The sequence below is a fragment of the Spea bombifrons genome, chromosome 7 (assembly GCF_027358695.1).
Source record: "Spea bombifrons isolate aSpeBom1 chromosome 7, aSpeBom1.2.pri, whole genome shotgun sequence".
Classification (NCBI taxonomy): Eukaryota; Metazoa; Chordata; class Amphibia; order Anura; family Pelobatidae; genus Spea; species Spea bombifrons.
The window spans coordinates 42,844,361-42,895,889 of NC_071093.1; the positions used below are offsets into that span (position 1 = coordinate 42,844,361).

The window sequence follows — 51,529 nt, forward strand, 5'->3', positions numbered from 1 at the left end:
CAACGGCAACTATAGCGGGGGGGGCAGTGATCCCGATGCCTGTCTGGCCCAGAACTTAATGGTGCGAACCCGAGCCGGAACCCCCCGCTTCCAGCGGTTTTTGCGCTTGTGCTAGGGAAGGAACCGACAGAGAGGCGTGGTTTGTGTATGAGCCGGGTTCCGTGTGTGAACGGGGAGGAGCAGCCGTAGAGGCGTGGTCCGTGTGTGCACGGTGGGAGCGGTGTCTCTGGTGGGCGGGGTCTGTGTGTGCTGGGAGGTGCGCTCGGGCTGTGTGCTGCGTGTGTGGCTGGGAGGTGCCGGTTCTCTCCCACTCCGGAGCCCCGGGCTCAGTGCGCAGAGTGTCGGGGGCCTCTCCGGGTCACACCGCTACCCAATGGAGTAGTCGCAGATATAGGGCAGGAGCAGCAGCACCGGAGGAGGCGGCGGCCAACGGCACAACTTTTTCCTCAGAGTTTGGACCTAACGAGGAGTCATCATGAAGAAGCAGTTTAATCGCATGAGGCAGTTGGCCAACCAGACTGTGGGCAGGTGAGTGGCCCCCGGGAGGGCAGATTACCCCGAACTCCAGCCCTTTACCCCTCACTCTGTCCCTTTTCCCCTCACTCTGTCCCTTTTCCCCTCACTCTGTCCCTTTTCCCCTCACTTTGTCCCTTTTCCCCTCACTTTGTCCCTTTATGTAACTTATTTATATACCTGCCCCTGCCATACAACGATCCCTGTCACGACTACCCTTAAATCTCCTAGTACCTGGTCCTTCTGGCCTTTAGGTGCCCCCCCCCCGCCATCTGTCAGTGTGATCCCCGCATCCCCAGCTTTTCCTGATGTTTAAATCCCGCTTCTGGTTTCGTTTTCCGGCTTCCTCTCCCTGACACCCCCCCCTCCTCCCCCGGTACAAACATTTCCTGGACCCATTTACCCCTTCCCCCCGTCTCTTCACTTTCCCCCTTTTATTTCTACCCCCTTACCCCTTCTGTTACCCCATTCTCCCTTATTACCCCTCTATCCATGGTTCCCTCCCTGGACTAATCCCCCCCCCTGTACCCCTCATCAGATCACCCCGTCCCATCATTAACCCCCTACATCCCCTCCCGTCCTACCTTGAGGAATTTATGGTTTTCCAATACCAACCTATACCATAGCGCTGTACTGGGGGCAATGTATAAGAAATGCGCAGAGAGACCCACTATAAAGCCTCCCGCTGTAACATATATATATATATATATTTTTTTCTGTTTTTTATACATGTGTTTGTGTGTATGTACCATGTATGTATGTGTATGTGTGTATATTTTTAATATCTATGTATGTCCCATGTGTGTATAATCTCTCTCATATCTATATATATTATGTATATATATATATGTATGTGAATGTATATATTTATATAGGAGAGACGCATCTTTTTCCGTCGCCTGTTGACATGTCGGCGTGGAATGTCGCGTTGCCGTGTGGAATGTTGTGTTGCCGCGTGATGTATAGCGCATGTTGACGTTATTCTTTTATACGGATCGTGATAATGCATTGTGGGAATTTATTATTAATTATTAGATTTGTAGTCATGGCCCCGGCACATCCGCCTTTGGCTTTCTTTATTAAACATATACATTTAATGAATAGCCCGGCGCAATCTGCTCTTTATCAATGAAAATATTAATAATAGATTTTTGCTGAGACTCCTGTAGAATAAATAAGTATTATTATCATCTTTTATTTATATAGCGCCAAGCACTCCCACAGCACTTCTTACAGTCCCTACATTCAAAGGGTCTGACGCACCGGATAAGACGGGCCGGTGCGTTAGGTAAATAGGGCCCCGGGGCCGTGCAGTCAGACGCGTACCTGCGCGCTAACTTTTTATATGTCCATTACTATACTCTCTACTAGAAGCCGTCCAGCTGTTTGCAGAACTACAACTCCCAGAATCCCCCAGTCAGGGAACGCGCTGATTGGCTGATCCCCTATCCAGGCTATTTTAGTAGGAGAACCATTTTTAGATACCAAAAATAATTGCAGGCGGTGATTAACCCTTTTATCACTGGACCTTCTAGGACTTCGCCAAGCGTAGCATCTGTGTATTTGGGCCGGTCGCTATGACGACTGTTCTCACTCCCAGGTTTGCGATAAGGTAGTGAAATGTTTATTTAAGAACAGTCTTAAGGAGTTGTTAGTCCTCCCCATGTTGTTGCTAAAGGTCATTAGCGTCTAAATATGCATTCAGATGCCATTCCAGGCTTTGAGGGATTTTTTTTTATTCTTTGCTGAAAGAGTGGTAGATAAGTGGAACAGCATCCCAGCGGAAGGGGCAGAGCTTAATACAGCGGGGGAATTTAAACATGCGCGGGATCCTGAATGTAAGACAAGACCAAGGAGTCCTTCACTAAAGCCCCTGTGTTTAACTCCGTACACCCCTAGGTCCTGGGAACTCCTTGTGATTAATGTGACACTCTGAGCCTATGAACAGGGTGTAAACATACTGATTAACCCCATGAGGGTATGGCTGGGAGTGTGAGGTGTTGTAGTGACCGGAACCTCCGCCGAATCTTCAGTATATTATAATGCATTCCATCAGCGTCTGTGTGTTAAAGTTCGACTTGCCTTTGGTTTTGGGGAGGAACAAAAACCCATTCATTTCTTTCCCAGTCCCGAGGCAGGAAAGTCTCTGTTAGACGTCTCTTTCCAGCAGAATTAATGAATTATTGATAACCAAAAACAGACTTGATGGCAGAATCCGGTCTGAGTGGGTTCTGACAGATATTACCTGTGTCTGTGTGATGACCGTCGCTGTCTTGCAGGATCTGGCTGAGGGTGATGGTTGTGGCAGCCCCGCAACATCTGGACATGGCCTGAACACTCTAAAAGGGAGGGCAAAAACGCTTGGCTGGCTCTAAACGGCCCTAAACTGGGCATTTATGAATTATTATACAGGGTAAAGGATGACAGCGAGAGTGGCGCTTCATTTAACCTTTTGTGAACCAAGGCAATGTGCAGAGCCTTTGGTGGGCACTCATGGGGTTAAAGGCTGCCCCCTGATGCCGCTATTTTATTCATGGACCAAATTTCCTTGATGTTTGTAACAATGTTGCCAATAATTAGCAATTTTCTTCTTACTGTAATTTTTGTTTATTGGTTTTGTGTTTTTCGCTCCTTGCCATGCGCCGTGTACCTTTCTCAAGCCCGCTCAATATCTGCAACTACAAAGCGACCTTGGTCAGATGGGACAGTCCCTCTTTGGGTCCCAAATTTTGCCTTCCCACTAATGTGACTAGAAACCGCTTTATAAATTAAACTGCGTAAATAAGCCTTGGTAAAACACCATACCGAACCACGCCCCCAGCCACGCCCCTGCCACACCCTTAAAACAACTATATTTGTGTTAAAAACAAAAAAAACCATCAGAAATATAGGTGGCCTGACAAATGAACATTCTTTCCTTCTTTATAGTCTGTTGGTCCACAAGTTCGAGCATTGATTTTGTATCATGCGTGTATCATGCATGATGGCGTTGTCCCCGTTTAATCGTCTTGAAGGGGAAAAAACCTATGGCTGTGGCTGGCTTGTTGAGTGATTGCTGTCAATCAGCCCCCAATCAGCAGACTCTCTGGGGTTTTTTTTGTTTTTTTTTAAGGGGAAAAAAAGCCCATATTGTCTCTTTTTTCCATCACAGCCCCCCCATGAATTAGTTAAAAAAAAAAAACATTTTTTATAAATGTAATTATTTGTAACAGAGTTGTTCTTTCGGGCCCTCTCTGCCGCCGGCGGATCTCCTGACGGGCCGCGCGCCGCCACAATACAGTTCTTTAACGCGCAAACAACTTGGCTGTTTGTCGCCTGTGGAAGAAAGCGCTGACTCGGGTTATTTTCTGCTTAAACAGTAACCAGTCCCATTATACTGCCGCGCTCCGCTTGCCGGTACATAAAGGCTTCCAGTTTAACAGCTTAGTTGCCATTTACAAAGATTGTGCGCATTCTTTCGTTAATCGCTCCTTTTGGGGTGGGGGTGGGGCGTACTAACCTCGGTGTTTGTTTAATATGTATATATTTTAGCCAATTTTTCCTGATTCATAAGTTTCCTCATTAGCGATGGTTATAAACAGGCATTCTAAAAAAAAACAACAAAAAAAACTATGAAAAAATGTGCCCTAGCATGTAGAGGGTTAACCCCCCCCACACACAAACATACAAACCCCCCACTCCCTAGGCAATATATTTAGAATGCATTTTTTAAATTCTGATACCAGTAACGATACAAATAGTGGGAGTTTTCCTTTAATTTAGGTAGTTTGTCTAGCTGGCCAATACCTGCCATGATTCTGTTTCTGGGGGAAGCAGATAGAAGCTGCACACATTACTTCCTGCTGTAACGTACAGGCATCTAACTAAACATAACTCCCAAGTGGCCTCCTTTAGGAGGAGCAGTCCCTCTTTTGCAACTCAAGTCCCTGATGCCCCTCTTTTCTAGGAGCTCGGAATGTTTGCTGGGTATGAGGGGATCGCAGGGTTCTACAGCCCTAAAAGCCCCGATAATGTGTATAGAAACAGCAGAAAATGCCCACTGGTGACGCTAAGTGACCCCCAACACCCCCAGATCCCCATTTGAACCGCGCTCCCCCATAAAGATGCCGTGGACCAGAACAGGTCCTGCTCGTCCCATCCTACGGGTGGTCTCTGAGACCCTCTTATAAATAGCCGCCATTGTTTCTGGTAAAATAGCCATTGTACGGTCTCTCGGACCGCGTTCTTTTCTGTCACTTCCATTCTTTTCGAGTGGGCGAACGCTTACAAGACTGCCGGAGAAAGCAGAAAAGGAAAGGGCCCCGGCCCCTGAGATGGTTACGGGACTTTTACCGACTGCTGAAGGTCTGATTTATTAATTAATCGGCCCCCGTCTAGTCGCCCGTTTCTCCTGGTGTAAAGACTCAAACCCTAATCAGTCGTTGGTCTCATCTTGGATTCATGAGCCGTATGTTTATCCCATGCATGTTTAAATCCCCTCACTGTATTAGCCCCTACCACTTCTGCTGGGAGGCTGCTCCACTTATCTACCACCACTTGTGATTTCTTTTAGTAGATCTGGGTAAAGTCGGAGCAGAGATACGGGAAGCGTTGAGCACCGAGTATTATTTATCTTGTCTCAATGGCTATGGATTAAGGTCTAAGGCCAAGACAATGCTTGGAGGTGGAACAATAATCGCGATTACCTGGGGTACGGCGGCTCGGAATCCTTTTTAAGTTTGTAGCTGAAGGGAGGAATCTGGTTTCTCGCGTCCGAGATTTAAAGGGAAACACACAGGGTGTCATCATATAATCCTGTGTTTATTGCGTTGGACAGTCCTGATTTTTCGGGACAGTGGGGAGAATGCATTACTCATAACGTCCATTGGAAAATCCACCAGCTTTTTTTTTTTTTTTTAGTATATATTTATATTTTTTTTTAATATATATATATATATTTTTTTGAATTTGTTGTCGTTATTTCCAGGGGTTCTGGGTGAACTTTGTTAAAGAAACATGTTTTTCTGGTTTAGTAACTTACCGGGATTCTGCATACCTGTCAAGTGTCACTGTTTGGGAAGGCCAGTCCCTCTTCTTGGTCTCGGAATGTTTGCTGAGCGTATCGCAGGGTTCTACAGCCCGATAATGTGTATAGAAAGCGCAAGAATTTGTTTTTTATAAATAAAAATTTATAAAAATAAAAAAAAATTCTTCTAAATATCAGTCACTGGGTCAAAAATTCACATCAAAAGTAAGGAAATGATTTATTACCTATTTTAATGAAGAATTAGATTATACTTTAGTTTTTTAGTATTTATTATGTATTGTTTTATATATTGTTAATGTATAATATATTTTTTTTAGCCACAAATTCTCCTTTTTTTTTTTTTTACATAAATGTATTGAGACCTTGAGAAATAATCTTCCCTCCCCCCCACCTTCTTTTCCATACTGCGCTTTTTCTTCCCAAGGGCCGTAAAATCCTCCATCCGTGTCCGTAATCTGAAACATGTGCTGCTTTCCTCCGTGCGTGACCCAGGGAATCCCGCCATGGAAACGCGGGGTTAATCAGTAATACCCTGTTAAGCATTGCGGCTTTCTTCAGCGAACATCGTCCCAGACTGGTCAGGCGCGCCGTTTAGTTTCTCGCCCCGCTTTGACATTAAAGGTCTTTTATATGCGATGCGCTGCTTCTTATGTCCTGTTTACCTGTTGTACAGCGCTGCGGAATATGATAGCGCTATATGAATAAGTAATAAGAGGTCGGGCCTGTGAACAGATGTTGTTGACGGCGAGATCCTCAAACTGCAAGGGGTTAGAAGAACTGAAACTTATTTTTTTTAAGTTTCCTTAAAGGGACGGCGTCCTTGACAGCCTCGCTAAAGAAGAATTCATATTAAAGTACTTTACGAGCATTCTTTTTTTTTTTTTATAAAGCACCCCCCCTCCTCCATGGTCCGATGATTCTTGCATCTGATTGGCTCCTTTTTAAAGGAACCTCTCTGCTATTGAATGAATTAAAGTGCATATGATGGCTGGAGGGTCCCTTTAATTATTAAAGGACAGTTTGCTGACCATGACAGCCTCGTGAAAAAAGAATGCATGGAACGTGCTTAATCATCAAGTAAGTTTGGTACCTTAGGAAGAAGCTGCAGCTCCTCGACTGCTTTGCAGTCTGATTCTAGCCTCTGATTGGCTGCTTCATGCACACAGGTGCATGAAAAATAGCTGGGGTGGGGAAGGAGGCAAATGCATGTGGGGGGATTCTGCAGGGGGGCATCACGGAATTTAAAGGGGCCGCTCCGCTATCATATGCATTAAAGTGCATGTTGTGTCTGGAGCGTCCCTTTAAACCCTTTGAGTGCCTTTACACATAGAGATTAAATGAAGCTGGAGAGGCCTTGATTAGTTTGACTGTCTTCCTGATCCGCCGTACAGCGCAGTACATTCGGCCCCCAATCCTCAAATGTTCTGCAATGCATCGTTAAAGGGATCGTTTACGTATTCTTTAAAAAAAATTGCTTGCTTTAGGTGGAAGCTGCAGCTCCCAGACTTCTCTGTGGTCTGAGGATTCCCGCCGCTGATTGGCTGCTTAATTATGCCCCAGCAACGTTTCTGGGGCCCATCTGATTATTCCGAACATTGTCGGACCCCGTTGGCCAATCACATAGCTGGCTGACCTACCTGGGAACTCCCCGGAGACTCTGGGTATATCGCCGCTTCTCCGGGTCTCCAGGTTATCCCCCGGCAGCATTGTCAGCGGGAATAGGGGATCATATATAAGCCTCACAATTGGTGCTTTTGCTCCCAGTATGTTATGGTTCAGATCCCTGCTTGAATGCAGGTGACTCGATTACGTGCATCTTTAAATAATGACAAGTCAAGGATTCCGCGAGGGCCGGTATATAGAGTCTTCACAACGGGCTGTTAAAGGGTTAATACTTTGAGAATCTTCGAGACTCTCCGGTTATTGGCCGTTTTATTTTGGGTGGTTATAAGAAATTTCACTTCTTCTCGGACGCTCCGCTTATAAATACCCGCTTCCCGTATAAATACCCGCTTCCCGTATAAATACCCGCTTCCCGTATTCTCTCTCGAAGGAGAGGAAGTGCCGCGGATTCGACAAAATGCTGACTGAGCTGAAAAGGCTTTCCTATCGGCTGCCGCGTCTTGCGAGGAGTCACCGCGGCGTATATATTATATTATATCCCCCCCCCCCAGACACTTTAACGCTCCTGCTCTTTCTGCTGCAGCTTTCTTTTTGAAGAAGCTGATTGGCCGCCTCTGGAAGTCATTGATTGGGCTACAGTTCGGTAAATTGATTGTTCTGGAAGTTTTACTTTAACCAATTTTTTTTGCACCGACCTTTTAAAAAAAAAAACCCCAAAAAAAAAAAACCCAAAAACTGGAATTCTTTTTTTTCCGCGTTCCTATCTCTGCTTTGTCGAGAGGGGCAGCTCTGTCCTGAATAATCCGGTTACTGCTGTTGTATGACCTCATGACAGCGTATGATGAGGTCATGAGGCTTCGTGGACCATCTTGGCATCCGCGCGCCGTGCCTCTTTCTGCTCCTTGATTCCCACTAAGCGGTGATGCGGTTGCAGTCTGGGCTCCCGCTGGGTCAGACATTTAAAAGTAGTCCGCCACCTCTTAGAGTTTCTATTGGCTGGGGGATCGCTCAGTGCATCCAATAGGAGGCTGAGCTGATCCACAAGCAAAGGATACCTCTTCCCCCGGAGTCTTTCCACTTCCTGTGAGGGGGACAGAGATTTATAAACTGCCCCAGAGACCTGTCAAGATCGGCCCCATTCGGCCCCCATCTAGTCGCCCTTTTTTTCTGCAGTAAAGATTCAAACCTTAATCAGTCGTTGGCCTCGTGTTAGATTCAGGAGCCGTATGTCTATCCCATGCATGTTTAATACCCTCACTGTATTACCCTCTACCACTTCTGCTGGGAGGCTGTTCCACTTATCTTCCTGTTTACAAAATGTGCCAATTATTCCTTGTCCTGTTGCTGCTCGTCCCGTCCGTCCCGTTATTCCGTCTCTCCTTGGTTCCAGCGCCGGCTCTGATCGATTCTAAAGCCATTAAAATAATTTCCCGTTGGGCCGGCGGCTATTAGATTATGGCGTCTGGGAAGTTACTGTCATTAGTATAGATGGGTCTGGCTCTTACTAGCACATGTCTGATGGGGAGGTTTTGCGATCTGCCAGGTTTTGTACCCCTCCGTGGCATAGGTTGGTGACATTACTGCTTCCGAGATGCAGATAACATTCTGTAGAACACTTTTCTTCAGGTGGACAGCATTCTTTATGAAAGCGATAATTTAGGTGGAGGTCGGCCTTCTCCAGAGATCGCAATGTAGAGGACCAAACCTGTGGGCCATACCAATGGCAAAGATGGGGGGGGGGTTGGAGGATATCAGTTATTAAGCAAGCGCTGGAATGAATACATTTGGTTTCTGGTAGCTTTAAGAAACAGAGAGATTGTTTAAGGGCACCATTTATTGAGAGGGTGGTTTATAAGTAGACCAGCCTCCCAGCAGAGGTGGTATATGCCAGTACAGTGAGGGGTTTTAAAGTTGCATGAGATAGACATATGGCTCCTGAATTTGGTAGAAGGGATTTCTCTTCTACTTTCATTCTCTGTTCTCTTCAGGCCGACACCTTCTGTAAACAGACCTTAAGCCGTCGCTGCGTTCCCGTTGGCGTGATGTGGGTTGCAGGCCGTCTCGTTATGTGTGACAGCGTCTGGGTGACGTGTGATGTCATAAACATCAGACCGTGTCGGCTATAAAATATTCCTGGAAAGTTCACACCCAAGACGATCAAAAACAGCTTCATGACACTCAATTCGTGAAATTATGAAATCATGAGAAAGATATTAATAGAATGCCTCCCAAGTGTCCTGCTTTCTGCGTGACAGTCCCGATTTTGCCACTCCCTCTGCTGTCCCGCCGGCATTATCTCTGGCCGGCTGGGACCCTGGAGAATGCATACTGCACATGCTCAGAATTCCGCACATGCACAGTAGCGCTGCCAGTTTGAGTGACACTCCACCACCCAGGCTCCGCCCTCCGGGGGGTGCCCTAATTCACCGGGGGGGGGGAGTAGGTGTGTAATGTGGAAAACAAGAAAACGCCATTAAGAATGTGCACGACATGCAATGACATAACCTCTGAGTCCTGCACCAGTTAACAAGAGACAGGAAACCTATTAGGCATAGGGAAGCCAGGTGCATGCTGGGAAGAAATCATACAATGTGTTATTAGATAAAAAATACTAAAACATAAAAGGGGGGGGGCAACCAGACGGTCACGTTAAACAGTATTGTGGAGACATAACTATATGTTTTAATGGGGGGGGGTTGGGGTACGGCAGGTCGGTGGGGAATTTTAAGTGGCCTCAAGACCAATCAGAATTATTTGAGGAGGAAAGGAGGGCGTCGGGGGAGGAAAGGGGGACACGGGGACTTGGGAAGTATGTGTGTAACAAACAACCTGTCCAGCACCTTCTGGGGAGGAAGCCTGGCCCGATCTGAGAACGAGCTGGAGACTTATGTGCTCTCTGCGTGAACGGGTAATAAGCCCCGGCCTGGCTTGGAATGGTTGGCTATATTTAGCAGGTCCCTGGGGCTTCTGGCCGAGATGGCGGCTCGGAGCCTGAATCACAGAGCGTTACGTGTGTAACACGTGTGCGTGGATCCGGGTGTGCCGCCTAACACCGCTTCCTCCAAACAAAAACATCTCAACATACGGCCTTAACCCCTGCCTGCCTGAACCCACCTGCTTCTAACCCCCACCCCGGAATTAACCTCTCGCGTTCCTTCATCTTACCCCACTCGCGTGTCTGGTGGAAAGTTCGAAGGTATCCCTGGCTCGATTACAGAGTCTTATATATATATATACATGCTAAAACTCTCATCATCCTCAGGCAGAGCCTGGCTGTGTGCGGTCAGAGTTGGTTGGCCACGTGGGCTCCGTTGTAGGCTGCGTGGCAAATTGAAAGAAGTATTTTAACTCTGGGGTTAGGGAATAGGATTCCCGGGTCATCGCGTGAACGGAGTGTGACATCACATCGCTGCGTTGTGATGTATTATGCGTTTATTGGCCAAATAGTCTGTGGCTTAATAAAAAGGTAAAAGGCTCAAGAATTGAGTGAAAAATCACTGTAAGAAAATGTGATTTTTTTTTATTTTTTTAAAGGAAAAAATACATTATTATTAAGTGGCCGTTACTTTTTAGCTCACACGCTGGAAAAAAGAGGGTTAAAATCACTTTATCTATGGCTTCTTTGGTAGCAAACTCTACTGGAATCGGTGATCCAAAAATAAACATTTTTTCCTCCCCACCATGTGGATAATTTGGGATTTGATGAGTCGCCTTATTATTTTTGACGCATCGAGAAGAAAAACCTCCTAGTTAACAAATCCCCCGTGATCGCCCCGTGTTGTTGGGCGTGGTTGCTATGGTTACAGGCACACGTTGCGGCCGTCTGCCTTATTACCCCACCCCGTGTGTCAATAACCCGCTTCATATTTTGGGGGAATGAAACAATTCAGACTGATGGCATCTCGAGGCGTGGAAACCGGTCCCAAAAGTCACGTTTTTATCGCCGGAAATGCCGCCGTGGAATTTTAATGAGTAATAATTAACTATAGAAGCGAGAATGTGTCATGATGTGCGTATCATATATATATATAATGCATTCATAGAACGCGCAAAATGTTTTTATACTATATGAGGGCCCCCCAAAAAATTCTAATAATCATTTAAAATATAAAAATGTAAATTTTTATTTTTTTTAAACATATTGTTTTATTTTATGTTATGTTTAAGTCTGAGCTCAGAATTACCTTTATCAAATGGCCCTAAAAAAAAAAAAAAAAGGGCATAAAATTCTAGGTTTCCCTGCCGACCGCATCCCGCAGCTGGTTGCCGGGACTTTCTATCTCTTGGTGGAGCCGTAAACCCCACCCACTCGCTGCCTGGTCCCGCCCACTATTCGGCTGATTTTGGTTTTTGCTCCACCCCCTCCTGGCTGCATACCAGACAAATTCAAATCAACCTAAAAAAAAAATACAGATATTGGGCTGTTAGTGTTGCTTAGCAACTGAGTTTTGTTTTTTGTTTTTTTTATGTAAATTTTGCAGAAAATATATATTTTTAGCACAGTGGATTTTTTTGTACATTTTTTTTATAATCCCATAGTACAGCACCGTGAAATATGATGGCGCTATATAAATAAATACATTTCCAATTTTTTTTTATTGTTGTTTTTGAGTCGTTTTCTTTGAACTATAAATACTTTTGAAAGCTTCCATACTTCCTCCGGGTGCATAAAACAAATCCAGCGACCGGCAGAGCTTTATTTATAGAATCTAAAAGCTTCCGAGGACTTTGCTGCGTCTGCCCGGCACAGACCGTCCTCGCTGTATCACGCCAGCGGACGGATTAATATTTAAAGAGCCCTCCTCCCGTTTATTGCCATAATCGGCCATTTACTGCCCCAAAAAGCGAATAACATAAAGCCGTGCGAAGCGACCAATACGGTTCCAGGGATCCGCCTGATCGCTGTGTGTGTGCACAGAATACCCCAGCGCTGTATACAGTAATAACCCCCCCCAGCGCTGTATTCAGTAATAACCCCCCCCAGCGCTGTATTCAGTAATAACCCCCCCCAGCGCTGTATTCAGTAATAACCCCCCCAGCGCTGTATACAGTAATATAACCCCCAGCGCTGTATACAGTAATATAACCCCCGGCGCTGTATACAATAATATACCCCCAGCGCTGTATACAGTAATATAACCCCCCAGCGCTGTATACAGTAATATAACCCCCAGCACTGTATACAGTAATATAACCCCAGCGCTGTATACAGTAATATAACCCCCAGCGCTGTATACAGTAATATAACCCCCAGCGCTGTATACAGTAATATAACCCCCAGCGCTGTATACAGTAATATAACCCCCCAGCGCTGTATACAGTAATATAACCCCCAGCGCTGTATACAGTAATATAACCCCCCCAGCGCTGTATACAGTAATATAACCCCCAGCGCTGTATACAGTAATATAACCCCCAGTGCTGTATACAGTAATATAACCCCCAGCGCTGTATACAGTAATATAACCCCCAGCACTGTATACAGTAATATAACCCCCAGCACTGTATACAGTAATATAACCCCCAGCGCTGTATACAGTAATATAACCCCCAGTGCTGTATACAGTAATATAACCCCAGCGCTGTATACAGTAATATAACCCCCAGCGCTGTATACAGTAATATAACCCCCAGCGCTGTATACAGTAATATCACCTCCCAGTGCTGTATACAGTAATATAACCCCCAGCTCTGTATACAGTAATATAACCCCCAGCGCTGTATACAGTAATATAACCCCCAGCGCTGTATACAGTAATAACCCCCAGCGCTGTATACAGTAATATAACCCCCAGCGCTGTATACAGTAATATAACCCCCAGCGCTGTATACAGTAATATAACCCCCCAGTGCTATATACAGTAATATAACCCCCCCAGCTCTGTATACAGTAATATAACCCCCCCAGCTCTGTATACAGTAATATAACCCCCAGCGCTGTATACAGTAATATAACCCCCAGCGCTGTATACAGTAATATAACCTCCAGCACTGTATACAGTAATAACCCCCAGCGCTGTATACAGTAATATAACCCCCAGCGCTGTATACAGTAATATAACCCCCAGCGCTGTATACAGTAATATAACCTCCAGCACTGTATACAGTAATAACCCCCAGCGCTGTATACAGTAATATAACCCCCAGCGCTGTATACAGTTATATAACCCCCAGCGCTGTATACAGTAATATAACCTCCAGCACTGTATACAGTAATAACCCCCAGCGCTGTATACAGTAATATAACCCCCAGCGCTGTATATAGTAAAGTCAGTCGGTGACAAAAATCTGTTTATCTCATTTTGTTCCAATAAACTCCCTTTATCTGCAGACCTGGAGCCGCCGTTGCTGTCAGTCATGTGATATTTTGGGTGATTTTCCCGGCTCAAACACCGCACTGAGCTGATGCTTTATGGCAATGCTAAAGTCCTTTCCTCCATAGACTTGTATTAGTCAGAGTGTCCTGCTGGGTGATTAAGACTGAGCTGTTCTATTGTTCCCCACAGGCAGTATGAGAAGGAGTCGGGAGGTTTAGTAGATTAAACATCATATTATGGGGTGAAAACTGCAACCGGTTTAAACAAAGAAACAAACTATTTTTGAAAATGTGCTTTGGTTCTGATACTGGTAATAATATATATAATATACGGTAGGCGATTTCTGATTATTGGTTAATATAGCGCCGTCATGTTCTGCAGCGCTGTATAACGGATACACAGTGCATGATGGGTAGTATATCCGTGGGGGGGGGGATTAGTGCTTTTCAAGTGATCCTTTGTAAAATTAAGATGATTTGGCGTATTTGGAGGTTATGTAATAAGAGGGATTTTCGGCGTATTAGAGAATAAGAGCTCCACAGACTCGGAAGCGGATACTGAACGCGCTCCTGATCAGCGCAGGCACGACTAACTCACCTTAAGGAGAAGCTGCAGCTCCCTGCCTTCTGCCTGGTCCGACGATTCGCACTGCTGATTGGCTGCTCGAAGCAGTCAATCCGCTGCAGGAAAACAATCCTATTGGACATCCTCACTCTGCTGGGAGGCTGTTCCACTCATCTACTACTTTTTGAAGGGATCGAAATTTTTTTAGAACCAAAAATACTATATTTTGCAGCCAGTCTTAAGTTTTTAGGAGCCAATGAAGAGCAGACGGGCCCTTTATAGAATCCGGTGCCAGACGCCACGTGTCATGAGCCCGGTAACCCCCGTGTTTCTCAGGTTGCCGCTCGCAGCCGGCTCTCTGATAGGCCAGTGATATAAATAAAATTCACCTGAATGACCTGCGTCGGGTTTTCTGGAATATAAATCATGCAATAAACGGATAAATCGCCAAAACTTTTATTTACAAAAAACTTATCTTCTCGCCGCCTCCATTTTTACTGGAATCTCATTCCGGGGCGGGCCGGTGAGTTATGTGACCCCGTGCCCTGCGGCGTGCCCCGGCCTCTGGGTAGGTGATAAGGGAATCCGGCAGAACCTGTCTGCTATCACGCTTCCCGGCAGCGAATACGACTCGTCAAGGTCGCCGCAACAACATAGTATCTGCCGGCAGATCGGCCCCATATTCCTGCTGTAAAGACTCAAACCTTAATCAGTCGTTGGCCATCGGCTTGGATTCAGGAGCCGTATGTCTATCCCATGCATGTTTAAATCCCTCACTTTATTACCCTCTACCACTTCTGCTGGGAGGCTGTTCCACTTATCTACCACCCTGTCAGTACTCCTCCATTTCAGTTACTCTCAGACGAATAGCTTCGTTTTCTTAACTGAGCCGCCAGGCAGAATCTCGGTGAGATTATAGAGCAATCCGTTGTCCGTTTAAGTGTTTAGCGGCTCTTCATTAGAAGGCATTATCCAATCAAAACTCAACCGGCTGTCGCTTTCCATTGGAGAAGGGGAGGAATAATTACTCTTTAGCCAAGGAAACCCTTCTAACCTTTTCTCTGTATCTTGTATTGTTATTTGTATATAAAATTACCCTCTTCCCATTATTTCTATTATTATTTATTGTTTCATATGGCGCCATCATATTCCATAGCGCTGTACAATGGGTAAACCGGGCATAACAAGCAGGGTGTTGGGGTGTATTTATTATATATGTTTATTTTTATTATATATATAATTATTTTCATTTTTTTTTTTTTTTTTTTTTTTTTTTAGTAATGGGAGGTAAACACGAGGAGACAACACTGATACGTTCAAAGGCTCTGTTGCCATCACACCAGAAAAAAAATCTTTTTATATTGTGTGTAATCAGCTAAACCCGTAACGTGTAGAACGCGCTTCGCTCTGCACAGCCTCGTGCTTTGGGAGGGTTTATGTTCCAAACACCATAAAAATCTATTCCAGGTGTAGATAACACGCGTGTGAACGGCGGCTTACCCGTAAAATCGTCTCCCGATTACATGGATGTTACGTGGAGTTTCTACAATTATTGACTTATTATTATTATTATATTATTATTGTTATTATATTATTATTATATTATTATATTATTATTATTATTAATTATTATTAGATTATTATTATTATATTATTATTATTATTATACTTTATTTATAAAGCGCCGACAGATTCCGCAGCGCTGTTTATTTTCATGATGCTGTTTTCTGGGGGAGTCATTTATTCTCATAACCCAACTGGGTGTAAACCCGACTACCGGCCACATCTGCTGTTCAAAGTCCGGGGGGGGGGGTGAATGTATTATTAAAGAATTTTATTACTAGTATCTAATAAATATAAAATGGTATAAAATCACTATTTTATCGGATTAAAAATAAGTTCTCGCTCTGTTATCTGATCCCCGATCTACTAGACCCCCCCCCCGACTCCTTCTCATACTGCCTGTGGGGAACAATAGAACGGCTCAGTCTTAATCACCCAGCAGGACCCTCTGACTAATGATAGTCTATGGAGGATCGGACTTCATTAGCATCGCCATAAAGCATCAGCCCAGTGTGGTGTTTGAGCCAGGAAAATCACCCAAAATATCACATGACTGACAGCAACAGCGGCTCCAGGTCTTTACTGTATTAGTCTATACTGGGAGGCTGTTCCTTGTATCTACCACCCACCCGAGATCACGGATCTTCTTCGTGCTCTAGGTACTAGTTTCTGTTGTGTTACAAGGACACCTATACCTGTGGCTCCTTTGCTACTTATTCTTTTGTTTTTCCTCCCCGTTGGTTGTAACTCGTTAAATACACGGGTATGATGTAACCGCGTTACTCTGATGTCAGGAAGTCCCTCTCCGTTGCTTCCTGCTTTTAGGAAGCCATATTTAAAGCCTCGGGAAGCTGGCGGACTCCAGACCTGGGATGTGTTACTGGTTCCCAGTATAAACTGGGGAGGAGGGAGGGCCGCGCATGCCTCTCCATTGAGTCATTACTTTTTATGGGGGGAGGGGCACTGGAATTTAATACAAGTAACTGGGAAACATTTCTCATGGAGGTGAGGACTCCCTTAACCCTTTCGCTGCTGGAAGCAGACCGCAGACGTGTAACGGGAACCCACAGCTGCCTCTGGTCACATCTGGACAGCCTCCCTCACGTCTAAGCCTCGAGCAGCTGTCTTTAGTTACGTGGAGGCTGCACTGTATGCCTAACCGTTAGAGGAGCATTCCAGGGAACAGTTAGTCACAGAGTGGTGGGTGCATGGAATGGCTTCCAGGCAGGGGTGGTAGAAAAAAAAAACCCAATGACCATAGATACATAAGTAGCTTCATTTTCACCAGGGTACAGGCCAGCAGACGAAGTGTTAAGCATGAAATGTATACCGCTGCGCCTCCCTATGCAGTGGTGCTTTGTTAACTGTTCGAGTGCCAGACTTGTCGCCGCAGAGGGAAATCCGTCTTCTCATTGGCTGTAAAGTTGATGGACTGGGCTTGTGATGTGTTTAGCGTGACGTTGGCCCCCGGCGGACGTGTTCTCGGAGATTGTGAATGAATGCCTCAAATTCCTCTGGATCCAGAGCTGCCGGTCTGTTCGGGATCAGGAGTCCAGGACTCTCCGTGTCACAGCTCGGTGAATCTCTAACCAGATGGGCTGCTGGCGTGTAGAGAAAGGCGTCATATGTAACGTGTTACAGAACATAGAACGTGACGGCCCCATTCGGCCCCTTTGCTTCTGTGAAGACTCAGACCTTAATCAGTTGTTGGTCTCGTCTTAGATTCGGGAGCCATATACCTATCCCATGTATGTTTGTTACCCTCTACCACTTCTGCTGGGAAGCTGTTCCACTTAACCACTACCCTCCCAGTCAAGTAAAACTTTTCTTCCGTTCCATGTAAGCCTCTGACCCTCTAGTTGTAGATTCCGACCTCTTGTTCTCTGAAACGAGCCTCCCTTCTGAATCTCCCCTCTGTAAAGTCTTTAGCCAAAATTGATATTATTGATTGCACCAACACAGAAACCTCGGAGGTCTGTTCTTCACTAATCAGCAGAAAGGGAGTGCGGCCGTCACCACAGACTAGAGGTCGGGACGGGTGCCAGTGCTGCGCTGCGGGGGCAGGTGGTCTCGCTTGCCGTGTCGTTTAATTTGCAATTCAAATTCTATTTAACTTGATTGGTGGATAAATTTGACTTTAAATAAATAAATAAATAAATAAATAAATGTTCTCCTGACTTTAATTGGAGGATCGGTCTTTTTAGATTGTTAGCTCTTTGAGCGCGGCTCTCCTTGCCTTTTGTTATGTTACGCGTTACCCGCTATGTCCTGCTTACCTGTTGTGCAGCGCTATGGTATAGGATGGTGCTATATAAATAAAATATTTGGGGTTCGCCGGACCGCTCTCCTCTCACGGAGCATTCTGCGGAGCGTCTGTAACCGCCCCCCCCGGGGGTCCGCACCGCGATCTTGTTTGACGGGACAATCAGCTATTATTATTACTTTCATGATAATTAGTAATAATATCATTATTCTTATTAATATTGTTATTATAGCTAGCATGAATGGGAATATTATTATTAATATTCCTGTTATTAATATTCTTGTTATTGTTACTATTCTTATGAATGGTAATACTAATAGTAATATTCTTGTTATTAATATTCTTGTTATTAATATTGTTTTTAGTATTATTATGAATGGTAATAGTAATAATAATATTCTTGTTATTAATATTCTTGTTATTAATATTGTTGTTGTTATTAGCTATTACTGTCGTTATTCCAAATTGTCCTGAAGTTGTTACTTGAAACGTTGTTTTTTCATTTTGTTTTTCAGAGCGGAGAAGACGGAGGTGCTGAGCGATGACCTTCTACAGGTAAGCAGAGTGGGGGGGCGGTGATGATGTCATCGAGCCACGAGGGGATACGCGCCGTTGTGCTGTGATGTCTCGCGTTTCTCCCTGTGATCTGAATAATGTAACAGGACGCTCATTCTCTGCCGGCAAACTACGGAACGGCTGAAACCGAAGCCGCGCATGTCCATTTCTAAACAACCCATTCATTCGAGCGCCAAATCCCCGGCCTTTTACGGAAACTCCAGCCGGAGTCGCTGACGTTTTATTTTGTAAATTCCCACTGATCTCAGCAGTAGTTTTTCCCTTTTTATGTTTCTGGAATAATTATAAACGGGGAAAATATTTTTTGGTTTCTAGGGAGGATAAACCCGACACCTGCTGCTGCTGCCGGCTGGAGAGAGGTTTTTTGTTTTTTTATGTATTCTTTATAAATGGTCCTTTCTCCCTGAATAAACGGGGAGTGGGGGGGGGGTGCCCTGGGTGTTTTTATCCATCCGGGTGCCGCTCGGCCGCTGTTCTTTATGCCGGTTGAAGGGGCTTCTCACCCGTTACATGCCCTTTAATGCGTATGATATCTCAGACGTCATTTATATGCCCGCGGGGACTCCCTTGCACCGGGGGTATTCTGCAGCAACCCCCCCCCATATGTGCATTTGCCCCCTTTGTGCATGCGCAGAAAGCGCTCTCATTGATTATTTAACCCTTTAAAGAATCCCTATTTAAATGCTCAGAAAGCACTTCTTGGCGCTGCGTGACTCCGTCCCTTTAAGCGGTTGGGAAGCGGCGCTCTGCGTGTTTTGGTGCCGAGCACCCGGGGGGGGTTTGGGGATCGGCTCCTGTGTTGTTTTTGGGCGGCTCGGCCGCTTTTCCACTGAGCTTTTTCCAGACTGGTGACAAGCGGGAGCGGTGACTGGGAACAATGGTGCGGCTTTTCCTTCTATTCATGCGCCGGGGCAGGGTGTGTTACTGGGACGGCTGATTCATCGGCACGAGTCTTCCTCTGTGCCCGGCTTGGCGAGGGGTCTGGGGGTATTCAGCCGAGCCGAGCCAGCCTGGAGGGCTCTGTTTACCCCCTCAATGTACGGCTTGGAGGAGAGAAGAGAAAGGTGGGGGATGGGAGAGAGACGTTTAAATACTTAAAGGGATTTAACAAAGTACAGGAGAGAAATTTATTTCAAAGGAGGGGAAAAGGGCCAGAATCTAACACTAGAGGGTCAGAGGCTGAGATGAAATGTAAGGAAGTTTTACTTTACTGAGAGGGTGGTAGATAAGTGGAACAGCCTCCCAGCAGAAGTGGTAGAGGGTAATACAGTGAGGGTATTAAACATGCATGGGATAGACATACGGCTCCTGAATCTAAGACGAGACCAGTGACTAATCAAGGTTTGAGTCTTTACAGCAGGGGGCCGAGTGGGGCCGATCCGCTGTCAGACTGTGTTCCTTAAAATGACCCGGTTGCTGTCGCTCTGAGGCAGCTGGTTTCTGCCGGTCTGTCAGAGTGTATAAGGCGCAGCTCTGGTGACGCGTTTGGCTGCCTGAGAGTAGTGTGAGTCGTAATACCTGGCACTCTGGCTGATGCTCGCCGCGCTGCCCCCGGCCGGGATACATTCCAGCGGCACGGCCCGGTACCTCGCACCAGATAACAGAAGCACGGAGTAAACTGTTTAAATAAGTGGAGGGCGGATAGCGATGCGCTGCCCCGGCCCCCCGGCCCCTGTGTATACACTGAGCGGCGCACGGACGTCTATGTAATGTATACATTAAAAGAGAAATAAAGAAAATGTTTAAAAGGTGCCACAGAACCGAGGAGGAATAAACAAGAATGAAACCCATCTCTAACGGCTCGGCTCTGGGCCCCGGGCTCTGGTTTTTAACCCTTTGAGAGAAGGCAAGCATTTGGGAGATTTTTCATGACACAAAACCTTCTCTACATTCACAGACCATGAGCTCACCGTTTAGTAAATAAGTCCCATTAGGTTAATCCGTGCCCTAGATTTGGCCAAGTAACCATAACCATTACTTATTTTATTTTTTTAAATCACCCCCCCCCTCATACCCCCCCCTCAATATTTGTGACTCTCCCTCGCATCCTGTTTACCCCAAAGGCGTCTCGGGGGGTAAACAGGACATCGGCCCTAAAGTAAACTTCCACACTTAGTGGGGTTATAATGAATTGCTGACCCGCAGCCGCCCTTTCACAAAATAAACAACCCCCCCCACCCCTATCATCCTCACCCGGCGCTACGACGTTTGGGTCTTTTGGGTGCTTAAGAAAACCGCCGACAGCTTTCCATGGGCCGAGTTACAAGCAGCGAGACTTTCCTGTAATTGGATTTCAGTCGGGAATGCGTTGTACAGCGATATGGTATATGATGGCGCTATATAAAGTTTGACGGTCTGGGGCTTTATGCGCGTTGCCATAGCTGCGTCAGATCAGGTTCTTGCTCAGACGTTGTTGCCGGGACCATCGATACACCATTTAGTTATAAGGTCCCTTTAAGGCTCACCGGCGCGTTTCGCTCTCACGATCTCCTTTGCCAAAATCTGAGTCACCCTCCGGACGCTTGGGGCAGGTGCCGCTGCCGCGCAGGAAAACCGAGGTGGTATCTTTTTATTCCTCCCCGCTGGCACTCGAAATGTTTACCCTTGTTTTTTTGAAAGGATCCCTTTTTTTTGTACGGATGATGTCACAGATGATGTCACGGATGATTACAGGTTTTCTTCCACAAACACGGGCTCTGCATGGAATCAGATTTTTATTTTTAGACGTTCCTTTCATTAACGGTAATAAAAAATAAATAATAATCCCTAAACAAGTCTTTATTGGTCCGGAAGCGACGAGAAGAATCACTAAAGCGTCGTTAGTTGGTCCGGGATGTTAGCGGAATTCTTCATGGAACTGGATGGAGAATCCCTCGCTGCGCATGCGGATCCCGCGGACTGTTATATCAATGAATGTTCTGCAGACAGACAGTCCTGAGGAAGGGAGTTCCTGGCGAGAGCGTCTCGGACGTCCTTAGTTTGACGTTGGCGGGATGCGCGTTTGTTGGGAATCTGCCGGGGGGAATGTAGCGAAGCTTTAAAAAAAAAAAAACCACTTCCTCGAAAACTGTAAATTATACGGCCCCATTCACTAACTCCCTGTGAACTGTATACAGTAATAACACGCCCCCTCCCCCCCCGGCGCTGTGTACAGTAATACAAACCGCCCCCGGCGCTGTATACAGTAATAACTCCCCCCCCCGGCGCTGTATACAGTAATATAACTGCCCCCCCGGCGCTTTATACAGTAATATAACCCCCCCTCAGTGCTGTATACAGTAATATAACCCCCCTCAGGCGCTGTGTACAGTAATATAACCCCCCTCTGGCTCTGTGCATAGTAATATACCCCCCCCGGCGCTTTGTACAATAATAACCCCCAGCACTGTATACAGTAATGTTGGTTGGTGACAAAATCCTGTTTTTTATCTCATTTTGTCCCAATAAACCCCCTTTATCTGCAGATCTGGAGGCGCCGTTGCTGGCAGTCATGTGATATTTTGGGTGACTTTCCCGGCTCAAACACCGCACTGAGCTGATGCTTTATGGCGATGCTAATGAAGTCCGACCCTCCATAGACTTTCATTAGTCAGAGAGTCCTACTGTGTGATTAAGTCATTCTATTGTTCCCCACAGGCAGCATGATAAGGCGATGATTCGTTTTTCTTGGAATCATTCGATTAACCTTTTTATTCTTCTCCTCTTTTTTTCATTCTTTCACCCGCAGATCGAGAGGCGTCTGGACAGCGTACGAATGGTCTGCCATAACTCACACAAGAAGCTCCTGGGCTGTTTGCAGGGGCAGCCAGGCACCGACACTGACAAGAGATTTGTAAGTTACAACTCCTATCAATCTCAGATTTAGCAAAGGCTCCCTGGTGAGGGCAGTAAAGGTTGGGGTTTCCCTTATTGTGTGTGTGGGGGGGTACAAACGTTGGGAAATCTGCCTTCTGCGTCTATCAGCCATAGGTCAGAACATACAGGGTGAATATACAGGGACTGTTCACCGCCAGCCAGGGAGACTGGGGCAGTATCTCTCTGACATCGCATGTGTTGAGGGTGCTCTTAGTCCAAAGGAGGAGAAATATTACAGCAAGATGTCGTGATCTAAAACTAGAGGCATAGAGGGAATGTAAGGACGTTTTGCTTTACTAAGAAAGTGGTGGGTAAGTGGAGCAGCCTCCCAGCAGAGGTGGTAGAGGGCAATACAGTGTGGGGATTAAACATGCATGGGATAGGCATACGGCTCCTGAATCTAAAACGAGACCAACGACTGATTAAGGTTTGAGTCTGTACTGCGGGATATAGGGGCGACTAGACGGGGGCCGAATGGGGGCCGAATGGGGGCCGACTCTACGTTTCTATGCTAAGGTGTACAATTTGCTCTTTTTCAGAAAAAACTTCCTCTGATGGGCGTGTCCCAGACAATGATTGATGGATGTAATATGCTTAACGATGATACCCTCTTGGTGTAAGTAAGATGGAAAAAGTAGAAAAGTATGCAGTGTCAGTTATTTAAGCACCTAAAGGGTTAAAACAAGGAATGTTTAAAACCCGTTTACATCCGAAGCCTTAATTTAAAGAAAATATTTTGTAGGTGAACATAAATTTCTAAATGCGTAGAACTGTAAGAATATTCCTGCCGCCCAACGGAACGCGTAATACAGACGTTCTACGATCTAGAACGTTTTTGATACAATTTCTATTGGGTTTTTTTTCACAGAAAGACGTTGCTTTCATGCGGGGAAGCGGAACAAAGGCTGGCCCAAGAACTCTCCCAACATGAAGTACAGATCGAGAAGGACATCCTTGAACCTTTAAACCATCTGGCAGAGGTAAGAGGGCTTTTACCGTCGGCAGATCGTCTGTGAGTTTGCCCGTCGCCTGCTTCCGACCTCGCTTGCGTGTAACGGTCTGTTGGAGGTTTTCATTCGAGGCTTTTACTGAAGAAAAGAGGAGCCCTGGTCTTCTCCCTGGGGTTTCGCTGAAGGCTTTTGTCACTCAGGCTTCCCCTGAAGAGTTTCCTTGTCAGAAGTTATTCAAGACTCTTTGTAGACTGAACTATGGGTCATTAGGTTATTTCCATTGGGTTACCTAGAACACCAAGTTTAAGACCTTTTACGCTTAACTAAGGGTCATTAGGTTATTTCCTTAGGGTTACCTAGAACACAGAGTTTAAGACTCTGTACACTTAACTAATGGTCATTAGGTTATTTCCTTAGGGTTACCTAGAACACAGTTAGTTTTTAAGACTCTTTGAGAGGATAGTTATTCCAACCCTGTTTTGTCTTTTGGTTTTTCCTCTACAGGTAGAGATCCCCAACATACAAAAGCAGAGGAAACAGTTGGCTAAATTGGTTCTAGACTGGGATTCTGCCCGTACCAGGTGAGAAACGGGATTATGTATTGAATGCTGGCTGGTGAGGGGGACTCTTTATCGGCCTCGGTCTCTCTGGCATGTCTGTAAAGAACGGCATTGTTGGTCAGAGAACGATATTAACTCATTATTTATTGAACATAAGGGGAGATGATTGGATTGAAGGTCTGGAATGATTTATTCTGACATCGGTTTGCAGGTATAACCAGACGCAGAAGTCGCTGGGGATGCAGATGCAGCTGGGGAAGATGGACTCTCTGAAGGAGGAGGTGGATGAAGCGGCTAACAAAGTGGAGCAATGCAAGGTGTGTAGAGGGTCTTTCGTACAATGCGTCGGGTGGCAGTCCTGACATCTAAGGAAGAAAACGTGCAAAAATAACCCCAAAAATTATCCCTGCTGTCCCGTCTCTTTCCCCGTAGGACCAGCTGGCTGCCGACATGTACAACTTCGTCTCTAAGGAAGGGGAGTATGGTCAGTACTTTGTCACGGTAAGTTGGTCAGATCAACCAAGGTCATCAATAACCCTTTATAGTCACCTGGGATCCGTTATTCTGTTTTGAGTGCCACTCACAGGGTTAAAAATAGCATTTTCTGTACGTAATCAATTCACATAGAGTATTACAGGGCTGGTGGCTGAAGTGATAGGACTGTGGCACTGGGGCAATTAGGGGTACGCTGGCATTCTAGAAATGACCCCTTCAGTACCAGAGGAGTGTGAAATGCGTCAGAGGCGAACGCAGTACACGCAAACCTTTCTCTATATGCAGAACGACGCGTTTCTCAATCCTCCGACACTGAGAGGCCGAGGGGTCCGAAGCGGGATTGAGGTTATTGGAGTAAATTCCCCCAATATTTACGTCTTCCCTTTTTTTTGCCAACGCGTTCAGATGACGGTTTGTGAACGCGGCTTCATCCGTCACGCCACCCGCTGAAACCGTTCTCATTGATCGCATGTCTCGCCTCCTGCCGACGCCATTTACTCATTGTGTTCTTGTTTTCTGTGTGGGTTCTGTCCTCAGTTGTTAGAGGCACAAGCAGATTACCATAGAAAAGCACTAGCTGTCTTAGAAAAGGCACTGCCTGAAATCCAAGCCCAGCAAGGTAATGTCCCGGACCCCCCCACACGCCTCTCGCAACCCTGCCAGCTGCAGCTTCTCTCGCGCTGTACTCTGTATGTGCTTCTGACTGCCGGACTGGGGGTACCTGAGCTTCATCTCTAAGCCGCTTTTCACTCCAGGGCTGCTCCACCAGCCTTCCAAGCACCCCTTTCATCCATGAGCGCCTGTAATTCCCATTATTCAGTCTCATCTTTCCTTATTTCTTGGCTTTTTAACATTTCTCATCACCTCCTCTCTGAACCTTTATGATCTATCATCACTTTCATTCATTATTTTCTCCTTTCTTTTACCTGCCACTTTTCCTCTCGTCCACCTCTTCCCTCCTCTTTCTCCTGCCCATTCCCCCTTTCCTCTTTCTCCTGCCACTCTCCCCTTTCCTCTTTCTCCTGCCCCTTTCCTCTTTCTCCTGCCCCTTTCCTCTTTCTCCTGCCCCTTTCCTCTTTCTCCTGCCCCTTTCCTCTTCCCCCTGCCCCTTTCCTCTTCCCCCTGCCCCTTTCCTCTTCCCCCTGCCCCTTTCCTCTTCTTTCTCCTGCCCCTTTCCCCTCTCTCCCCTTTTTATCCTTTCCCTATATTTCTTCTTTAGATCGCCTTTATTTATTCCATACTTTCCACCTCTCCCATTTCTTTATCTCTATTCCTTTTTCTTATCCTTTTATTCTCACCTCTTTGTCCCCAGACCCATTCTCTCGTCTCTGTTTCTTTCCTCCCGCCGCTCCGTCGCGCTCACTTTTGGTGCTCCTGCACCCTTTTTCTTTATTTTTCCGTCTGCTCGACCCTCCGTTTCTGGTCTGCACCATGAGTTCCTCCGTTCTCTGTTCTCTGTTCTAGATAAGTGGACGGAGAAACCAGCGTTCGGCACCCCGCTGGAAGAACACTTGAAACGCAGCGGCCGTGAGATCGCTTTGCCCATCGAAGCCTGCGTGATGATGCTACTGGAGACCGGCATGAAGGAAGAGGTACGTCATACGGCGTGATGTCATATGGGGCACCTTCGTGCGAGCTTCGGGCAATGAGTACGATGATCCTCCATCTCGGCCAAAGTGCGAAACGTGGAGGTCGTCATTTCTTTAGATGAACTGCTAAAGAATTCCAGGTGTCCCTGTCTGATTTATCATCCACCGCTTGCCAATAACATAATTAACACTCGGTAGCGATTACGGGCTGCGATTAGAAACATACATACGTAAGAACGCTCCGTTTCCTTCACTTCTTCCCCTCGCCTTTGGTTCTGACCCGTTTCATCTTATTTCCAGGGCTTGTTCAGGATCGCGGCTGGAGCCTCCAAACTCAAGAAGCTGAAAGCCGCTCTGGACTGCTCCACGTCGCAGCTGGAGGAGTTCTACTCGGACCCTCACGCCGTGGCAGGTACGTGGCATTAAGGGGAAACGCTCATGTAAGACGTCAAGCCAAACATTATTAGATTCTTTTCAACGAGCGTTTTCCTTGATATAATGTATCACGGACCTGACCGGAATATCCGGAATGATCTCGAACCTGCGAAGGACCTCCGCCTGCTCAGCAACCACTTTCACAAAACATTCACAAACCAACAAAAACAACCAACCTCGTTCTCATCTTCTCTGCAGGGGCTTTGAAGTCCTACCTTCGAGAGCTTCCGGAACCTCTGATGACCTTCAGCCTGTACGACGACTGGATCCACGCTGGAAAGTAAGAGTGATGAGTAATTTATCAAACTCTCTAAATTCTGGTCTAAGGAATAGATGAGAGCCGCGTGACCCGTCCTCTCTACTCACGTTTGGTTAAATGCCCTTTCTATGTTACCCTAACATTCCTAATTACCCCTTTAAAAAAAAAGCTGGCCGCTTTGAAGATGCCTTTTTCGGTTTCAATGACAACAACCTATCACTGCCTGCTTTTCTGTCACATGACAATGATGCGTTCCCGACAAAATCTTGGTTCAAAAATTTTGGGGCATTCAGCAGCATTAGGGGTGATGATTATAATGCTGCATTTATTAATTTTGTTAAATTCCGAACAATGGGCGGAACAGCGACTTTAAGCAAAAGCCATTGTGGCCATGCAGATCACAGAGCAATACTTTAAGCATGATTGTCTCCAAATATATAGTTTATTCGAATGAATAAATTCACGCACCCCCAGATATCTGGAGCGTAAGGCACATGTATATGTTATATAGTCGCCTAATGTTCTGCAAACTTCCCTCTAAGTGTCTAAAACCCATTTTTTGTTGTTTTTTTGATGCAGTATTTCAGACCCCAACTCGAAGCTCCAGGCTTTGTGGATGGTTTGCCAGAAACTGCCCAAACCTAATCAGGAAAACTTCAGGTACGGCATTAACCATTTATTAGAAACCTTTCCCATAAACTATATCCGGAGTGACTGAGGGGGATGCTGTCTGTCGCTGCAGGTATCTGGTGAAGTTCCTGGCCAAGCTCAGTCAGAGCAGTGACGTCAACAAGATGACTCCGAGCAACATCGCCATCGTCTTGGGTCCCAACCTGCTATGGGCCAAACACGAAGGGTGAGTACTGCCCTGTATCCCAGCCCTATATCCCACACCTGTACCCCGCACCTGTACCCCACACCTATATCCCAGCCCTGTACCCCGCACCTGTACCCCACACCTGTACCCCACACCTATATCCCAGCCCTGTACCCCGCACCTGTACCCCACACCTGTACCCCACACCTGTATCCCAGCCCTGTACCCCACACCTATATCCCAGCCCTATACCCCAGACCTATACCCCAGACCTATATCAAAGTTATTTCGAGATCTATTGTAGTTGGGGATATAAGAGGTATATACGGGTCTTAGGGCAGGTGGGAAAAGGACTTTTTTGTAAAGAACGCTATGCGTGAAACGCGTTGGGCGGTTGAGATCCTGCTGGGGATCTGAGCTTTAGATCCTGCCTCTGATTTGGCGGCCAATTAAAATCTTCACAGCTGTAGAAAAATAAAACTGTGCTTGAAAGAGTTTGGACCCAAAAGCTCACACATCCTCTCAAAAAGTCCTAATTAATGATACGCGGATTAAAGCGACCATTTTTCCCCCTGCAGCATTTATTTCCACACATATCTAGGATTATTGGTTTCTTGATAGTGATGTCATCACTGCATTGGAAGCGTCATCAACACCTTTTATTTCCTCCCCAGAACGTTAGCGGAAATAGCGGCGGCGACGTCCGTCCACGTGGTGACAATCATCGAACCGATTATTCAGCACGCAGACTGGTTCTTTCCAGGCGGTATGGAGAACGCGTTATTTTTATTTTTATGTTTTTTTTATATTTTGTATTTTAACATAGCGGGCAGCTGAGTGCCACACACCCAAAAACAGGAGAGATTTAGAGAAAAAAATAATAATTTTAGTAAAAGGATAACTTTTGGGCGCAATTATTTGATTTTAACCGATTTGAGTCTCACGGGGCATGAGTTTCTAAAATGTTCTTAACGCTTTTTTGGGCGCCCGATATCTTTAAAAGCCAAATGTTCCTTGTGAAAACTTTCGACACAAATTTTACAGCCAAAAAATTAAGAATTAATAATATAACATATTAAAGAAGACCATGAAAAGAGGGGGACCAGACGAGAAGAAGAAGGTTCCGGGCAGGTTGACCACGTAACAATGTATCGGAGATCCTGGGCATCTCCAGAAGTCACCAACACTTTATCGAGGCTGCAAAGAATGCTGTAGGAGGCTGGAAGTGATCAGCCATTACTGTTTATTGTTTTATATGGCATCGTCATATTCCATGGCGCTGTACAACGGTCACCCGGGGAATCTAGCGTTACTTTAACCTGATCTGGATAATAATACGTCTTCGATTACTCATCTTCTCTCTGTTTAACTTCTTTCAGAGGTGGACTTCAATGTATCTAATGCCTTCGTGCCGGTCTCAACCAACATGCCTGTGGCCAGTAACGATGGCCAGTACGAGTTCGGCGTCATGGAACGGAAGAGACCGTACAGCATGGCTGTGGTGGACGGAGATTTCCTGAAGAAAGAGGGGTGGGTATGAGCTAATGACCTTATACGAGTCGTGTTATATCTACGAAGACGTTTAATGCTGGGAGTGGATGTTCTGAGGATTGTTATTTTGTTACCGTGAGTGCGTGTTTTCTGGAATACAGGTGTGTTTCCGATTCGGGGTGGAATAAGTTCCTTTATAAACGTGGCTTCTTGGACGCCTGTCCTGGCCTCGCCCAGACCCGACGTTGATCTCTCATCTCTTTATTCCAGCATAAGCTTAAAACTCTATGATGGCCACATCACCTCCAACTCCAAAAGAGGAGGAACGTTAAACCGGAAGCACGGTTCCCCGACATTCCATCCCCCGTTGCCACCCACCGAAGCCTCGGGGCAAGCAGACTACCAATCGCCCCCGCTAGACATCAGCGCCCCTGCCTCCGTCGCTTCTACAGACCCGGTGCCGACGCACGTCAACGAGGAAGCCAGGTAACGATCTGGGGGTTCGCTTTGAACGATGGGGGTTGATGTTTTTTCCAGCGAGAATTTTAATCATCTCCGTTATCCACAGCACTTTCAAGCCCAAAGAGCCCCCCACGTCGACGACCCCTCCGTTGTTGCGTAACGGAGGTCTGCAACCTTCTGGGGGGAGTGCAAGTCAATTGGCCGCCGGTCCTGCCGCGGGCGCTGCGAACCCCAGTCCTCACTCCACGAGACGAGGTAAACGCGTTTTACTCGCTTCCGATAACCTCTTCGGCTGATAATTGCGCTACTTGAACAACAGGGTAAAGATGGCATTTTTAATAGGAATATTTTTTTTATTATTTTTTTACAGCTACTAAAAAGCCGGCTCCAGCTCCCCCCAAGCCTGTGGCCCCTCCGCCCGTGCAACCGGGAAATCAGGGCTCGCCTGTTTCAGCAAACACCCCACCATCCATCTCTCCTAAGCCCTCCGGCGTTACCCATAGTCCTGCCTCGACAGCGGGTACCACTAGCCAAGGTGGCACGGCTCCCCACCCTGCGTACTCGCATGGATCACTCCCCCGGCGGCTATCAGGCAGCCAGCCCTTAATACATGCCCCTAGTCACCCCCCTCCGCAGCCACCCACTCAGCCCCCCGGTGTATCCAGAACTGGCTCCCACCCTGTGGCCCCTGCCGCAGAGCCACCCACAACAGAACAGTCCCCTAGTCCTCCCCACTCACCCACTCCCCCAGATACTCCTCCGCTGGGGGTAGAACAGCCTGGACCCCCGGAGGTCGCACAGACACTGCCGCCAACAGCGTGGACTGGGACACTTACCCGAGGTCGCCCCGTCCCCAAACCTCGAATCCGGCCTAGCGTACCCCCTCCGCCACAGCCCCCCGGCTCACACAACACCCCGGAGGTGCCACCGATGTCGTCTTCAAAGATCATCACCGGTGAGTGAGAGAAGATACCGGGAAAACAGCAAAACTGACTCAGTGGGGGTTCGGGGCTCAGGGCCACGGCGGACGGCAGCAGGGAGTGAGGGGCGCCGAGCGAGCGCTGAAAACGCTGTCACGAATGAGCCCCTGGGCGCTATGCACCCCATGCACTCGCCTCAACGTGGCCCTGACCCGGCAATGACAATGTGACTAATTCTGGTGCTAAATGTAATCACCGGGGACATTCTTTGGGGTTTCCATGGTGACTGCTCCACGTTTAGAACTTTGCCTTTAGTAGAAGCAACACCCTCTGGTAGCGTAATACTGGGGGGGCAACATTTTATTCACCGTATACATGAGTTGTGGCCCCTATATAATCACTGGCAGAGTATCGATTAACCCGCTCTGGCTTGTGGCTGCGGCACGAACGCCCGTTTCCCGGTGATATCGGCAGATGAGCGTTCTGTCGTTTTCTCGGTGTTGCTGCCGCTGACAGGCGTGTTGGGAAGTAACGGGGGGCTTCTTGGGTTTCTGCAGCATGCGTGACGCAGCCTAACACGTGTCTGTGGTGCCTCCAACAGGTTGGGAGAGATACCGCTGTTAAGGTTTGTAATCGGCCGCTGCCACGCGCCGCCTTCTTGTTGCATTGATGGCTTTGACTTTGCACAATCCATACCATCCCCTCCGATACCGGGGGTCCTCATCTTCATCCCATTCCACCCCGGATCCCCCCGGCACCGTCCTCATCCCACCCCGTATCCCCACCGGCACCGTCATCATCCCATTCCCCCTGTATCCCCACCGGCACCGTCCTCATCCCATTCCGCCCCGTATGCCCACCGATACCGTCATCATCCCATTCCACCCTCTACTCTTCATACCCCACCTCGCGACCCAGCTCACCCCTATCAAGAATAAATTCTCTGATCCAACCTGCCCCCCACGCTAGAGCCACGCCTGGGTTACCCGCGCTAGCCACTTGGCTACATTGGCGTTTCCTTGGGATGGGGGGGCGATCATCACCCCTGGCCCCCCCTTTCTACGCCGCCATGTAGAAACCTATCAGAAATGGCTTCCCAGCATTCCCTTTTAACCCTTTGTGTGCCAGGCTGCCGGTTAGTGATTTGCTATGGAGCAAAAAGCATTAAAGGGGAGATGGCGACATCCCGCGACACACGCATGTACTTTGGGGGGTTCGCGGCACTGTTTAGTTCACCCCTTTTTTTTTCTGCTTGGCATCTACATTATCTACATGCATGCAAAACGCACCCCGAACCCCCTTTGCTTTAGCATGCGAAGCGCAACTTTATGGCAACCTGTATACCCAGCGTGGCAACTAATCGTCCAAGACCCACCTGCCCCATAAAAAAAAAATATAACCGGCCCGTTTGTTACATTTAAAAATATAATAAATAATATAAATAGAATAAATAAATAAATGGCGTTCTAAGGAATTGTTTGCCGGAGCCTTTCCCATAAATCTAGAACAAGGTGTAAGATTTTCTGCTTGAACGTGCGGTGCCCGGTAAGGCAAAAATTCTAATTCTAAACCATTTCATTAAACGATTCAGATGTTTGATGCGCGTTTGTCAGTAGACACTGAATTTGGAAGGTTTGATGGTAAGGAAAGAGGCATTTGATTGGCCCCCAAAAAAAAGTCTTACGTTGACCCCAAATCACGCTTTTTTTATCACTTGCTCCCAATACTAACATTGTGTGGCCCTAACCAGGCTTGTTTGCCGTCACTAATACAGCATGCCAGGGGGTGGGCCCTGGGGGGCCGTTTTATGCCTTCTTTCTGTGGTTGGGGGTCTCCTTCTTGGGAAACGAGACGTCACGCCGTTCGTTAGACGTTCCCTGGGTCTGTTTAACGTTCTTCAGGCTGTTTAAAAAATCCGGACCCTGTTTTAAGACAAATAATTAACTCTTTGCGGGTCTCTTCATTCCCACGAGACTGGCTTATAGAATAAATGACATTTTTAGGGTAACGATTATACAATTTAACCATTAAAGAAGGCCTAGCAACATAGAAATTGATGGCCGATCAGACCCCCCCTTCGGCCCCCTGTCTAGTCTGCCCGTTTATCCCGCTGTAAAGATTCAGGAGCCGTATGTCTATCCCGTGCATGTTTAAATCCCCTCGCTGTATTAACCTCTACCGCTTCTGCTGGAAGGCCGTTCCACTTATCTTACCACCTACCAAAGAAATTCCCTGTTTCTAGACACTTAAAAATAATTTTAGCTTCTAGCATGAAAGCAGAAGACAACTTAAGTGCATCGTTTAAAAAGTTTAGAAAGGAATCCCAGTGGGTCCGACCCCCGCACTGTCGGTCTGGGATTATTTGTTTCCTGGAGGTAAATTAGCCTTTGTTATAAAAATTTATTTAGAAACAAGTGGCGCATGTATACTGAACGGGCAAAATACTGTTAGTGTACTCTAGTGTTTAACACACAACCCTTGGAGTTAGAGCGTTTCAATGCCCACTGTGTGTCATTTAAAGGGTTAAATACCCCTGAATTTTATTTCTCCAAGGATTCTGTATAAGAAATAAAAAAATATATATATTTTTAAATAATTTTTTTTTTGTGACCGGTCTTCCCAACATCTCATGCGGTTTCCCCAGACGGCTTCGCTCATTAACCCCTTCCGTTGTCTCACGTGTTTTTTTATCTCCGCTCTTTCAGATCCTGCTGCGTTAAATCCCCAGGTCCAGCCCGGTGCTGAATCCGCAGCGCCCCCCGCAGACGCCCCGCCGCAGAACCCCAGCCACGTGGAAAACGACATCGAGAGCACGGCGCTGTAGGCGAAGGGGGTATTTTGCACTCCGACGCATAGACTTTCTGGCCCCGTCGGTGGTCTCCGCATCCAAACACAACAGCGAAAAGCTTTCTTTTTTTTCTTTTTTGGGGGTTAAATAGAAGAACGTACAAAGTTTGAATGACCTGTTGCGTTCTGCGATGAAGTGACACCGGTGTGGCCTTAGGCTTGGGGGGTATAAAGTGTATCTGTAGAGCCCCAACCAACCTCTCCTTTATATTACTTGATGCCGCTATTCAAAGTGATAAACCGAGCAGACATTCCAGAGAAAATGCATCGTGGCGCCCGGTATCCAGCCGGTTAAACGCACCCGCTGCTCCGCGCTTCCTTAACGCTCATACGTTTAATAAAGAATAATCCGTTTGGGGTCACTAGCTCACGGTATGTAGAATGGCATTGAAGTCAGAGGCACATGCGCTGCCGGCGCTCGCTTCCCTAATAACCTTCTGGATCTGACGTGGCTTCGTAACCGCTGGTGAGGTTGCAGACCGGGGTCTTCGTCTTCACTCCGCACACTCTTTAAGCGCCCGCCGTTAGCCGGGTTTTCCATCGTGCTGGAACTTGGCCGGAACTCCTAGAATTCCATGCGCTGACACCCCGGCGGTCTCTTTTATAAGGATCAGTCCCACCTTCATTCAGCGTATTGAGATCTTTTACACATGGACGCATACCTGGCCCGCTAAAACGACATTTCAATACGGAGGTGTTACCGCCGCCGCTACCTCGCGTGTTGCCTCGTATGTTTTGCTGGACGGTTTGGGGGCTCCGCGTCTGAAAGCTCAGATCCAACGAGTGTAAATGTCCTTCTTTTAAGCTGTAGGTGCGTCACATCCAACACTCAAGCACTGAAATGGTTAAAGCCCAAGGTTTGCACCGGTTATTAATTTGCATTTAAAAAAAAAAAAAGACTCAATTAACCACGTCGCTGCCAGTGCTAGACTAAAGGTTGAATGACTACTGTATGGGCAGCGAGGGTCTTTTTTTGGACGCCGGCCTCCGATTGCTTGGACCGTCTCATCTGAATGCCGTATGTATTTAAACGTATATATATATATCAAGTCATATTACAGATACCACTATAGAGAAGCAATATGACGGAGGGATCGGTATTTAAAAGCGGTTTACGATAAATGATGGGGGTCTGTAGCTCACAGCAGCTGGAGGTTCGGAGGTCCGGAGGTCAGCCGCCGTCGGTTAGCTGGAATAACGACCTATGCATTTTGCTTGGAAATCACAAAAAAACTGTGGTCTTAACGCCTCTTTGTCTTAGGGGTATTGCAGAGAGAAAATAGATATATTACATCCCGCCTCGGTCGCCTTTTGAGGATTAGTTTTATATTTTTTCAAAAGGGTGATTTTTGAAGATTTATTGGCACAATAAAATGATTTTTTTTTCTTTCTTATAAGGGCTTTATATGTTAAGATTTCCAGTCCTTTTCTTTTCTCTCTCTTGGTCGAAACACATTTTTTTTTTTTGTTAAAAGCTGTTGCACCGGTTTATAAATATATTATATATACAATATGTATAAAGTGCCTCCTATTTTTTGTTCAGTTTAGAATATTTTCCTCTTCTGTTTTTTTTTTTGTTTTTTTTTGACTGGGCGCTGAAGCGAAGCAATTTGTCGTTCTTTGCTTAGAGTTGGAGAGACGATATTATGTAAATTATATATTTTTGGCACACTTTAAAATATTTCTGTTAAAATATATTTCCTGTTCCCATGGAAATTAAAAAATGGTTGTGAGGTTAACTATCTTCTTTGTGTGTTGTTTAAAAAAAAAAAAAAAAATCTTGTTTTTTTTCATGTTTAATCTTACGGTAAATCCTATTTTTATTTTATTTTTTATTTTTTTTAACTACAACTTATAATAATAATAATAATAATAAATGTCTATAAGCTTTAAAAAAAAAAAAATCACTCTTAAATGTTAAAAAAAAAAAAAAAAAAATCACTCAGGAGATTCGTGATATATTCAGGATTTTTTAATTTCACAATTTAGGAACCTATATGAACTAATTTAAGTAGATCATCGATATCTTGGGACAACACTTTTGTCCGTAGCTAAAACCGAGGGAATCCATCCAGTTTTAGGCAGGCCTTTAAGCCGGATCCAGTAAAGGTTTTACGCAGACGAAAATATTTTTATAAATTTGGCGTCCTTCATGAGAAATGCGGCGTGGAAAGTTCTCAAGGTCCGCGAGTCATGAAGGACGAGCGTCGTGGCCTCTAGAGATGCAGATGCTGAGGTATCGGCCACACTTGATCTATCAAAAACAAAGTTGGAGGAAATTAAAAGATGCCATTTTTTCTACGCTGTTTGCATTTTGTCACATTTTGGGAAATATTTGTGTTTTCCTTGGTGGGGTGGGCAAGCAGCGCTCTCAGCCTGCAGGAGGCAATAAGCTGTTGGCTAATGGACACATGAGGTTGTCCTCTGATGCTAACATGGTGTAGGGGCCACCGGTATCATCGTCGACTTCCCTCAACTGATGCAGCTTGGCCGAACCACTGAAACTGGTTCATCATCTAGAAATTCTAGAACAATTTCTGAAATGTCTGAATGTTTTTGCAGCTCATCTGCTGATTTAACCCTTATCTGCCCCACTTAGCCCTTGAGAGCCATGTATTCGGATAGATTTCCAGGCACGGCCGGGTACGAATCCCTTTACCTGAATCCCCGGGGCTGTTTAAAGGTCTTGCGTACATCGCCAGGAACTGTTCTGGTGTCAGCAGCGTGTCGGATGTAACGAGAAAGCGGATCACCTCTTCTCTAACCAAGAGCTGCGGGGCTAGGTCGTGGAGGCTTTCACCCGGACCTTTGCTACCGAGCTGTAAAAAAACACGTGATACAAAATTAAGGCGTCCCGAAGTAAAGCAGCTTGTCGCCAGACTTACACTAGAGGTGGAGAGTGACCTCTGCTGGGTATTCTCTGTATGTCTTCACATATATTCTCATTGCTTCTAAAAGCGGCCATCATGTTACTAATTCAGCAGATCCATAGACCAGGAAAAGCTCTTCTGTACCCATTAGGTAAAACCTATAGCAGAGGGCGTTATGGATTCTTACTTTTAGCGTCTGGGAAAGAAATACTCCTAACTTTAGAAGGAGCCTAAGACAGTCCTCCAGCACGCTCGCTGCAGCTTGCTCCTCTATGAAGCTCCCCAGATAAACGACGGGGAAATTGATGATACGGAAATACCACTGTAGGAACAGCCGGTTTGGGACCTTCTGCGAAAACACCAGGACCTTGGAGCTCTCTAGCATCGACCTAGAAAGATGGAAATGAGTCCGGGGGTTATAACATCTGCCCGCGTTTATCAGAAAGAAAATGAAAATGATGGACACAAGGCTCCTTCCCAAATAAATGAGAGACGTGGTTATGGGGCAGACGTCCATGTGCATGAGATACAGCTTAAGGCTTTTGGAGATCCTGTAGTCGCCTTCCCTATTTCGGTGCAAGTTAGCATTGTAGTCAGCATGTTGAGCTTCTCAAGGACTTTGAGATAAAGTTGGCCTACTCCAACACTTGAGGCATCCTTTATCCACTCCCATCACTCATCAAATCATCCTTAATCCACTCCAGCATTCATTGAATCCTCCCTCATACACTCCACCACTCAACATGTCATACATTATCCACTCCTTCACTCATCAAATCATACTTAATCCACTCCACCGATCAACGAGTCACTCTTTATCCACTTGGCCGCTCATTGAATCATCCTTCATCCACTCCACCGTTCAGCAAGTCAACCTTTTATCCACCATTCATTGAGTCATCCTTCATTTTGTCCACCATTCAACAGTCACCCTTTATCCACTCGACCACTCATTGAATTCATCCACTCCACCATTCAAGTCAACCTTTTTCCACCACTCATTGAAACGTCCTTCATCAACTCCACCGTTCAGCAAGTCAACCTTTGATCCATCACTCATTGAGTCATCCTTCATTTGCTCCACCATTCAACAAAGTCATCCTTTATCCATTCCAATGCTCGAGTCATCAGTCAGCCACTAAGAATTCTCAAGCAGGACCATAACGTTCTCTCTGGAGTCCCATCACATGCGGTTTATGCGTGTAAACCAACAACACTATGTCCAAGATGGGCCCTCGGTCACCTGGCTACCACATTTTCTTAATTCTCCTCAAGTTCGCAAATGCTTGTGAGACTCCTCGTTACCGGCTTTCATTACGTCACAGAAACTAAAGCACCACGGACAGCTAACTTAAGTGTTAGAGAGAAGGTAGCCCCCTATAATGTAAACCAAACCCACCTTGCATCCTGGTTCTGAAGCTGCGCAAGATCTTGAAGAATGGCGTATAATGCTTGACTGGAAGACTGGAGACGCGGGAGAGAATTGTTAGTGGCTTCATCCAAAAACAATGTTTCAAAGTGAACATTCCAACCGCCATTACCGTCTCGCGAGCTACCTGCCTATCACTAAGAAAAAATACATTAATACCTGAGAATAGCTTTGGATTTCATGGAATTTCTAGTAAAATAATGTTTTTTTTTTACCTAAATACACAGTAAGCGTGAGTACTCTAGCAGACACCTACCTCTATAATGTGAATAACGCAGCTGGGATAGATGAGCAATAATCCCGACACAGTGTCTCCGTGGTGGGATTTTAGCATTTTATAGAAGAGTTTTTCATAATGATCTTTTTTGGGGGAAGAATAATAGAAAAAAACCTTATTTGCAAACATTTATTTTCAGAAAAAGACATTTTATGTTAAGAGGCAACACATCCGAGTTAGAACACCGTAAGGCAAAAAGAGATTCCATCTCAAATGAAGTTTCTGTTTCTCGTCCATGACGTGTATGCTGCTTAACTTTTTCAATAAGTGGGGAAATCTGTGTTTTTTTACATAAATCTGTATATATGAACGCCACGGATAGAAAAGAGGGACTTCACACATTAGGCAGGTACTGTTCTCTATATAATGATCGTACTTTGCAGTGGCCAGTTTGCATCAAAAGATATTTCTCCCAGAATTCAAGAAGCGGAGGATCCTCAGGGGCGGGACTTCCAGAGTTGGTAAATGAGCAGTGACGCTGTTACTTATGGCGCATGCCGGCAATGGAGCAGAGCATGATGGTTAATCACAGGATTCGCGCACAGTAATAGCCGTGAGCGAATTTCTCTTGTGTTCTACAGAGGTAGGACAGCAAACGTTTGGCCCCGTCTCCCATGTCAGGACTGTTCTGTTATCGCCGGAACAGTTAGGCGGTATTACTCTTTTGCGTTACCTACCCTGACAGTCTAAGGCTAATAAGACGCTACATGGTCTCTTACCTGTTATGTTTCTGTGGTCCATACACGATGGGGAGATCTTCGCCACATAAATCAGCCGGTTAAGTGTTATCTTCTGAATAAAAATAGATACAAACATTTCGTAAACGGCCGCAGGTACTCCCCCCACCCCCACCGGGCAGCCGTACATTAAACGTATGCATTTTCCCGTTACTGTTATTGGTTTGCATGATTTTAATATTGAGTCACTGTGCCTGTTGCCATGTTATGGTTCCTGTATACTGTATATATTAATACAGTGACCGAATTCAAACACGCATGGGATAGGCATGTGGTAGTAGATGAGTGGAACAGCCTCCCAGCAGAAGAGGTAGCGGTTAATATAGTAAGGGAATTTAAACATGCATGGGATAGACGTGTGGCTTCTGAATCTAAGACGAGACCAATGGCCAAGAAACTTAGAATTAAGGATGATTTGGCCCCAGAAAGCCTCTTAGGAGTCTTTTTATTATTATTATTATTTTAAGGAAAATTTTAGGGTTTCTTCCCAAAATGAAGGTAGGCCTCATTAACAGCCACCCTTGGCTCGCCCACCTTATGGTATGCCTCGGTAGCGAAGGTCAGAGCGGTATTGCGGGTAAAATGACTCCTGGTGGAGTGAGCTCTGTGGGAAGCCATGGCGGAGGACGCTGCAGCGGGTACCAGAGCCCGTCACCGTGGCAACCCGGGAGGAAGGAGATGCACCATGGCAATCAGGTAAAGGGAAGTAAACAGATGCTGAGGTGGGCGGGGCAGGCGTCACGTGGGACGTGACAGTTAACTCTTTAAGTGACAGGGTCGAGTTGTCATTAACTCTTTACCTCCAATTTATCGATTGGTTATGTTTCAAATTAATTTTGACCCCCCCCCCTACGCAGCAGAAAAACAAAAACATTTCATTTGTTCACACAAAAGAGTTAGCGTATAATGAGGAATAGGGCGAGGGGCTCGCAGCGACGAATATTATTGCAATAGATATATATTTTCTAAAATATAAAAAAATACCACTGATAATAATAAGATATATCAGTCTGCCAAACAAATAAGAATTATGAAATACACAAATTCACCGGATTTGGCTAGAGTACACAAAAAATGCATTTTTTTTTTCGCTGAAATATCTCAAACACAGTTAATTTGTGGATGTCTTTATTTAGAATTGCACATTTACATAGGAAATCTTTCACCTTTCGAAAGCCGCGTATCCGCGAGAGGTCACGGGTTTAACCTTCTTCATAACCCAACAAGGCGTAGGAAACCCCTCAAAATCCGAGGGCAGAACGTTCCCCCGACCCTTTTTATTCCCAATGATTTTATTCGGTAAGGCTGAAAATGGTCAAAATTCCTGAGTGATTTCTTACACACATAGTACCCTTTTCTTAATGGAAAAAAAATTGCACAATATCTTACAATGTATGGGCTTTTTGTATAATTTTAGCCGTATGTAACAATAAATTTGTAGAATCCCCCCCAACCACGTGGATAGCCGATCGTGTGAACGGAAGACTCCTGGATAATATTGCGTAATACTCGAAAAATAAAGATGGGACCGAAAACTATCCTATACATTTAAACATAAAGGGAACTTACCATGCTGCAGCTTCTCCGTATGAGGTGTCTACCCGCCAAACTAAACATTTCCCAGTCACTATGGACGCTCCGGCCCCTATGATTAGATTACAAGCTCGTGATGGCTCCTTACTACTGTTACAAAACCAGACGGTCGCCTGAACAGCCTACGTGGTATTGTATGTCTTGGACAATGTATGGGAAGACATCAGAAGGAGAAGAACCTTAAACAATTTGTCCAACATGCTGTTTGCTGTAATATCGGTCTCATCACAGATGTTATGTTGTAACTAATCTCGTGGAAAGGGTTTTCCTTCTTCATGATAATTTCCCATTTATGATTCGGATTCTTTAAGGTTGGATAAGAAGGCACAAAGGGGGACACCTGGACTAATGTCACCCGATTAGACCTTTCCTTAAAAGAGGAGATGCTGTTGAAGGAATCTGCTTTAGTTCGTGGTGTTCTTTGTGGTATGAAGTTCTAAACCATCAATATCTAGAAGATGGGATGTCCGTGTTCTTGTTAGCCAAAGTATGCCCAGAGGAAGACCCCTGCGCTCAAGCAGATAACAAGGTTGGAGTTTAATATGTGGTTCGCCAGGGGGCTCTCATAGAGTAACACTTCGGCTGGTTCTGAACGGACCGGGAGATTTTGGTCATGCGCGGCCTTATTACTGCTGTCCATCCCGCATAACCAGAGGAAGGCTTTTTTCAAGCGAGAGCCAAACGATGATGACCCGCCTGCAAGAGATTTGAAGGAATACAATTTAATCGGTCAATAATTAATATCTGCTGCTTTGTGAACATTTAGGGTTTCCAGAAGATCCAGTAGATCTCGCCATTCCTGTGGAGACATCAGCTTCTCCTCAACCATCAACAACCAAAATAATGGCTGAACGTTCCACTCAGAATCAACCTGTTTTTCCATAGATCCAAACCGATGTTCCATAGGATATTCCCTCCCCGAGTATGTATATAAATAAGACTTTCTTGTTCCACGAGTGGAGCAAACCCTGAACAATTACTCGCTCGATTAACAAGAAGATGACATAAACTGAAACCACGCCCCTTCTTAGTCCTAATTCTTAGGCTGATGACATCAGCACCCACCAAAAAAGTGACTTAAATTATCAGAGGAATAATTATAAAATTCAGTGCTAGATAACTGCTCGTGATGGAGGAAGGAGGGGACAGGATTTAGAAGATCTTTGTGATGTTCCCATGTCCTACATGACGCTCCCTTTGGATTCTGGGTTAGAATGCTGGATAAATGTACAGAAACAATTGTATTCGTGAAGGATTTTCGAAATTACCTTCTGGGTTGGTAAGAATTTCTTCAGTGGAGCTCATAACTGTTTTGTCGGGGATGCTGTCTACAGAACTCACTCCATTTGCAAGATTTCTGGTGGCTGTTGCCTCCTCGATGCTTTCTTCTCCTTTGTCCCATCGTGTGAACCAAGTAAGGCGGCTGACCTGTAAGGTAACCGTAAGGTAACTACCTAATTGTTCCTGGGAAGTCAGACCAGACAAGGTATAGTTTGCTTGGATTTATCTTGAATAAAGAGCATTTTTTGCTCAAAAAGGTGGAAATCTACAAACACAATTGGGGCAGCTCAACAAAAAGTTATGAAATGCTTTCAATTTTCTTTCTCTTAGTATTCTAGGAGGCCAATCTGTCCTATTTGTGGTCTATTTTTAAGTATCCTTTTTTTTCAATAAAATTAAACTTTGATACATTATCAATAAAGATACTGGATGCGAAAGACCCTCTTACCATCTCTTTGGAGGGAGGTTCGGTCCACAGGCTGACGGCCACCACTATGATGAGGGTCAGCAGCGCCAATATCATGGAGAAATACAAGTAATGAACGTATCTGACCACATCGGGGCGGTTATCGGGCTGGTCACACTGTGGCGGCACGTAGATAAAATCCAAAATCATTCTGATGATGCCCACAACCAAGCCTATTATCAGCCCCCAGAATGCACCCTGGAAAAAAGAAATGATTTTATTTCTAAATATTAATTAATTATTAAAAAAAAAAAAAAATTTTCATTAAATAGTACTTAGCGAGCCCTTGGCGATAAGGCTAGTGTTCCAATACTGATTTAAGGAAGCCACACCTCAGTGTATATCTAATATATATAGTTTATGAACCATCCATTACGAGGCCACCACAAACAGCATCGGTAAAATAATTATTTATGTATAATATCGTATTCCCGTTGGTCGTTTCCCTTTAAAATGGGTCTTCCAACTTCTTAAATCCTCACTCCATGTACATGCCAGTTTTTGACACCGACAAATAACAAAGCAGGAACCTAAAAAGGCTAAGATAACCCTTATATCGAACGTTCTGCTATGTGAAATATTGTCAAACTGTCTGGAGTCTGAGAGAACCCTTTGAAGTCTTGACAAAATAAATGAAAATCCTCTTTATCCCATTTTTTTCTGAAAAGCAGTCGTTTAAGAAGTCGGTAATCTTTTTCTTACCTTTTCGTTAGTTCTCTTCCAGAAGCAGCCCATTATGAAGACCACAGCGACCGGTGGTTGGAGGTACGAGCTGATTGACTGAATGTAGATGAACAGTTGTCCACCTTGGCTGGCCTGAACCAGAGGAATCCACAGAATGGATACAACCACTAGAACCAGTACAAAGACCCTGAAAAAAGGAGACAATCCCATCATGGCTTTTGAAGAACATCAACTTCTCCACCGAAGAGTCATTCATACACATTGTTGTTAAAATGAATTAAAATAAATGAGTAAACACATATTTTAGGAGAAAAGAAATTAAATAATGAAACTTTCCTCACTCTGTTCATAATAGCCTAAATCTCAGAATACTTTGGCCGGATGTGGACATTAGTCTGAAGATGTTGATACAAAGTAGCAACGCTAAATGTTCTATTGGCTTTATAATTAGGAATGGGAATTTAAATAATTTTCTCCCAGGCAGAAATCCTAAATTAATTAACTTTTTTTTAAACTACAACCTGAAGCTATTAGAATTCATAAAACTCTGGAAAAAGTCAGAAACTATATAAAAATGTACTCTGTTGGGTTTATTTATTTAAAAAAAATAGAAAATTGAGGCCTGACAGCCAGCAGCTTCTAAGGTTTGTGGGTTACGAGACAACTGAAACAGTTAATGAATAAGTCATATGGGCAGGGAACTGGTGAGCGGGTTCCTGTACCTTCCCACTATCATGAGCTCCCACTCAGAAGAACGTGGCCGTAAGTGTCGCCAGAGATCCATGGTGAAGATGGTGCTTGCGCTATTAAAAATGGAAGTCAGTGAGGACATGAGAGCAGCAATCATAACTGACATCATAAGACCTCTTAATCCTAAAAGTAAAGGCAGATGAAGAGTTAAGAAGTTAGAAATATATACCAAGACAAGTGTCCATGACCCAGTATCCCAACAAATGGCCAACTATGGAAAACAGATGGTCTATTTCAAGACTGCACGACTTTGGTCCTCAAGAGTGGCCAACAGTCCATGGTTTTTGGATACCCCAGCATGTGCACAGGGATACACAAAATTTCCGCCTCTCTGTTTTTTGTGCTAAATAAACCATTTTCAGTAGCTATCATAGAATGAGCCTAGGTATATGCACTTTTCTTGACAGATATAGCAAATGTGAAGAATACATCGTTGGATTTTAATCCATGGAACTCTGGACACAATTCTTATAGAATGCTGCCCACCACAAAGTAGGTCATCAGGTCAACAGCATCGGCTACATTGTAGCCTAAGGGGCTATCTGCACATACTCTACCATTCTGATACCTATATAATTGACTTTGCATGGTCCCAGGTTACCCTAGATACACCAGAGAATTATCGCATTGGAACAGTTTAGGGCAACTTTTTGTTACATGAAAGATGGGGCAAGCATCGTTCTTCAAGACATAAAAAATGGCCACAAGATATCTACCTAAGTATGATATATTAATCATATTGCTGTTTGCTATCCTAAGAACCCATTACTATTTTATTATGTTTTTGTGTACAGGGATTTTATTCATTTACGACCCTTTTAATATCAGCCAAAATCCCAACTGAGGTCTCAAATAATCGTCCACCAAGAGTCGGTTGCTACTTCTTACCAGTGGGTAGTAGTTCAATGACCATCTTGGGGTAGGCTATATCTGAGCACCCTGATGGGTTTCCACAGATCTCCTTGCAGATTTGGGGATCGGCACAGGCCACCTGATCTGTTTGGATGAAGAGGAACATTAAGCCAGGGAATACGGGGTACTTTCAGGATAATCATATGAGACCCGTGTCTATGAAGATCCTTGCTTACCTGTGAATAGAACTCTGCTGATCATTCCTGGCAAAACCATAATGAAAAGAGGCAATATCTTGATATAAGCAGCCAACAGGGAGCCACCCTTGGCGTGAGAGAGATTCTTGGCCGATAAGGACCTCTGTACAATGACCTGTCAATAAACATGAATGGGTAAGGAAGGGCTTCATCGTGCCCGTGGCATCTTAGCCAAGCTTACAATACGATATGAACTCTGCGCTCACTTGGTCGGTGCACCAGTACCAAAGCGACGGGATGGTCATCCCAACGAGGACACCAGGCCAAGGCAAGTCGGAGGTCACTGGGTCCCTGAAGATGTGGAAAGCATCCTCCCGAGGTATCCCACAACTGCTGTTTTCGTTACGGATCTTAGGAATGGCATTAGGATACTTTTCCTCCAAAGCCTCCATACCTCCGACCTCTATGAAACCTGAGAATAAGTTCAGGGTGGTGAGACCGGTCATACAACCGAGATACCTTCTACAGAAAGCCCTCAAGAATGTCTCAGAAAACCAGAAGATATTGAGGAGTACTCACCATAAACCATGAGGATCAGGGCTCCGATTATCATGATGATTGTCTGCAGGGTGTCTGTGTAGATAACAGCTGCCAGACCCCCTAGGACAGAGACAACAGGGTCATTTATGTGATATTTACATGCAACCAACACGCCTTAGCCATGATCCTCTGTTTTACTGTTTCATGGGAAGAAGGTCATTTAAAAAACAAACATATTTCATAAATATATATAATTTTTTTATTTATTTATTAGAATAACTGACAGGGTTACAATGGGTTTTAAGAGAGAATCTTCTCAAAACCGAGGTCTAGAAGGTAGCCGGTACTGGCGAGCGACTGTATAAATAATCCAATCTTACCAGCGACTGTATAAATGGCGGTGATTACCAGTAATCCACAGACGGCTACGTACAGATCCCAGTGCAACGCCTGCTGGATGAACAAGGCGCCGGCGTACATGTCTACCTGCGACGGAAGCAAAAGAACGCCGTTACGGCGACCGTGTTGTATTACATACATTCACCGTAAATGTACGTCATGGCGATGGGTAAGGAGACTTAGTATCTGCGTAAACGTCAAGCAGAGTAACTTCTATAAAGGATGGTATACAACGGAATCTGAAATAACGTATTATTCTTTTCTTTATTTTCTCCAAGACTGGTCCAAGCTTCAACCCCTAGCAGTTCCTTCAACTAAACAGCCTGATTGTCAAGACGAGATACGATTAAATGATCCCGGAGACACCATTTCATGGTTAAAACCACCGCCGCCATGTTGGATGGGGCGACTACTAGTGAGTGGCACTTGGCGTGTCTAACCTTTATAAGCATTGGTCGATTCTGGGGTTAGGGTTTGGTTCCTTACCGAGATTTTGGTAAAAATGTAGATAAACAGATACAAGATGGCCAAGAAGATCTGAATCCTCTTCCCGCCGAACCGTCTCTGCAGATACTCGGGCATCGTGGTGACCTGCAAATAGTAGAGATCCCTCATTGCAAAATAGGTTCAACCTTTTGAGTACCGCGGGTAGAGGCTTATTTTTTTCCCATCAGGCTAAGTTTTTCCGTTGTTTTTTTTAGGTGACAATCGGACATTCAGGTTACACTTTAACTAAACTGAATCATTTTCTTAAATGCCTCCAGATCGACAGGCGGTTTGCTTCCATCTGTTATCATGGAAGCGAGCAGCCGTAAAAGGCTTCCAGCTCCATGTACCGATCGCTGGTCGGTCTTTAATGTAGCTTTTTAATTTACTGATACTGAGAAGGTGATGATCTGCAGCTTTATCTTCTTTTCAGAGAAAGCAGGAGAATTTAAAATGAATTAAAGTCTTGGGGATTTTGCTAATTAACGGACATGAGGTTAATGCCACCCCTATACTACAGAAACCTGGTACTTGGAAGGCACTCCTAGCCCCTCCGGGCAAGTTACCCATCCACAAGGGTTAAAGGTTACAGGACAAAACCAAAAAAGCTGCCTCTTACCCCGGATGATATATATATGGGTAGAAAAAACCAGGCCAAAGCGAGGACGCAGAACAATCCCTGCAACAAAAGATAAGAGAGACTTCAGCGGAAGAATTACCGTTTTTAGTTGATCTCGAAAAAACACATACTAATCCTTCGGCGGCCGTTATTACATTTTGGTAATCTTTTTGATGCAATATTTTCTCTTGTATTACCACAATCACAAACAAATAATGACATAACGTTTCCTGGCCAGGAGGCTTCCCTGTGTCGGGAAACATAATATTTGACAAGATTGTACTATAAATCTAGTGGCGCTGAAACAATAGCTTCATTCACTGCCAGGGAAAAGATGTTGCAAGACCTCCTTTGTACCAACGTACACGCAGGGCCTGGTCAGCTAAGTGTAAAGCACTCACATTCCACTCGTAGGCCGTGACCGCGATCCCCGACGCCGCTCCCGAGCCTGCCAAGCCGATGAAATGCCCGCTCCCTACGTTACTGGCAAACAACGAGGCACCAACCTGAGGAAAAGAGATAAAGGAGGTAATTAAAGGGCCACCGTGGACCGTGATAACATTCTGAGTCTACTTCATCTTTCCCACCCAACATTCCGTTACCCCGACCAGACTCCAGTATGTGAGTCCACAAACTCAACTAGAATACCCATTCACTCTCAAGAGGTCGTTTCCCAATACCCATGGTGGTGGGGGGTTGTCAAAAATGATTCAGAATCATTTGCCTGAATCATAAACTTTCCAACGCTGGGTAACACCAAAACCGAAGACAAGGAGCACAAAGCGGCCACCACGTCATACTCACAGGCCACCAAACCATGCTTTTCCCAGCCAGGAAGTATCCCGTCACTGTGTTCCTCTTGGTTCGCCACATGGACTGACAAAACAAGAAACGAGAGATTATCATCACTAAAACCTTTATTTTCAGTTTATGAGATGTTATGAAGGCCCAACTCATCTCTACAAGACATGACGTGAATTAGCACTGATCCACGTTGGCCGTAGCGTCCAAACTTTATCCAATTCCACTTGGCCAACATCAAAAGAATTAAGGTCCTATAGAATCACCTTCACACCACAGAGGGGGTCACGGGTTAGAGGTCGTGTCCTATTCTGATGTTCTATGAATGTATGGAATATGGTGGGGTCTTAACAATCGACAAGTAATAAGAAACATTGAAGGGTTGTAACGGGAATTAGCTCTGCTCCACTTGGCCAACATCAATGGAATTAAGAGATGGCGGGAATTGGAGAGATGGCGGGTTATATAGAATGGCCCGTACACCACAGAGAGGGTCCCATACACCACAGAGAGGGTCCCGTACACCACAGATAGGGTCCCGTGTCAAGGATTGCCTCCTATGGTGATGTTCTACAAATGTATAGAATGTGGTGGGGTCTTAACAATCTACAAGTAAAAAATAAACAATGGAATGGTTTCTCACCCATAAACCCACTCCCATGACGAACACAAAATAGAGGACTAAGATGACAATATCAACAACTTCCAGAGATTTTTTCGGGAAGGGGTCCATGGACGGCGTGGTTTGGGGGGGCGTCGACTGGCTGCTGGCCTCCATGTCTCCAACGGCCTTAGAAAGCTCAATCTGTAACGTGCGGTTTAGCTACGGGCGAAAGTCACCTGCAGGAAGTGAACGACAAAGAGAGACGGAATTACAAGCAGAACGAGTCGGCGTCGGTTTTGTTTTAATAAAGCGTAACGAAGTAGTTGGCTTGTTCTGCAATTTTGCAATTATTCTGAAGTAGGTCACAAGGCGCGCCCTAAATCGCGGAAAATCATAAGTGTCGGTTCGGGGTTTAACCACTGAGTGCCTGCGGGGCAAGCAATCCATCGAATTAAAAATTTTGATTTTATTTCATGATAAATCTTTTTAAAAAAATCCACAGAATAGACAATTAATGCCTTTCTCTACTAGTTATTTTTATTATAATTATTTTATTTTTTATTATTTTTATTATTATTATATATATTTTTTTATTATTATATATATATATTTTATTATTATATATATATTTTATGATACTAAAATATGTTCATCTGATGAAAAATTTAATTACATGGATGTTAGAAAAAAAAACCAGTTATTGAATAAACACGTTTAAAATTTAGTTTATTATCATTATCATTATTTTCTTTTTTTTATAAAGTTTTTTGATAGCTGCAGATTTGATTGGCCTGCCTGACTCCAGCTCCCCCCCCCCCTCGCTGAATCCAATGGAGGTTTTTGCTGCAAATGCTATAAATATCCTACTTTTTACGAAACAAATTTCAGAAAATATATATTTTCTTTTAATGAACTAAAAAAAACAAATTTAGTTACAACCAGAGACGATGTAAGTATTGGCACTTTTTGTTTAAAAATGTTACCGTAATTATTGTAATTTAAAAACATGTTTTGGGGAATACTTGCTGAATATTTTTAGGATTATTGTTTATTGATTTATATAGCGCCATCATAATCCGCAGCGCTGTACAAATAACAAAAAAAACTTGGCTCTGAATCCCAGCTGCTCCTTCCCTCCGAATCGCAAAAAATACTCAGACAAAAAAAAGAAATTCTTTGATTTTGTCTGTTTTTTTAAGCAAAAATATTGTTAACACATTCCGCTCGCGTTGATCCGGGGATAGCTAAGATAAAAGATGCTGCAGGATTACAACCTTACACAGCAGGCTGAGATTGATGAGAGTAGCAGTCCAACAAATCTCACAAGCGTATACCTTGGCAAAGCCAAGAAGAAGACAAAAGGAAGGGGAATCTATATATATTTTTTTACTGAGCCGTAGATCATGGTAGATCCGCAAGTTCTGGATCCGGAGAACCTGTTGGCTACCACGTTTGGCGAATTGGCCAATAAAAATATGGCGTGAAATAAGAGATTGGATTCTCCCGCTGGCCACGCAAGGCTTTAAGATTTTGTGATCAGCGAGAAAATGTGGACTCGGCATAAATTCACCTGCACACTAACTACATGCATGAAACCGGATAGGAAACACGGAACGTTTACATAATAAGAACACGGATGACATAAACATTCTATACGCGGCGCACTCGGGTCGTGCCACCGGCCCCCGCGGACGGTCCTTACCCACAGCCCGGGTTCTGGTCGCTGTCCGCTCCTCAGACTCCACAGAAAAGAGAGAATTGGAGAACACGGCGGGGGTGAAATGCGAGGCACGAGCGTTCCGGTCCCAAGAATCTCGACATCTCGGGTCAAACTCCAAAGTGTCAGCGTTGGTTAAACTGTAAGACCGGAGATGACAGAGACGCAGCGTGTCTCCCCGGGCTTTAAATCCCGCACCGCCGAGCAGCCAAGAGCCCTTATCCCATCCAAAAGAGGAGGCGCCGGGTGGGACGACGCGTTCCGCTCACACATATTACTACACATCGTATGGGAGACATCATCGCACCGTCACGTGCAACTAAGCTGCTCTTTGCCAACAAAGCTTCCAGATAAACTCTTTCACTCTGTGCCAACTACAACCCCCACCCAGGCAAAACGCGCAGGAGCGCTTGGTGGCCGCTGCAAAAAAGGTGACATCAGAGTCCTAACGTAACACTTAATAGCGAGAATCCACTATTACACAGACACAGAATATACCAACAGAACGACCCCCCGTCTAGTCGCCCGTTTCTCCTGCTGTAAAGACTCAAACCTTAGTCGTTGGTCTCGTCTTAGATTCAGGAGCCGTATGTCTATCCCATGCATGTTTAATCCCCTCACTGTAATAATCTCTACCACTTCTGCTGGGAGGCTGTTCCACTTATCTACCACCCTCCCAGTAAAAGGTTTTTAAAATGAAAAAATATAGAAGAGGAAAGATAGATAGATAGATAGATAGATAGATAGATAGATAGATAGATAACGATAGATAGATAGATAGATAGATAGATAGATAGATAGATAGATAGATAGATAGATAGATAATCATGGATAGATAGATAGATAGATAGATAGATAGATAGATAGATAGATAGATAACGATAGATAGATAGATAGATAGATAGATAGATAGATAGATAGATAGATAGATAGATAGATGATAGATAGATAGATAGATAGATAGATAAATAGATAGATAGATAGATAGATAGATAGATAGATAGATAGATAATGTTAGATAAATCTCTCCTCGTTAGAAGTCATGGTTGGTAAGCAGCGGGATGATGAGAGAATGTGGATGATGGCTTTAGCTGCAGGATAGTCAGAGATGTTATGGAAATGTCTCCTGTCATTGGCTACGTTGCTGTACAATGTGAAATTTATACTATTATTATTATTATTATTATTATATCATTATTATTATTATTATTATTATTATTATTATTGATTTATATAGCGTCATCATATTCTGTACGTGGGATCTGGTGGATCAGTTACTGTATTTATCTATTCTCTTTTTCTAGGAGCTCGGAATGTTTGCTGGGTATGAGGGGATCGCAGGGTTCTACGGCCTTTAACCATTTTAACTGTTTAAGGGTCTGCCAAATGCCGATCCATCGTCAAAATGCTTTCACCATAAATGTCATCTTTTTTTGTTGAAACGACACCAACACATACCACGGCGCAGTACAAAGGTCTGATTCATGGTACACCTGGCTGGCGGCCGCGTTATAAGGAAGTAACCTTTATTAAACTCCTTTCACTACCCAAGATGCTATTAAACAAACATCGCGTCGCACAAAAGTCTCTGCCAAACACGCCGGCCCCTAATTCTCTTCTGCAACTTCTCGTCTGATGGGTTTAACCCAATGGGTACCAGAGAGGCGAGGAAATTTACCTTAAGTTTAATATGTCATCTTCCTGAATTAATATCACTCAGTTTCATGTTCTAGACACACAGAACAATCCAAAACTAAAAGTCGCCACTTTTTTTTTTCCTTTCTTACATTCCTAGTCTGCACCATAGAAATATTTAAACACATAGAGGGATTTAAGAAAGTACTGGAGGGAAGAGATCATGATGTAAAAACTGGAGGAGGAGAGGCTTAGATCTAATGTAAGAAGGTTTTTCCTTTGCTGAGTGTGTCCTAGATAGGTGGAACAGCCTCCCAGCAGAAGGGGTAGAGATATTTTTAACACGCATGGGGCAGGCATGCGGCTCCAGAATCTAAGACGAGACCAACGACTGATTAAGGTCAGGAAAAAATGGGCGACTAGGTCTGCCGGCAGACTTAAATCCAGATCCAGAACCGAAATCAAAT

At 45.0% G+C, this 51,529-nt stretch overlaps 3 protein-coding genes across 5 annotated transcripts; 1 reads left to right on the plus strand and 2 right to left on the minus strand.

The window, feature by feature from the left end:
* Positions 1–254: 254 nt before the first annotated feature.
* On the plus strand, positions 255–34,864 carry ARHGAP17 (Rho GTPase activating protein 17). Of its 3 annotated transcripts, none has more exons than XM_053471065.1 (21): positions 255–528; positions 18,385–18,424; positions 22,173–22,277; positions 22,840–22,916; positions 23,169–23,280; positions 23,755–23,831; positions 24,022–24,127; positions 24,243–24,311; positions 24,843–24,924; positions 25,770–25,897; positions 26,195–26,306; positions 26,528–26,609; positions 27,168–27,248; positions 27,331–27,444; positions 28,080–28,171; positions 28,785–28,935; positions 29,167–29,382; positions 29,465–29,613; positions 29,729–30,313; positions 31,870–31,918; positions 32,984–33,099. In XM_053471065.1, exons 1-20 carry the CDS (start codon positions 476–478, stop codon positions 31,875–31,877), a joined length of 2,439 nt encoding a protein of 812 aa, XP_053327040.1. In that variant the 5' UTR covers positions 255–475; the 3' UTR covers positions 31,878–31,918; positions 32,984–33,099. The 3 variants fall into 3 exon arrangements, with proteins under 3 accessions (XP_053327040.1, XP_053327039.1, XP_053327038.1); XM_053471064.1 differs by lacking the exon at positions 31,870–31,918 and adding an exon at positions 30,880–30,903 and having other exon boundaries at positions 32,984–33,096; XM_053471063.1 differs by lacking the exon at positions 31,870–31,918 and having other exon boundaries at positions 32,984–34,864.
* Positions 34,865–35,082: 218 nt separating this feature from the next.
* On the minus strand, positions 35,083–38,517 carry LOC128502260 (testis-expressed protein 47-like). Its single transcript, XM_053472019.1, has 6 exons — positions 38,421–38,517; positions 37,681–37,784; positions 37,395–37,459; positions 36,183–36,384; positions 35,785–35,944; positions 35,083–35,379 (listed from the first exon to the last, which is right to left on the minus strand). The coding sequence occupies exons 1-6, from the start codon at positions 38,515–38,517 to the stop codon at positions 35,342–35,344; spliced, it is 666 nt and encodes a 221-aa protein (XP_053327994.1). The 3' UTR covers positions 35,083–35,341.
* Positions 38,518–40,317: 1,800 nt separating this feature from the next.
* On the minus strand, positions 40,318–47,923 carry SLC5A11 (solute carrier family 5 member 11). Its single transcript, XM_053471137.1, has 15 exons — positions 47,750–47,923; positions 47,110–47,181; positions 46,707–46,811; positions 46,306–46,365; positions 45,687–45,791; positions 45,182–45,287; positions 44,841–44,921; positions 44,528–44,733; positions 44,301–44,436; positions 44,101–44,208; positions 43,185–43,335; positions 42,481–42,649; positions 41,761–41,976; positions 41,300–41,459; positions 40,318–40,727 (listed from the first exon to the last, which is right to left on the minus strand). The coding sequence occupies exons 1-15, from the start codon at positions 47,882–47,884 to the stop codon at positions 40,510–40,512; spliced, it is 2,028 nt and encodes a 675-aa protein (XP_053327112.1). The 5' UTR covers positions 47,885–47,923; the 3' UTR covers positions 40,318–40,509.
* Positions 47,924–51,529: the final 3,606 nt, after the last annotated feature.

Bases quoted from the DNA above. Each gene is read 5' to 3' on its own strand.
- ARHGAP17 (XM_053471063.1), top strand. From the start codon at position 476: ATGAAGAAGCAGTTTAATCGCATGAGGCAGTTGGCCAACCAGACTGTG. The intron at 29,383-29,464 runs GTAACGATCTGG...CGTTATCCACAG, and splicing joins CACGTCAACGAGGAAGCCAG to CACTTTCAAGCCCAAAGAGC. The intron at 29,614-29,728 runs GTAAACGCGTTT...ATTTTTTTACAG, and splicing joins TCCTCACTCCACGAGACGAG to CTACTAAAAAGCCGGCTCCA.
- SLC5A11 (XM_053471137.1), bottom strand. From the start codon at position 47,884: ATGGAGGCCAGCAGCCAGTCGACGCCCCCCCAAACCACGCCGTCCATG. The intron at 47,182-47,749 runs GTGAGAAACCAT...TTGTTTTGTCAG, and splicing joins TCATGGGAGTGGGTTTATGG to TCCATGTGGCGAACCAAGAG. The intron at 42,650-43,184 runs GTACAGGAACCC...TCCTTTTTTCAG, and splicing joins GAGCTCATGATAGTGGGAAG to GGTCTTTGTACTGGTTCTAG.
- LOC128502260 (XM_053472019.1), bottom strand. From the start codon at position 38,517: ATGTTTGTATCTATTTTTATTCAGAAGATAACACTTAACCGGCTGATT. The intron at 36,385-37,394 runs GTGGGTTTGGTT...CCATCTTTCTAG, and splicing joins CTTCAGAACCAGGATGCAAG to GTCGATGCTAGAGAGCTCCA. The intron at 35,380-35,784 runs GTAAAGGGATTC...TGTTTTTGATAG, and splicing joins AAACAGCCCCGGGGATTCAG to ATCAAGTGTGGCCGATACCT.